General features: G+C 40.6%; 1 long non-coding RNA gene across 1 annotated transcript; it reads left to right on the top strand.

Moving 5' to 3' along the window:
- Positions 1-23,205: 23,205 nt before the first annotated feature.
- Positions 23,206-40,447, top strand: LOC143434781 (uncharacterized). The gene is made up of 3 exons (XR_013104538.1): positions 23,206-23,531; positions 37,953-38,049; positions 38,975-40,447. It is a non-coding gene; the product is annotated as an uncharacterized LOC143434781 (long non-coding RNA).
- The last annotated feature ends 31,642 nt before the right edge of the window (positions 40,448-72,089 follow it).

Here is a 72,089-nt window from a genome sequence, read left to right as displayed (position 1 = left end):
TTCAGAGCTTAATGGGCATTTTTTGGAATTTCTTTTATGAAGTCTTTAGAGATGAGTCCCTAATGACAGAAATGCTGATGAGGAGGCTTCGAAGGCTATGCAAATCCTTATTCAAAACCATAGTTGAAGTGTAGAGGTCCATAGGCAATCAAAGGGATCCTTTCTGCCCCCTGGTGGATGGTGACTTGTGTCTACAAGCCTTAAACCCACAGTGGAGACTTCCCTGGCTCTTTGGACATTGGTTTCTGGAAAAAACAAACTATGTTGTATCCAGATTCAACCAATTTCTTTCCTAGGACAAAACCACGTGATCTAGGCAGTTCGGAGCTTCCCCTTGTCTTTGTGTTATGGTACATCTGCAGCAATGAGTGAGTCCAGCATGGTCATGTTTATTTTCTCTCCAGTATTTCTTTCCATATTAGTCTCTTTTCCCTTCTCACTTCAACCCTCAAACAAAAGATAAAAAAAAAAAAAAAAAAAAAAAAAAAGGAAAGGATGCACCCATCCCCCCGTTTTGCAATTCCCTGCATTTTTTTTCTCTGACAGCCATTCTTCCAAATAACATTTTTTCCTTTTCTGAGGTTTATTGGAAAAGTTTACTACCCTGTGCTTCCAATGGATTTACAGGACAATCAGCTGACAGTGTTCATTTACTTCCCAGGTCAAATAATCAAAAACAATTTGAGGAAAAATTAATAGATGCTTGATAGCCAGGCACCAACAGAGATTTCCACTCATTCTCGACACTTAGAGAAGTATTTCTGAGTGTGAGATGCTCTGAAATTTTATAAAGTTCTTGCCAGGGGTAAAAAATAATAATAATAATATGTAGTGATGACATTCCTCTTCACAAATGCATGTACTGTGGAACCTGTGCCTAGCCACAGGACTTCACAATCATTGGGGATTGGCAATTCACACAGCACAAAAATCCCATTTACAGCATAGCTTCCCCCATCCCGTGGGATTCATTGCAGGAGCATTTTAATATCATGGTTTTCTTATAGTCGAGAACTCTGGACGAATCACCCTGGTCTAAGATAGAAGGCCCTTCATCAGAGTGGAGATAATGAACTGACAACACACACACAAACACACACATGAGAGAGAGAGAGAGAGAGAGAGAGAGAGAGAGAGAGAGAACTTTTTTGAATTCTTTGTGATAAAAGTTGGTTTCTGGAGGAAAACATGAATTTATTTTCTGCGAGCATTTTTAACCTTCTCTTCTCTGCAATTGTACAATTTCTTCAACGACAACAGAAGAACACAGATTTTTACACCATCACTGCATCCTCTACTTTTATTAGACAAGAGCTGGGATTGTGCTCTTTTAAAAAGCTACTCAAGAGCCTACTTCCCATTCCCAGTTCTAGACAACCCACCTCACTTCCTTCCTTCTGTGAGAAAGATGATGTTTGAATATCTTGAATAGTCTAGCCTTTTCTGTAGACACCTCTTTTCCCAAAATATTACTTGAAGACAGACCAATACTATCTTTTAATCAAAGACTCTCCTATCCCTACACCAGTCTCTCTCTCTCTCTCTCTCTCTCTCTCTCTCTCTCTCTCTCTCTCTCTCTCTCTCTCTCCTAGAAGTACCGAGCTCACCGAAAAAAAAAATATTCTTTCTAAAACCAGTAAATAGACTTTTGGGAATAAATACCAGTCTAGGTTTCTTGTGTTTGCCTTTTATAGAGTTCACACTTTAAAATGCCCAGTGATCTCTGAGAATGGTCTGTTCCACCATGAACATCAAACAGCTTAATAATCATCTACCAGCTGCTGATGACAATAGCAGCATCCACACGTGGATGAAGAAGCAAGCCATGTGAAGAGAACTCGGATGATGGAGGAACCCCTTGACTCTGGAGTAAATTCCTTCCCAGCTGTGAACAAGAGGCTGGGAAACCAGAGATTATTCTTAGAGCAATCATCACTTTGAAAGTCAGACTTCTGATCTAAAAAAGAAGAGAGCCACTCCAAGCACTTGGTGGTTACCCCGAGTTTCCATGCGGGTTCTTTGGGGAGGGTCTCCTGGTCTAATCACAGTGATTTGTGGTTTATGCGGAGGTTCTGAAACTCAGGCATCATCATAAAGGCTTATGTGTTTAGATCTGTACACAGCTGTGAATCATAAACAAAAATACCAGAATCTTTCTTCCTTAAAGAAATTAGAGCTAAAAATTAGAACATATTTCCAATAAGACCAATAGGATAAAAACTAACAAAATTGCTTTATATAAAAGATAAAAGTAAGAGGGTAAAGCCAGCCTCAGGCCTCGGCCTTCAGATCTCTCCTTTTGGATAAACAGATAACTGACCCTTCAAACCACAAACTTTCTTAGTCCTTGTCATTTAAAAGGAGAGGGATGGAAGGAGAGACAGGCAGAGACAGAGAGCGAGGGAAGGAGAGAAGAATAGAGTGGGGGTTCTGAGAGTATTACTAATTGAAGCAAAAAAAAAAAAAGTCTCAAAACTTAGTAATTTGAGAAATTAGCTAACTTTTTTCCTGTAGATGAATTGTTCTCATCTACGATATACATTTCAGAATGAAACTTAAATTAGCTTCTTAAAGTGGTCTTGTGACTTTAATTATTCACAAAGTACACAAATTTAATGAGTTTTTAAATATTAAAACTCGTCTCCATTGTCACTACGGTGAGCTCTTAATTTACAGAGCAATTAAGTCAGGACCCTCATTTATCAGGACATGTGCGTTTGTGGAAAACGTCGTCAGTTTTTATTAATTGATGCTACGGAAAGACTGAGGTGAAATAAATGCGTGTCTTCAGAGGTCGGGTCTGTGACAGTGGGGAGCTGGCAAGGAGTGGGATGTGAGCTAGCTAAAGAAGAAGCCACCTCTCGATGGATCGCTCTCGATTGCTGAGATACAAACGGTGCAATGGTTACTGCTCTCAGCCAAAATGCTCTCGAGAAAATGCCCCCTGAGTTTTTCTCTGGCAAACATCTGTCATGGGTAGTAGCTGAGAAACAGGGAGACTTCAAAGCGGTACTTTCTGATTATTAGCAGAGTGTTGAGTGTAATGTTCTTACATTTTAATGCGAACCAAGTGTTGATGAGCTGAGAGCGGAGAATTAAAAAAGTAGCCCAAATTTCCTTTGTTCTTCAGAATGGGGCTGACAGGAACATTAGCAGTCGGGACTGCTCCTCCAGACTTACAGTACTGAGCTACAGTGATTCTAAAGCCTGAGGTGGGTGCTGAGAGGGGAGCTGAGCCAGTACCTGTCTCTGGGTATCCATCCATCCACCAGGGTGCTTCCGTCCATGGCCAGGCTGCTCTGCTCAGCATAAATTAGTGATGGGCAATCTCATTCTAGAAAGTGGTTATAAAAATACAAAAGGCAAGACCCAATTCAGGTGGGATATCTCTGACCACTTGGCTAAAGATAACACCTCCCCCTCTCCCCCCCAAAAAGAGTTTGCTCTATAGAACTATGAACACACTGTTTGGGGGTTGTTAATATAAACAGAGAGCAAGAAAGAATGAGCAGTGTTGGGGTCATTTCAGGCTGTAGTTGGAATGGTTGTTCATGAGGAAACTAAATGTGTAGTTAAACTCATGGTGTTTAGGTAGATGCAGGCTATTTCAGTGCTTTCTTATGAAAAGATTTGACAGTTACCAAGCCCCAAGAATTTATTTTTATGGCTTTGGTTTTGTTTTGAAAGAGAGAGAGAAAAAAGTCTCTTCTATAGCTCACAAACTAGCCTCCAATCCACTGTTTAGGCCCGTCTACCATCACCTCTTCAATAGTCCTGCATCAGCCTCCATAATGTTAGAATCAAGCAGCTTCAGGCTTTCCAATCATGCTTTAAATCTAGGAACTTCCACAAATCATCCTCCCAACAGTATATACACACACACACACACACACACACACACACACAAAGATATTCACAATATGACACAAATACTTCCCACTGTGTTTGAATTACACCACTCTCTTCTTGCAACTTTGTTTCTACCAAATTCTAATTTCTCATCAACCAGACAGGGCGTCCTAGGCCTCTTCCAAAAGGGAATTGTAAGGGAGAGAGGTAATGCTCCCTCCTAGCTCCAGAACTCATGGCCTCCAGAGCAGCACAAGGTTTCCAGAGACTGTGCCAAGTGATTCCCTGTAAGCAGGAGTCGGTTAATACACTTCCATTCCTCATTCAGACAGGCAGCAGAGTCAAAAGGAGAGAAAAAAAAAATAATAGCAGCAGGCAGCAAGCACTGTCTTCTGCAAATACTCAGTAATAAATTGTTCTTTCCACAGAGCACAAGGCGGATTTTTCTTCCTACGTTTCTTTCCTCCTTTGCTGGGGCGCCAATGGGAGGCTGGCTTTCCCACCTGGCCCTGGCTGCCTGTGCCCATAAATTTGCCTATGCAATGCCTGTTTACGGGTCGCTGATGGAACATGGAGCTGGTGCATTTTGCAAGTGCTGGGTAGATAATCATGGTAATTGATGTTTGGAGCTGTGAGCTCCTAGGAGCACAGGGTCTCTTTCTCCCAGTGAGGCCCTGCTCTCTGTTATCAGTCCAGCCCATAATTAAATATCACTCTTTTACAATATGTTTCAGGCTCCTTAATGAGTCTAAAGCAGAAAGAGTCACCTCTTTCCCCTCTGAGCTTTATTTGCCTGTCATTAAACAATGTTATTGAGCTGCCTTCTTTCCCTCTGTTACCAAACCCGCATCATTTCCGTTTTATAATTGCACAATTAGAGCCAAGGCTTCGCTTTCATACATCAGCAGGCCCTGCGTGTGCGTGCGTGCACGCGTGTGCGTGTGTGTCTGTGTGTCTGTGTGTGTCTATGTGAACAAGAGAGAAGGAAATCAGGTGTTCCTATAGACCACTCAAATGCATCTTATTTTCAGTAACTGCCGTGTTTTGCAAAGCAGGAAGCAATCTACAGTGAGTCATTTTCTTCTATCAGACACCTCCACCAACCAACACGCTGACTTTCCCAGTGACCTTGTGCTGTGAAGCCCAAGGTCCAACGTGCTCATTGTTACTGGCTTGCATAATCCCACGCCCCTCCCCCACGTCTTTTTTTTTTCTACCCCAAGCAAAATCCAGTCATTTATATTCAGAGGCTAAATGGCCTTCTTTTTGCCCCCAAAGCTGGCAAGCTGTATAACACCAGTAATTCCCTCTAACAAATTTCCAAAGAGTCCCTCCCTTTACACACACGTCCCCCTCATTTCACACCACACACACACACACACACACACACACACACACGCTTGTGTGCACCCTCCCCCCCACCCCCATCGGCTCTAAGCAGTGCATTAAAAATCTGAAGAAAATCCATTCCCACTCTGCTGCGTTGCTTTCTTCTCAAGTCGTGAACCCATCACAGACTTTTCCTAGCTCTGGGTTGCCACGGTGAAGATTTACAATGCCGGTTATTCATACAACTGCCTTCTCTTCTCTCCCCCCCCCCCCGGCCCTCCCCCCTTCCCCGTTCTTCGCAAATCCCTTGGGCGAGGGCAACCTTGATACTGAGACTCGTAAAATTCACGCAGGCTTATCATCCTTGGTGAAGGCTCCAGGCTGCCTTCCACATCCCCCCGCCAGCTCTCTTGCCATGAAGGCTGTGTGGGCCACAGACTTTTATCTTACCAATATGTTGGGGCTGGGGGAACAGAGAGGGATCACTACATAAAATATAAAAGAAAGCACACAGAGACCCACCCCCTACACACAGAAACACACACCCAAAATAAAATCAATGTTTCACCAATCATTTATTAATTTTAAAAATTATGTTTCGGTCTCTGGTGTCCACCATTCACTGGATGTGGGAACGCTGAATTTAAAAATGACCCAAGTTTGAATGCAGAACTGTTAGGGTGTCCACTGATGAGCACCCCAGGCTGACAGCATAGACCATGTTCACTCTGCTCACAGAAGCCCAGAAATCTCACCACCTTCTTTTTCTCCTAATTTTGACTAATTATCTGCCCCACCCCCAATGAATACAGAGAAGGGGAAAATACCAATTTTAAGAGTGAAGGTGTTTGACTGCCTTAATCTGGCCAAATGATGTTTGTATTTGTGAGTTCAGTAGAAGTAAAAGATTTTTTTTATTTAAGAAATAAAATAAATGACTATTCTATTATTAAAAATGAAATTTTAATCATAGAAAGTTTCTCTCTGTCTAAAAGTAGATTACCCTTATGGTAACACAGTACAGAACTATGTCTTAAATATCACCAAAAATGTTTCTGTGATGTTTTCTAAATGTTTGTAACGTGATACAATAGCAGGTTAGAACTGGATAAGTGTTCCTCTGAAACCTTTTTTATAAAAAATTTTATAAAATTTCAATTTTGGCAAATTGAAATACAAGTTTGTCTTATAACTGTGGGTTTTTTTTTTTTTTTTTTTTTAAACCTTCTTTTTACTTCTCAAGAATAAAAACCTGTGGTGGTCGCCTATTTACATTTTCTCATGCGTGGTCTCGCTTCCTGCCAAATTAACTTATTCAAAATCGACGGCAACCCAAGAATATTAAGTAAAAAAAATATTAGAAATAAGGGATTCACAAATTTTGCATTGCATGCCATTCTGAGTGGTAGAATTAAATCATGCCACCTCATCTCACCCCTACCCCCAGAATAAGGATCTGTCCTTCATCCATTGTATCTGCACAGGATACACTCCCCCTCCATTAGTTGCTTACAATTCATATTAATTATCAGATCAACTAGCATATTGTCACAGTGCTCATAACATTGATCTCACTCATCAGTGGTGCTAAGGTATGAGAGCAGTGATTCTGGCAAGTTCATCCAAACGTATTGTCCTAAAAGCTCAGATTTGTAATGTTGTAGTTGTTATAGGTGTAGGAGAAGAACTGAGCCAGCTACTTGTATGTTGTGCCCAATTTAAAAATTATGTTCTAACCTAGGTGAACACAGGTAGGAATCAGCATAGCCAATCTAGATGTTAATACTATAATTGGATTCTTAACGTATCTTTGGTGAGGGGGACTTTTTTTCCCGTAAGTTCTGTATTTTGGGTTGTGATTTGCATATTCAGGATGTGAGGACTTTCATGGCTACCTTCTTCACACCCAAATAATGCTATGTCTTCTGTTCTCTCTATAGGTCCTCTATAAGCCCTGCAGGTGCATAGTCCACTGAGCAGACAGACTGGAACACCTAGAGGTCTTCCTCTGAGGCAGCCCATTGGGTTTCTACAATGATTACCTGTATCCTTATAGTAACTTAATTTGAAACATTGGTCACTATGTCATCATGGGTTATCTTCAAAACCATGTTAAATTCTGAGAGAAGCTGGAGAACTTTCGTTTCTTCAAATACTGGAAGCAATGTGTTAGTAAAGATAAGTCCAGGCCTAACAAGGTGGCCTGGCTTCTCAAAAAATGTGTGACTTTGAGCCTTTGTCCTTTTGGCGTGCATTTCTCCCGTGTTAAACATGTAAAATATGCTGCCTCATCTTAAGGGACCTGCCTTGAGGAGCACGACCCAACCATAATCTAGTTAAATATTGATAACAGCTAGTTTAGAACAAACACACTCCATTGTCATGGATGTGACTCAGCTGTGGTCTTCATCACTCTGTGTTCTGGACTCTTGGTCCCTCTTTAGGGGGCTGTAGAATTACTTAAAACATGTCTACAAGAGCATCAGGTCCACAAAGAGCTCAGAAGATCTAACATTCTGAGCCTGTATTCCCAGACAAACAGAGCACAATAGAAGCCTAAAAGTACTTTCACTTTATTTTGTCTTTCCTTTCTGGTCTAATCCAACTCCTTTGGGCAGAAATTTCCTCTTCCAAACCACCTCTTGCCCCAGTCCTTTCTGTGGCCCATGGCTACCATTGGTTCCCAGCTTCAGTGCTTGAGCAGATGAGCTCAGATACCTTCTTTGGCTCCCCATTTCCACATCGGAAACTATCTAACCACCTTATCAGAAGAAAAAGAAGTAGATACTTCCACTGAGGTCTTCCAGAGTCATCTGCGGCTGCTCCCAAACATTATAGTGGACAATTCAGCTCACCTTACTTAACTACTGGGTGTTAGAGTTGGGCAAATGGACTTGCCAAATCACTACCAAATACAGGTAGTCATCTCAATCAAATCCTCAAGGCTCCAATGACCACAAGCATCAACATGCAGGCACTGTAAAACAAGCTGGGATATACAATGTCAATTTATTCTCCTTGCTTATTATTAACAATCTGCTAATGACTTGTGCAATAGATCTGATGGCTTTCAAGAGTTTTTGACCATGAGCTACAGAAACATATGCTATGGAATAGAACAGGACACACCTGTGTCATATTAAGAGACAGAAAACTCTTGAAAACAACACACCTTTTTTCATCTGTGATACAAGCTGGTATTCTCTGGCTTACAGGTAGCAACTTTCCATTCCTCCATAGATCATGTTGAAGTATGAAAGTCATGGATACTGGCCAGTAGAAAACACATAGACTTCCTGTGTCTCCTAGATTCCAACCTATAGATGGAACTACAGACTAGGACAGAGGTTCACCTCCTACTTGCATTCAGCAAGAGGCTATTGCAGAACCGTTTACCCACATCTGGCAGCACTAAAGCCTGGGAAAGGTAGGCTGTGGTACAAAAAGACACTGCACAAAACATTGAAGAGGGAAGTCTGAGGGATGCAGAGTGTTTTCAGTCTGCATCTACTCAGGTCAAAGGAAGCCTGCCATGCAGGTATGGGAAGGCAGGGAGCAGACCAAAGTGAGCTTGCTCGTTTTAAAACACAATAAACTAAACAGAAATGGGGAAGGAGATTGAAAGGTGGTTTGGCTGTTGAGAGTACATATTGCTCTTTAAGAGGACCTGAGGTCTGTTCCCATCACTTGAGGCAGGTGACTCACAACCACCTACAACTTCAACTCCAGAGGAGTCAATGTCTCTTAGGGTAGCTCTACTCATGTGAACATGTACAAACATATACAACAAATGTGCACACACACACACACACTACATATTTAATAAAATAACATCTTAAAAACAAAGATGACATCAAAGAGCTATGACTAGATAAAATGGTTATCTTCCTATCTGTAAAGTAGTGTTGCCGTGTCCAGCAATGAGGGCCGAAGCCATATCCTATCTCTGACTCTACTGAAAAAAAACAAAAATCCATCTTGATCCATTCTCCAAAGCTCAGACTTTGGGAAATAATAACTGTGCCACCTGGGAGAAGAGCACTGCAGTTTCTCCTCCTAGAGCACAACATCTCAGCTGCCATCATCCTGACTGTTCAGTAAGGTAGGATGAGCAGATGCTGAGGTCAGAGCCTCCCAAAGGCTCTTGCAGGCCTTACTCCCTGTGGAGTTCATTGGTCAATCTGTCTGACTATGTGCCCTGATGACCTGTATTCTACCAGGATAACAAGATAAAAATGACATTTACATAAATGTTTTCCATCTTTTTCCCCAGACCTCTCCTCCCAGCATGCATGCATGTGATGTGAACATGTATGAGCACGCACGCATGTGCGAGCATGTGCACAGACACAGACAGACAGACAGACAGACAGACAGACAGACAAAGAGAGACAGAGAGAGAAGATAGTGCCAATTTTGTGTGTGTAAAAGATTAAATTTGAACAGGGAAAAATTTTATTCTAAATAATTTTGTTAATCTGTAGTGTAATCTCATGATGTAGTTGTCTCCTTTTTTTCTGTTGTTTTATTTTTAATTACCCTTTTTTAAAAAACAGAAAGTGTTCTTTAAAAATAGTGACCATTTTGATGAATATTGATTTCAAAGCATTTTACAGCTTTGCAAAAATAACTGTATTGAAATGGTTTTTAAAGTAGTTTTTGTAGATGTCATAACCCTTTTCTGATGGGATGTGGTCATATTTACAACTAACGGGATTTTTTTAAGAAGCCAAAAACCCTTATGTACCACTTGATGCAAACAAGTTAGAAAGACTGGACAAACATTTTTAAAAGATTTATTTATTTTTTTTTATGTATGTGAGTGCACTATCACTGTCTTCAGACACATCAGAAGAGGGCATCAGATCCTGTTACAGATGGTTGTGAGCCACCATGTTGTTTCTGGGAATTGAACTCAGGTCCTGTGGAAGTGCAATCAGTGTTCTTAACTGCTGAACCATCCTTCCAGCCAACTGAAAAAAAAAAAAATTGCTCAAGGAGATGAAGGCATGTAACAGGCACACAACATATCTTCTTTGCTCATTTGGTCCACTCTTATACTAGTCCCTTACAGCATTCTCCCAGAGATGTCTTTTCTGCCCTGTTCTCCAGTCCGTGAGCCCATTGAGATGGAAGAGTTACTGTCCAAAGCAGCATCTTTGCTGCAGATCCTCAGGCTGTTTCAATTTTGAGGCATCCTGGCCATGACCCAACAGCAGCACTCAGCACCTGACAACATGGCTCTCTTGGCCTTATATTTTCAAGGCTTTCGGAGATTTTACCCAGAGCAGCATCTAAGGACCCGGGCTTTCCCATAGCTGTGGTCTTTTCTCTGTCTACAAACAGCTTCCTCCAGGGGACTTTTCCATCTGCCTTTCTGTTTCTTATGCCTAGTGCCCAAATCCCCTAATTCTCTGGGCCTATGCTTCCCTTCCCAGCTTCCTTTATAAATTGGTAAGGAGGAAGAAAGGAAGCATATTTGGTAAGACAGAGATGTACTTAGATATCCACTCTGATATCGAGATAGCAGTGGGCAGGGGGGACATAGTTTAATGCTAAAGTGACACTGTACATAAAGGTTGCCCGTTCTGTGGGTTTACACAGCTCTGAGTCTTTATACAACAGTACCACTTGCAACAGAGTAAGAGATGAGTTAAAAACTAACAAAGCCCATATATGGGTTTCTAACTATATGGAAGCAAAACCCAGCTAAGCAAGCATTGTTCTGGGTCAGGTTCCAGACAGCACCTTAGAGGCAAATCTTTCATCGAATATTCCCACAAGGACTTCAGGACTTCATCCATGGGGAAAGCTGAACAGTCCTCTGAGAGGGGAGACACCACACATGAGCTAGCCATGAGGTATGCCTCACCAGTGTCTCTTCAGCCACCACCTAGTCTTTGTAACCTAGATGTTAGCTCCTTGTCGCCTTCCACACTCTTGTGTGGATTTCTATTTTTTGACACTCAGATCTTTGGCTGGGCCCAACCTTCTGGATATAATTTTCTTGACCAAAATTATTGTTTTCATTCCTGGAAGCCCTTGCAGGTGGCCTTCTCTCTGAACTTGACTGGCACCTAGTCGTCCCATCTTCCTGATGCCTACCAGGAAGACTGCCTTCTGTGACTTGAAAGCTGGAACATCCTTCTTAGGGATGTTGAGAGGGCTCCCTCTTCTGTGTGTCCATAGCTCCACAGCTATAACTCTATATTATTTTCATTATATTACATTATGAAAAAACTCATTGAGTTTATTATAGTCTATTTCACATACCACATTTTAAAAAAGTGGGAGTGCTTCTTCTAGTCCTAGAAATAGATCTGTGGGTTTATCTGAATTAAATATATGTTTACACAATAACTGTACAAATGGTGGAAAACTACATTGCCAGATTTACAAACTTTACATGACCAGATTCTACAAAATGTTCAAATCCCTCCCTCCACATGTATCTAATCAACTAACTACACAAAACTGATATAAACTTGATTTATCATTTGTCTGATTTTAAAGAACAGTCATTAAATCGAATATAGATATAACTTCTAAATTTAGTACCTCAATCACTGAAAACACCTTGAATTTAACTTAATTACTGAATATTGAATGACAATGTCATATTACAGAGGACCAATTCACATGGAAAGCCTACTAGATGTTTATTGTAATTACAAGACATCTTATTTGAAATAGTTAAATAATAAATTAACAAAAGATGTAAAGTCAATAATAAAATGTACACATTGTAAACTAATGAAGATATATATTTTATTTGCTTAGAATTTTCTTGCTGTTGAAAATGAAAGATGTACTTCTATTCGTGTACAAAACACTAAGAAGTACTTCAAGGAAGAAATTTTCTTTCTAAAAATTATTAGATTTTGAGAATGTCCTACAATATTGTGACATCTCCCCATCTTTCCAGCTCTCTCCCACCTCCCTTCCTCTTCCATGTAACTTTGTGTCATTATTATTAACCCATCAAGACCAATTTTTTCTTAAAGATTCTTGGATCTTTGGGCATCCACTGGAGTGTGGTTAACTTACCAGGGGCTATACTCACAGAGAAATTTCTCTTTTTTCTCTCTCTCTCTCTCTCTCTCTCTCTCTCTCTCTTCTAACTCCTCCTCGTCTTCCTCGTCTTCCTCCTCTTCCTCCTCTTCCTCCTCTTCCTCCTCTTCCTCCCCCTCCCCTAGTAGGTAACAATTGACCACAGCTTCTCAGTTCAGGGGATCCAACTCCCATCTCCATGCTGGGATTTGGCTTGGCTTGAGCTAACATGGGTCCTATACCTGCTGTCTCAAATGCTATGAGCTCATAGGTGCAGCTGTTCTAGGTCTCCTTGTAGCCAGGTGCCACCTCTGGATCCTACACCCCTTCTTCCTCTATGAAACGATCTGTGCCTGAACTGTGGGAGGAGGGACTATGGTGTTTATGTTCCCTTTGGGGTTGATCATCTTTCAGTTGCTTATTCTGTGTATCTTACCAAGTTCCAGGTCTCTATGTGAACTGCCATTTACTTTAAATGAGACTTCATTGATGAGACCTGAGAAACATGGATTAATCTATGAGGATGATGAAAAGTCATTAAGAATTGACTTAATTCCATGTCAAATGTAACAACCGGTAGTTGGTTCTTCTCTGGGGTATATGACCTGGCCAGTGTAGCCATGGGTTCTTGACCCTGTAACGGCTCCATGCATAGGTTTCATTTGCAGAGCTGTCTTAAATCTACTCAAAAGGTGGTTGCTTTCTCCATGATGCTCATACCACTACTGTACCAGTAGTCATGTTTTCCTTGGCAGCCCATTACTTTAGCCAGGCTCACTTCTGGGTAAGACTAATAATTACTTGCCTTTGGTCTACAAAAGTTAGCCAATAAGGACAAAGATCCAGATCAGTAGCTGCTTGGTTTTCTCATGTTCTATAACTGAACAATGTAGAATATTCAACAATTAGGCTCTTGTCAAGTTCTACAGTGTAACTAGGAGTACTGATAAATAGCCTGTACTGTTTGGGTGTCTATGGAACCTTTGACCAACAATTCCAAAAGAAGTATCCAATACTAACACGCAGCTGTTAATTTGTTAGTCTCTGGTGTCTAGTAGGGACACTGTTAGCCCATTTATATAGAAATTCTACTTTAATTCATTTTATGTGTGTGTATTCTACTATTGGAAAAGCTTGGGTGGGTATGTGTATGTGTGTATGTATGTATGTGTGTGTATGTATGTATGTGTGTGTATGTGTATGTATGTGTGTGTATGTGTATGTATGTGTGTGTATGTGTGTGTATGTGTATGTATGTGTGTATATGTGTATATGTGTGTTTATGTGTGTATGTGTGTATGTACGTGTCTATGTGTATATGTGTGTATGTGTATGCATGTGTGTGTATGTGTATGTATGTGTGTGTATGTGTGTGTATGTGTATGTATGTGTGTATATGTGTGTTTATGTGTGTATGTGTGTATGTACGTGTCTATGTGTATATGTGTGTATGTGTATGCATGTGTGTATGTATGTGTATATTTGTGTGTACATGTGCATATATGTGTGTATGAGTATGTATGTGTGTATGCATGTGTTTGTGTGTGTAACAGTAATTAGTTTCCTTATGACTTCTAATATGTAGAAGAAATAAAACTGCCACAGAACATCATGCCATTTCACAGCTCTGTCTGTTCATTATAATGTCATGCTTTCTTTCCGTCGTTTTCTAGTCTTACTCTTTATAATGCTACTGCTATCCTCGGCGAGACAGGGCGATGCTATAAGCTGTGAATCAGGAGATGGCCAAGAATTCTGGATTCTGTCAGGAATAACTGCTCCACTGGATGCTCCTCTCCACAAGCAGACAGCAGAGACTTGACAGCTATTAATAAGTAACCATGTCTGAGCTACCCAGCTGAGGTGGTTAGAAGATGTTTGAAATCAATGCTGTCCTTTCTTCATGCCACAGACCTTGCAAAGGTTATTCAAACAAGCAAAACCAACAACAACAACAATAACACCTTTGGCTTGGGAAATGGCTCCGTGGGTAGAGAGTTTACCATGAAATCTTGGGGACCTGATTTCAGATCCCCAGTGCCTTGGTAAACCTGGTGTGCTAGTGCACATTTATAATCCCAGCTCTGCTGCAGTGAGATGAGAAGTGGATATAGGAGAATCCGTAGAAACTCATGGACTGGCTAACCTCTGGGCTGTCAGCTCTTTGCTTCAGGAATTGAGCTCCTTGTTTTCAGACTTATCTCATCTGGTACCCGCTGATCCATCTTGCTTTAATATATAGCAATACAACTCACATTTGAAGTAACTCTATGGTAGAATGATTAATTTTTGTTTTGATTTGCTTTTTTTCAACACAAAGTTTCTCTGTATATAGCCCTAGCTGTCCTGGAACTTACTCTGTAGATGAGTCTGGCCTCAAACTCAGAGATCTGCCTGTCTCTGCCTCCTACGTGCTGGGACTAAAGGTGTGCACCACCATTGCCTAGGTGATACTGGTTTGATACAGTTTTAACCAAAAGAAGAAACGGAAGAGAATGTCCAGATTACAAACCTCTCTGACCCCCCGACCCCCAAAATTGTTAAATTGATCTTTCTAAATGGGTACTGCAGATGCACATCAAGACTATTGGTCAATGGAATTAAAATTTTAAGAATTTCATTCTTAAAACAACAACAAAACAGGATTCTGCAGTTTTGAGTTTCTTTATTATCTTATATCTTGCTTTGAGTTTTATCCCCATGGAATTCTGGGAGCAGAAGTCATAGGTGGAGGATGGGGTACCAGAGAGGAGGGACTCCTCAGAGGAGTCCCCGGCCACACTCCCAAGTACAACTTGAGTGCTCTGAGGCTCTCCAGGTCTCAGCCCACTACTTTAACCCTAAATCACCTCACATTGTATCTATGAACGTTTTAATTGATGAAGAACATGGGAGAAATCTCCAAGGAATTTAAATTTGCCATCCAGAGAACAAAGAACCCACTTCTTCCCCTTCCCTTCCGTGTCTTTCATGAGGTCCCTGCATTCTAACGCAGTTAGAATTTAGTAACGCAGTCTGTCTTTTCTCCAAAGCATATGAGTGTAAGCTTTAAAAATAGTTTGGATCAGAAATATCTTTTGTAAGTGAAGAAACTGAGGTAGGGAGTGACTAAGCAGTTTTCTTGGGACACTCATGACTAAGCACAGGCTCACATGGCCTTTGGGATTTAATTTATTCCACAGAAGGGCCAAGTTCCAGACTATGCAACTTGCACATGAAAAAGCCACCCAAACAAGACTACTTTCCTGAATTTTAAATAGAAAACTTAAATTGCTCACAAGTAAGCACAAATTTCCCAAGTTTGACTGTGTAAGATCCTTCAGAATAGGCACAAAACGGACAGAAAACCAAGAGAGTGGGAAATCAGGCGCACACACACAAAAAAAAACTCTTTTTAATAATATTAATGTTATATTGTATAATAGTTTGTACCTACTGCAAAATGAAGTAATCTTTAGCTTCTATATATATATATATTTCTTAGTCATTGTTACCAACAATTAATAAAAACATAATTCAATACAAATATTTTCCTTCCAAAAGTTTTAAGATGAATCATATAATTTAAAATAGAAGTAATCCAGACTTAACCCACAAGCCTTAAAAATTTGTTTTCTAAATACCACAGATGTGATCAAACAAATCCTCATGAGTTTGTTACATTGAAGCACTGTACATATGAGTGGGAAGTGATGGCTCAGTTATATTTTAAATTCTAGGTTGTCCCTTGCCAACAGAAACATAAGAAACATTTTACTAGGACTGGATACTTTAGGGTCCCAAAGATATGGCCTCAGCCACTCAGATCCCTGTGACTGTCAGAAAGCTAGCACACATGGAAATAAGTCAGTGGTTGGAAGTAAGAAAAGTTTAGAAACTACAGACTCAGCCAGGTGAGCAGAGACACAAGATGAAAGAAAAGAGTTGCCAGCATGCAGGGAGGGTAGAAAGCTCTTCATAGAAGGAAGAAACTTCATTGGCAGCTTGTGAAAGACTGGAAGCTAGATGGACAGTCTTCTAATGAGCCAGGCATGGGGAGAGTACACAGAGGCTCTCTTACCGGCAAAGAAGCCGAAGCAGCTGTCACAGTGCTTGCTAGATATCAGCATGCATGGGTCACATTGAGTTTTTAATTTTTATGTTGAGATTTACATACTTGGGGGCATGTTTGTACATCTGTAATAAATCCAACTGAAAACATCTTTGGATGTTTCTGTAAAGAGGAAAAAGATTAAAAGTTTCAAGGACTTTTTAATTGCTCCCCACTGGCTGTTACTATTTACCTACAAAGGGAGTTTTCTTTCTGGGGCTGAAATTGTTCTGACTTAATATATGTGATTTTATATTCTCGGTGGTTGTTCATAAACAATAACATAGTTATATATTTTTAAATTTTCTGAAATAGAAATTAAGCACTATGAAAAGAAAAATAGTCTACAAAGCATAGAAATAAATGTATCCAAATTGGGACAAATGAACTGAATGCATACAGAAGAGAATCCGACTCTGTAATTGGGGTTCTACTATGCATTCTCACCCAATTTAAGAGAATAAATAAAATATGTTTTTTGAGCACTGACCTGTCTATAAATTTAAAATGTCAAGGTTTATCATAATTTTATAGTATATGATGGCTTGCAAAGAAATGGATATATGCAAACATTTCCCCAAATATATCACTGAAGGCAATATTAGCAATGGTAAGATTCTCTACCAAGAATTCTTTCTTTCCAGAAAAAATATGAATGAATTAACACCATAAGCATGAAGTGGTAATTTTATGATAATCATTTCTACATTTCATAAGGCATCAATACTTTGGGGCATTGAGTATATGCTCTTGTGTGTGTGTGTGTGTGTGTGTGTGTGTGTGTCCATAAATGCTCTTTGTGTGTCTGCTTCTTATATACAGGCAGGTTTCATCTTAGCAAATTCCAAATGAAGAATTAAATGTTCTTGACATTCCGTCTAATAGACAGTGGGTGGCACCATCTTAGGCAGCACATGATGGAGGTTTGAATTTGGCAGTATTTTCTTTATTTGGTCTACAAACTCTACCCAAATTTGAAGGACTTTCTACATTAGTAATTAATAGGGCCCCATTATGCTAACTATCATCCAACTTAGGACATCTTACAGGAAAGATAAGAGATGAATAATTTGAAGTAATTTTCTTGTAATCATGCCAATCACTTGAGCAAAGTAGTTATTAAAGGAAACGGTATTATGATGAATTATAGGACATCTCACATTGAATACCTTTTCTTATCAGCTACTTATAGTCTCTGATGCTTGCAAAGGAGCAAACAAGTAGAAGCCTATTCCGAATAACGCTCCTGTTATTGTAAATAGAGGTTTGTTTAGTAAACCCTGCATTTTAATAAGGCATGAAAGGCAGCCTTTACCTTACTTCTGCCCAGTTCTTCTACAAGAGCCGAAGTTCATGGGCTTTGCTCTCCCTTGGAAGGAAAGTATATCAAGCATGAATCACCTTTGATGACAAGAAACCCTTCCAGTTCAGATCTGCTGAAGTGATTAGACATTATTTATCTAATTAAATGTTCAAAACACATCATTATTGAAAGGAATAAATTTAGTACATTTGTTGAGCGGTGTTAACTGAAATGTAACTGCACATCATTTGACTTTTTAACATTTTATTATATCTATTAAGTCTTTCTGTGCTTAATTAAATCAACTTATTTTTTACAGTTAATTTAATGTGATTTCATTTTCGTTACGGAGTCTGAATCAGATATTACAGAGAAAGCCAACTGTATACACAAATTAAGCTTTGAATCCTCAGGTGTTCTCCTGCGTCATTCAAGTTTGCTGGCTCAGAATGTGCACCATGATTTCAAATAGATGTTATTTTTTTTTTCATACCGAGGAAGGCTCTTTCCTGATCTTTGGTATTATTTTTTAAACGCAGCCGTTTCTTTAAGAGTCGAGAACAATCGTGTTAATATTATTTTGCATCCTAGATCACAGCTTCGTGTTAATATTATTTTGCATCCTAGATCACAGCTACCACCACCATGATCTAGGTCAGGGAGCCACATTGTTAGCACTTGGGGAAGTAAATAAAAGCAAGAATGTGAGATCATAGTCAAGGCTTGCTGCCACACCGGCCATTGGACTTCTTAGTTGTTCTTCTAGGAATGGCGATCTTTAAAGATCAATGCCGCGGCTCCTCACAAGGAGTAGATAATGAACAACAAGGACCGACCAACGGGAGGCACAGAACACACTTACTTCATTCTGACTACTGTATTCAAATGAGCGCCAGTCTGTGATCACATTAAGCAGCACTCTTCGTGTCCCAGGAACCCTAAACTATGAAATGGGGTTAGGAGCGGAACAAGATTAAGGCTGTAATGATAGGTGTCAATCAAGTACTGTGGATAGTGGCACCCAGGGTGGAGGAGAGCGGCATTTTGGAACATTTAAATCTGCACTTATAATCTCAGATGGAGGTTATGGCTGAAAATAAACAGGGGAGGAACATTCAAAGGTTGTAAATTCTAATTAAGCACTGAGATCAGCTTGTAAAGCTTCTTCTTTTTCTTCTCCTTTTTTTTTCTCTTTCCCCCAAATGTTGGGCTGTTTCAGATTCTGTCAGCTTTCTACTAAGAACACTGAAAAGGAAGGTTTTTAAAGTCTCGTCTGACTAGCCGCATAGAGAATTTAAAAGATAGCCAGAGACATGATTAGGGGTTCTGTATTCCTCGACAGTGAACAAATGAAGAGGGAAAAAATGTGGGTTTTTTTGTTTTTTGGGTTTTTTTTTTCTTTTTAAAAAAGCAAACAAAGTGAACTTGTATGTGCTAGGTACCCTTCCCTACCTCTTCAAGGTCCAGGGGCATCACTAGCCAGGAGTCCATCCCCAGGCTCCAGGTGCTCATTCTGGTTTTACTCCCTGGCCACTTGGACTGGCTTTGATTCTCCAGGGTAAGTGTTCATGATCACAAATTTGGCCAAAAGATTTTTCATTACCCTCCAACATTTCTTTTCACCTCCAACCTCTAGGCAGGACCCTGGCTTTCCCTTTGGAGCCAAGAATATAAAGACACGGGGCCATCGGGCTGACCCAGAGGGCCCTGCTGTCAATCACAGTCTCGCCATCTCTGCTGCCTTTCACACCAGGCAGCTGGACCCATCGCTGTCAACCAGGTAACAACCCCCAGACAATAGCGGCCTGAAAGCCTGGTCTAGACACTCTTTTAGCCACTTACTCGCTGCTCTTGGCAGCTGTTGAAGCATAAATAAGCAGTTTGTAATCAGAAAGCTGACATCATCGCAGCGCGGCTGAGAGGGGAGATTGTTCCTGGGCACTGAGCGGGTTTTTTTGTGTGTGTGTGACAACAGATTCCGGGGTGGGGATGCAGATTTGTGCCATGCTAAGCTGGTCTTTCTTTGATTTACAGAAGACAATTGGATCAGGTCCCCAGCTCCAGGGAACAGCAGGATTATTTTTTCACGTTCAGCTCCTGATGGCCAGTCACATCGAATAATAAACTGGGTACCAATGGCACATGAGCTCGGCAAAGGTGGAAGCATAGCAGGGTGGATTGAAAGTTTGGATAGAGGAGGTTTGCTGGGCCACGAGGTAACTCCTCAGCCCCTGGCAAGAGACCATGTGATGGTTTTGGTGGGGTACACACAGGCGGGTTGCTACTGCAGGAGAGTCTGCCCGCCCTGCAAGATGGATGGTTTCATGGAAAGCAGAAGAGAAACAGAGCATGCTTATTTCTGCTTCCCGTGTATGAGTCTGCCTGTGTGTATTTCAGGATCAAGGTCTGCCTTTCAAAGTGACTGGCAGCTATCCTCAAGAAAGCAGGAGGTATGAACCATCCACCAGAAGCATTGACCCCCACTCCATCACCTCCACAGCTGAGCAGACCTCTCGTAGATTTTCCTGTTTTCCCCAAGACTGGCTTTGCCACTAGAAAGAAGAGAGGTAGTCTATGTTATTTGCTTATCATAACAGATTTCTTATAATTGTTTGAGGTTTGCTCCCAAAGGACTGAGGGCTTCTTGGGTTTCTTTTAGCACTCGGGTTCTGATTGCCCTGATGTCTGCTGGTGACACAGGACTCAAACTCTGTTGGTCCATAGTGGCCGAATCCATGCCAGGACACCACAGACCTTCCCACCTGAATAGCCCATTCAGGTAGTTTTGCCCATCTCCAATTTCCTCTACCAAAGAAAAAGAAAAAAAAAAAGTCCAGTTCTACAAAAATATTGCCGTCCCATCTCCCCGAGGGGCTCGGGTATTAGTTTGTTCTAAGTAGCTCATGATTTAGAATACAAAGGCATTTCCAGAGTGCATGTTTAACAAAATGACATAGCAGATAATTGAAATTTATTTGCAATTTTCAAACTACAATAAACACAATTCTCCTTTTCTTTCATTAATAATCGCACGGCTAATGCATAGCAATCCCTCTGCAGCTTTTACAAGCAAACTTGAGCTGCTGCACTGTAATAGCTGGAAAAGTTAATGTAGCTTGAACGAGGTTTCTAATTGTCCCTGTCTCTGTCATATTTGTCTACTTGAATGGTCCTAAATACCACAGCGATTAATTACTACAGAGCAGGTATTACAAGATGTTATCATCTTTCCCCAACCGTCTGGGTGAATGGAGAGAAGGGGAGATTGTTACAGTGTTTCATCTCTGCTCTTCCTGTAAGACACTTTAACCAGAAGATTTAACGTGTCAAAGTTAACAGCGTTTCTAGCAGATATTCACATTCTAATTAAAGATTAAGAACGTAGTACATTACACTGTGATTTGTCATACATGGCTTGTTAAATAGGAAACCTACCGGGATTCCCTAACATTTTATAAACATTATTCAGGGCTTTTAATGTGGGCAAAGTGAAAGATTGTTCAACTGCATTGCAGCACAGAAAGCAGGTCGCCCTCAGTCCCTCCCCCACCCAGCTCCCAATAAATAACAAGATGAGACAACTTAGGCTGTTGGGAGGCTGGCTTGCAGTGGAGGTTCTGTTCGAGCCATGAATCACCTCTGGTTAGTATTTGGTGGTAGAGGGAAGATCTTTATTATTAACCCCAGGATCCCCCCTTTTTTTTCTTGTTCTTTTATTTTTTTCTCTTCTTTCTTTCTTTCATCCATCCATTCATTCTTCCTTCCTTCCTTCCTTCCTTCCTTCCTTTCTTTCTTTCTGTCTTTCTTTCTTGATTTTTTTTTCACTTTTGCTTTTGGCTGCCAGCTAAGTAGAGGAAGGTAAGAGTCTTTGTTTGAATTGGAGTGCCAAAGGACAGAATAAAGATGAAACAGTATTTCAATATGCAGCCAGAGCCTACAGCTGCTTCCAGGAGCCCTGATCGTACCAGTTCCGGTACTAGTGGTACAGGACTGGTTCACATTCAATGACTGCCTGCGGAATAAATTAATGAGATACTGAGCATTTGCATATTCACGGATGCTTACTAGGTAGAAAGCAAAGGCCAGGTGCGCTGAATTTGGGGGTTAGAAGATTTGCTAAGAAGTCACATCTTTCTCTTCCTCAGAAACAGGGTGCCCTAACAGTAAAATCAATAGTAAGGCAAAACTCTTGCTTAATGAACACACTGAGTAATTATAGCAGCAAGGCAAGGCAAGGAGGATATGTCTAGCTTGCAAGCCCCAGTGAAGCCAACATACTGCCCTAGTTATAGAGAGGCCTAGATGCAATAGTTCAGGGGCACAAAGAAAACATTTCTCTCTCTCTCTCTCTCTCTCTCTCTCTCTCTCTCTCTCTCTCTCTCTCTCTCTCTCTGTCTCTCTCTCTCTCTTTGGATTTTAGGTTTTAATTATGCTGGTGGCGTGCCATGGTACCTAATGCAAAATGATCAATTGAAGGAGACCTTTACATTTGTAAACATTATTATTGACTGGTTGCCAATCTAAGTTGGAACAGGGGAAAGCTGTTCTGAGAAAATTACAGGCAAACCCAGACGGTGGGTTGGGGGGTATGAATCTGGGCTGTTGCAGTAAGGAGTGTGGGTCTCCCCATTTCCTCTGCTAGTGACTGCAGCCAGGATGTAGAGAAAGCATATTATTTAAGGCATTTGTGTCTCACTGTGGAGCTAAGTTTCTGTGCAGCTGTAGGTCCTGGCTTGGAGGCTCCCTCAGAACTGAAGGGCACAGAACATACTCTTCAGGTCCTCAGGACTATTATAACACCGAAGAGTGACCGTCCATGCTTTTCAGAGCATTGTACAGTGGGGAAGGCTGTCTCAAAATTTTAATATTTTGCTTTTATTTTATACAGATAGATTTTTTTTCCTTCCAAAATTGCTTTATTTTCTCTTTCAAGAAAACAATGGAACAGCACTCGACCTCTAGGAACTGATTATCGAAATGAAAGTAGAATACAATAAGTAGTTTTAAAAAAATGATGCCTATTTACTAACAAGTCCCACTCTGCCTTCTTATTTCACAGGACCCCTTCCTGGCCAAGGCAGGCAGTAACCTTCCTTAGAAACAGTATGTATACACACTGCAAGTGTACATGCATAATAAACAGATACCCACAGATTCCACAATGGGTGTTCTCTATACAGCTGAGTCTTTTTACTTCATTTAAAAATATTACTGCCAACATCTAAAGCTCTTTTTAAAAAAGAAGACTTTCCCCCCATATTTACAAATAGTCTCTGAATATGAATTATTTAAGTGCCTTCCCAGGGAAAAAATCAAAGAGGCTCTTAGTACCCGTTTCAGTGCTGCTTAGAACTTAAGCTTTTAATTTATTTTATCAAGGCTCAGAGGGTACAGTAATTGTCAGGACAGGCCCTCCACCCCCCTCAAAATAATCTGCACATGTTTGAAAATTCAATTTCTTTTTTCACATACAAATTTTGGTGTGCTCAGAAATACACAGAAATCAATTATTTCTGTGGTATAATTACATCCAGGAAACTACATATCCTCATAAACTAAAGGAATATAGATTTATTAATATGTATCGATAATATCACTTAAGGATTTTTAAAAGCGTTTTTCACCTTGAAAGGACCTGCTTGAAGCCTACACAGCAGCGAAATCACTGTAGTCCAGGGTTTTTTTGTCACACACACAGAGCACAGATTTTTTTGATTATGTAGATTTCTTTTCCTACTGCAGTTTCATATGCAAAGCATGCATCGGCTACATCCATGCTATCTCCTAAAGCAGTCATTCTGAAACCCAATCTGGGGACAGTGCAGACTAAATAAAATTTCATTTTGATTTGGCCTCCCGCTGCGAACGGGACTGCTTTGTCTCAGCCGACAGAACCAGCAAGCCAGAAAGGTATGTGGCGCTTTGCATGGCTGGTGGTGTGTCTGGAGGCTCAGGATCGCCTCTGCTCCTGGCTCGCAGCTCTCCCACTTCCTGCTCCCCTTTTTCTCTCAGTGCTGTGTGCCTTCTACCTGCCGGGCAGAGCGGTGGCTAACCCGCACCAGTTGTTGACTTTGGCATCTGTTTAATCGCTCCCGTGGCTGTTTGCATACCCCCACCCCACCCCCCACTGTCTTTGTTATTGTTACGCTTTGGTTTTTTGTTTTTGTTTTCTTTTGTTTTGTTTTCTCCTCTGCCTCTATTTTCTGTTTTTTTGTTTTGTTTTGTTTTGTTTTTTGGCTTTTTCTTTCTTCACGTTGGACTTCCATGTTTCTCAAGGTGTTGAATACTAAAATACTGAATGAAAGAGAAATTGTGTACGTGCTGTGCTGATGCTCCAGAGATTTTACTGGAGTATTTGTCATGCTGGATTTTATTGTAAATTTGAAAATGCATTTAACAGCTTTGAAGGACTTTAGCCTTCATGGCCCTTTGGAGTCGCCTTAGCAGAAAAGGAACCAAGGAATCGCCCATTTTAGAGAAAGAGAGAAACTATCAAATAAAGAATATCTTACATGTGGACTGGATTGTTTACCATCTTGGTATGGTGTGTGTGTGTGTGTGTGTGTGTGTGTGTGTGTCCCCTCAACTGCATTGTGGTGCTTGCCTTCGTCCCCTGCTCAATATGGTCTCTTTTGAACAATGACCTTCACTTAGAGTCATCTCTGGAGAGGCTGATTGTGTCAAAGCTCTTCTTAGACTTGTCCCACCTTTCCGAGAGTGGATTGGCGATCAAGGGACAACCCGCTGTGATGTTCTCAGAAGCTTTTCACACAGTGGCAGAGTGCCAGGGGGATGGCCATCCTGGGAACTCAGTTTTCAAGTCCAAAGGTCTCCTTGGAACTGTCACTGCCTTTGACCGATTCATAAGGTGCTGTGAGGGAAAGATGTGTTTCTCCCTGGTTTACATATTGGCATATCATTAATCTAAATTAGATTATAGCAAACTGGTTAAAATGGATACAGAGTAAATGAAAAATAAATTGCCTAAGAGGAGTCCAGGGAGTAACTTCATTGTGACTCAGGAGTTCTGCATAAGTAATTCCACCTAGGAGATGGGTGAGTGGGTGAAAATACCAAATAGCTTCACGGGAACCTCATCCCCTCACCCAAGGAAAAAAAAAAAAAACACAAAATAGGTCTCGTCATATACAGGGTCAGAATTAACTTTTAGAAAGCCCAAATATTGCAGTGTCCCAGCCAAGGGCATTCTGCGTCTACTTGATGTGTTATTGACATTCCGAGGTGAGCTCTTTGCCCCTGTAGCACAGCCACATCGTGTTTATGTTGTGGCACCTCCAGGTTTGCTTCCTGCTTCTGCTGAGGCAGAGACTTGAGTGCGGAGGAGACAGACCCACAGCCCAGCCATTTGTGGTGAGGTTCCCTACTGTGTTACTTTGTGGAACAAACAGAATAAGAAAGTAGAAGTTGAAGATGTTAGAGAAACAGTAGAACAAATATGAAGCCAGATGTTATTTGGTGTAGACTTCACCATGTATGAAGAAGAACACGAAGATGCTGGGCCTTACTTGAAGGTTTGGCACAAGAGACGTGTGGTGCCTGACACCAGTGTGTATCTTTCTGCTATATGCCTGACTATGAAAGCTACATGGTTATTTCATAGCTGTTCATAATGAACTACAAGTTTGGCTTTGTTTCTAAAAGGCCACTTATTTAGGTGCTAAATAAATTTTCTTTAAATTAGCAACTATTAAGCAAGAATGCCTTCTTGAGAACCGAAATTTAAATAGATATATTTAAAATATAAAAAGTGTAAGACATGGAAACACAAGTGTCTATATTTTGAGTATGCATAAGTATATAGATATTTAGAAATAATGTGCACATGTATATGAATATGAAAAGAGACTGACTTCTTCATTGAATGAGAATCACCAAGATCATATTAAGCATAAAAGTTGATAAATGTATCTAGTATATCTAAACTCTAGTTCACTGGGTATATGTGATACGCACCAAGGGTTCGTACTAAGCAACAGAATATTATTAATTGATATGTTCATTTTGGACTCATCTGGACTCTCTCTTCAAGAGAAAAATAGTATATAATATGATTTAAGCAACCATGGAATTTTTTGAGGGGTGCTCAGTGAAGAAGCAGTCAGGATGATGTACCCCATCTCCCTTCATGATATCTGCCAAGCCGGAAGCATACCACCCTCTTAGTTCATGTGCTCCATAGACATGGCACTTCTGTGTGTCTGCCAGCCCTGAATAGAATATACTCATTGAAAGAAATGTTGACAACTCTAATGGAGTCTCTAGTGGCACATTCCTATTTGTTTTGTGAGGAGCATTTTCTAGCCCTGCACATTTTGTTATCTAGGCCTGTTTTAATACAGAAGGACAGCTAACAAGAGTTTCACATGCAGTCTGACCTAAAGGCCGAGAATTCAAGAAGCCGTCTCTTGTACTGTCAGTCTTGGAGATAGTGGTGGTCAAGGACGCTCAGTGAAGAAATACATGAACGGAACAATGCTGAGGGAGAAACTGAGGGAGGAAACAGAGGGCACATGCATCCCATGGTCCCTCTCTTAATGCTACCTGGGTGATATCATTTGTGAGAGAAAGAGATTTAAAACTCACAGATCCTCACCTGTGGACCCCAAGGAAGTTCCCAGGCCTGTGTGCTCCCCAAGGAAATTGGTTACCGTGGTATGTGCAAACTGTCCAAAGAGAGCATCCAATTCACAAGAACACACACACACACACACACACACACACACACACACACACACACACAGCCTAAGCACCAGAACACACACAAAGCCTAAGCACCAGAAGGAGAATTATGACATTCTAGGAAGCAATCAGTATGAAAACCATAATAGATGTTTGGTTGACTTACATGCAACTACTTCCTAGCTATAAAAGAAAACATCCCAGCACAGAAACTAGAGATAGACTGATTTTTCAACCCACAACATTTGCATAGAATTCATCTTATATTTCCATACATGAGACCAGTGGCTAAAGAAAAAGACAACTAAAATACTGGTCCTGAGCTCTGGTGAGGCACCATTGAAAAAAGAAGCTTTTAGTAGTATTCCTCAAAGCATCATCTGGTCTTACAATAAAGCAAATTACACTATCTTAATACAAGTAATTATATTCAATAAAAGGTCATTTACTACAACTGCCATGACCATTTAAATCTGAAAAAGAACCATAGTATTTACAAGTATGTAATAAGAGACAATATTCTAGATCCATTAGCTCTGCGAAGAAGCATTCAGACATTTTCTTTACAATTAGACAACCTTGAAAAATTCCCACAGTTCAGGTGACTAGGGCAAGACTAGATAGAGCTAGTCTCTGAACAATAGCAAGCCCAATTTTGCACTTGAACATGGGACTTGTGTTTGATTAATCAGAACAAAAGTGTAGTGAGAAGCCCTGCAAACCACAGCTGAAGTTTACCAGGAGATGATCGTAGATCACAATATTTTATCTCATGGGAATGTCTAGCAAAATTTAAAATCTGAAATAGAATGACCCTAGAGATATATGGACATACCATCTAAGAATGGAAGAGCTGTCTCTGTCTTCTAGTCTTCTAGTTCACATGGGGTAAGGAGTGTTCTTGCCACATGGTTAAGTAGAGGGAGGACCTTGGTCTGAGTTTCATTGGCTACTCTTGGCTATGTAAAACATACTGTTGTCACTAGGCCAAATGGCCCCGAGTGAGCGTAGCTGTACTGAAATTATGGCTAGGAGTTGGGGTCCTGTAGGAGAGGAATGGAGGCTGTGTGTACAGGAATAGTTGCTGGTTGTCCATGGTCAGTCTGGCCAATCCCAAATAAACGGTCAGATTCTTACCAGTCTTACTTGCTACGTGATATGCTTCTCTTTTGAGCAATGACCTTCATTTGGAATCGTTTTATGACTGGCCATTTAGGTTACCTAGAGATGGGGACAGCTGGAGCTCAGAGATTAAGAACCCTGGCTGCTGGCTGCTCTCCCACAGGACTTGAGTTCACTGGGTTCAATCTCCATCATTCACATGGTGGCTCATAGCCTGTTTATAATTCCAGTTCCAGGGAATCCAATACCCTCTACTGGCCTCCTCCAAGTACATAGGTGGTGCATGGTGCAGAGATTTGCATGTTGGCAAAAGACTCAGACACTTAAAGTTAAAATACCATTGTAGGTTTTTTTAAAAAAAAAACAAGTAAGATTGAGTGGCAAGATTTAAAGGTGGCGCTAAGTGAATGGAGGAATCCTCATTTGTTCCTATAGCCACCAGCATCCATAAACCGCACACACGTTTGTTCCCCACCCTCCAGAAAACTATCTCTAAGAACAGAAGGAGCATAGGAAGAAAACATGGGTCTGGGCATTTTATCCAAATGTAAGAATGAGCACCAACTGAGAAAGGCTGTTTAAATTATCAGGCATGACAGCTCGAAACTTGATTGGACATTTAATTAATTTTTCTCTTCTATCCTCACTCATGACTGATTGAGAGCTTGGGAAGAAGCCTCGATGAGCTGCAACTAAAACACAGAAAGTCAATTATATTTTCATCTTATGGACAAGTACTACCGTGACTGAGACTTTGAAGGTCAGGTACATCTGAAAGATTCCAGGTTTTCACTCTGTGTCTTTGCTAAATGACTCAAAAAAAAAAAAAAAAAAAAGTTAGAGATTGCATATGGCAATCTCAAAACAAAACAGGAAAGGTATATGAATAAAAAATTGATTGCATAAGACAAGTTAAACTTCTCAGTAGCTCCGTGTAATGTAACTTTAAGTCCAGAGAATCAGATGTCTCTGCTGTATGGATTTCTTGAAGCAAGTTCCCCTTCTCGGAAAGGGATATTTAGTGCACAAAAGTGGGTCCAAATGTATTGCCAATGTCTGGTGTCTAAATCCATGGTCTGGTTTATGCACCAGGCTCAATGGGGGCCCAAATAGAGCCACTGTATCTCTCAGGAATTTAGAACATAAACATAGAAACTGGTTTGCTATAATTGTTGGAACACGATGCATTCGATGACATGGCAGAAGACTCATAATGCATACATTTTACATTTGTTCCAGAAAGCTAGAAACTGGCCAGCTTTCTTCTTCCATAGACCTGCTTGGTCAACTCATGTTGTGTTCTTTGAAATGCCAGAGTGTGTCTCAGCCAATTCCCTCCCTTATGCTTAAGTTGGCTAAAGTTTATTTCAGTTGTTTTCAACTTGAAAGAGTGTCGTGTTGCCAAAAACATGTGAACAAGAAATTCTTAGAAATTGCTGTAACATTCTAGACCTTCTAACACTTAGCCTAAGGGGGAAAAATAGAGATAGTGAATGCTCACTTAGACTTTGCTCAGGCATTAAGACTGAAGGGCTGTTGAGTCTGATAATGGTTGCAAATGTTCAAGATTTCTATCAGAAGTCTCTAGAAGGTAAAATAAACACCAAGAATGTCACTACCTTGAAACCAAAGGCTGCTTGCTACATTATAGCACATTGGTTCCCAACCTGTGAGTTGCAACATCTTTGGGGTTGCAGATCAGACATCCCATATCAGATATTTACATTACAATTCACAACAGTGGCAAAATTACAATTATAAAGTAGCAAGGAAATAATTTTATATTTGGGGTCACCACAGCATGAATAACTGTATTAAAAGGTCGAGACATTAGGAAGGCTGAGAACAAGTGTGCTAGCCTGAAATGTTCCAAGATGTAGTTCATAGGATAACTTCACCAGAGATGCCCAAGGTTGCTTTGCTCCTACATCTTTTAAAGCATGCATCAGTTGAATACAGTTGAATGTCAACCGAATATTGGCTTAAAACCACGACAACAGGCAAATAACAGAGTGTCACTTTGCCCAAGGACGCAGGCCAGCTTGATCCACTACGGAAAATATCTTGATTGATCAATGGAGGGATGGTATTAGTTAGTTCTGAAATGACTATTAGAAAGTCTGGGACTTTTGAAGGCAATTGAATAGAAATTTTATTTAAAAATAAAACAAAAACAACAAAACAAACAAACAAAGCAACATGAAGGCTTGCAAGAGAAGCAGTCTCTTTAATTGTACCATTAAACCAAGTGCATGAAATGGCCCAAACTTTGAAGAGAACAATCCGTGCTGTTAATAAAGCATAAACCAAATGCATGAAGTGGTCTAAACTTTCCGTAGGACAGTTCATGCTATCAGTAAAGCATAAACTGAGGCTTAGCGCTCTTAAAGACCACCTTGCAATGTTGTATATAACCACAAGGTGGTATATGTTTTAGTAATATTTTATAGGCTATGTACTATAACGCACCTGTTAAGTATGTAATATTTAATATTATAGAGTGCTAAATATATCTGTGCAATACAAGAATACAAATAAGATAGACTACATTAGAGGACAGAAACTTTACCCAAGTGGTTCAAGGGTTTGTTCATGTCTGAAGGACAAAGGACGGTGCCTGTAACTAGACCATTATCCCTCGCCCACATTAAGGATGCATTTATTCCCCTGTAGCCCATTACAAACTGCTGTGCTTTCTGCTTATAGTACTTTTCCTTGTTTTGCTTATTGAGAAAAATACTTGAATCTTTTCATGTTAAAGAAAGTATTTTAAGAAAAAAATGTGTATTATGAGAACTGACTTAAAAAAAAACTATCTGTGGCATAGCTATGAGATGAATGGGAGCTTTTTCTTTCTTTCTTTTTTTCTTGCCAGCTATTTATGAGTATTTGGAAAGTGTGTAAACAGTAATGAGGGTGAGGAACTGGGTGGAACAAGGGGACTGGGGTTGGAGTAATGGCATGAAATTAAGAAAAGGGAAATTTAGGTTGATTACCAATTACCAATTGAAAATCTTCTTAATGCCAAGGTCTATTAGACTGTAGGGTAATCTTGTGAGGGAAGTAGGGGAACTCCCATTGCTTGGATGTTTCAAATTAGAGTGGACAGAGCGCCATCAAGGGCACCCCGTGGCGAGCCATCTACCCTGTTGTGTGAATGAGTGAGTTCACCTTGGTTGCCTTTATAGGTTCAAACTTCCATTCGACCTGGGGACAGAAGAGAGAAAAAAAGCCACATAGCTGGATCTGCCCCACATAGCTCAGGATTTACCCAAAAGATCATAGGATCATCTGGAAATATTTCTTCTGCTTCTCATCTGGGGCGGTCTCTGAACACTTTGATGAAAGCTCCAAAGAGACAGTTTTGTTGGCAAGAAAACACCTTCCTAAGATATATGTTTTCCACCTGGGAAGCTGACATCTTTTCTGAGATTCATAGAAACCAATATCTTGTGTCATGCAGCACTCGGCTTCTCAGTAGAGTAAAAATTAAAGCAACCAGGCAAGTGACATTTTAATAACATGGCTATCGGGGCACAGTGGGTGTGCATATTCTCTCCTTCCTAAAAGGCAAGCAGATGAAAGGAAAAGACAATGAGAAAGAAAGTTAGAAGGGGAAGGAGAACAGATTTGATTAACAGTTGATAAGCATTCTGCCATTTGTCAGCAGCCAAATAAAGTAGACATGGTTAAAAATGTGAAAAAAAAATGGTCATTTCTCTTTGTCTGTGGGAACTCATCTTGTCATCTGGGACAGGATCTCAGAGAAAGGTCTTTTAATTAGTAGGAATATTGTGGAAGTTAATGTGTCCATGTGGAGGTAGTTACATCTGCTGATTTTAACCATAGGAATTCTGTCACCCATAAAATAAAAACAAATATTATATGCATGTGATACTGGTCTCCTTTTTGAATGTTCTAGGTTAAATAAACATACCCCAATTCACGAAAACCAGGACACACAGTGTGAACTAACACACGTCTTGCCATAGTTTATCTTCATTCAAAATCACACAGTGAAGTTTGGATGCCATGGTGGTGGTGGCGGTGGGGACTTGAGGAAGTGCTTTGGTCCTTGAGAGGGAGTGAGTTCCTACTCTCAGGAGACTACTTGAGCCACTGCACTGCTACATGTTAGGAAGAAAGTCCATGTTTGCCTTTTCTACACATGTCCTCCTTCCAACTCCCTTTATGCATTGAATCAGCAAAGGCCTTTGCCAGTACCATGTCTTGGACTTCCCTACCTGCAGCAAGGAGTCGGTGAACCTCTTTTGTAGACAAGTTACCCAGGTTGAGGTTTTCTATAAGAAGAATAGTGTGATGGGTGAAGATTCACCTATGGGCTATGAGCAGAAAATACAGTAAGGGCAAGTGATAGATTACAATCTGATATCCAGCATCCAAGGCCCTCCGGTAGAAGAGTCTCAGGTGTTGCGTGAATGCAAAGTTCCTATTCTGAACTCTGAGTATTGATGAGAAGGTCATGTCTCCACCATGAAGATGACACCAGACGGTCTCTCTTCTTCCTCCTTCCATATTCTCTGCCTTTCTCATGGTAAGAGGTTATAATCATCACCTGTGGTCTACAGAGACAGTAATTAGAGGCAAAAAGAGTACAACAGCATGTGGCACTGTCTTTGTTCTGAGGAGAGTATATGTGTCTGCCTATGTATATGTTTGTCTCTGTGTGTATTTACCTGTGTGGTTGACTCTGAGTGTGTGTATGTATGACTCTGTGTGTCTGTGTATGTCTCTAAATGTGTGTATGTATATTTGGGCAGGAGGGAGGGAGAAAATCTATTTGCATCTGAGTGTGTGTGTATCTATGTATGTGTCTCTGAGTGTGTATATATCTGTGTTTATCAGTATGTGTGTGTATCTAACTGTGTGTATGCATCTCAAAGTTTGTGTGTCTATAAATATGTGTGATCTGTGTGGATGTCTGAATGTGTGTGTACATATATGTATGTGTGTTCATGTTTATATGTTTGTCTCTGAGTGCATGTATATCTGTGTGTGTGTTTGTGCATGGTGTGCATGCATGTGTGTGTTTAAGTGTCTGTGTGTGCATGTGTGTGTTTGTCTATGTGTTTGCGTATGTATGCATGCATGTGTGTGTGCATGCGTGTGTGCATGTCTTGGGGCATCTCTTGTGCTCTTCTCAATCTTCTCACATTTTGTTTGACAAACTCTTTGTGTTCAACATTCTTCATAATACCACATGTCTGTAGTCTGATTAAAGCAGTAAAATATTTCATTCCTCTAACTGATTCCACACGTGAGATTAATATTTTCTAGAAAAGTATGAGTCTTTTATCTCCTCATGTGATGAACAGTTCTTCAAAAACCTGTGGTTGTACACAAAGATGTGTATTATTTGAGACTTCAGACATGTACAGACAAGTATCCCTTCCCCGCCCCCCTTTTCCTGGTGCCAAGGTTTTGATACAGGGCCTTGCATGTGTCAGACAAATTGTTCTACCAATGAGCTGCAGCCCTAGGTCAGTGTTCATGCAATTTACTCTTAGCAACCTACTGACAGAGAAAATGTTCATATGATATTGTTCAGGAGTGGGGTTGTGAGGGGACCTGTTTTCTCTGCTGTGAGCCAAACTGATTAGTGTCCTGACTATGAGTCTGTCCCAACACCCAAAGAACTGAGTTGGTCACAGTCAGACATGTAACGTACTTTCTACATCCTATGCCCAGGAGGAAATTAAAGGGGCCCCAGTTAGCAAAAGGGACAACTCCCCAATGAGTCTCACTGTCTTCACAGGGAAGTAAGTGAGCTGACTTCCTAAATGCCAATGAGTTTGGTCAAGAATCCACTCTTCCAAGCACACAAAGTTAAATTACAGACCCAGTGAACTGATTGCTGTCTGTCTGAAACACAAATCAAATGATTCTCCACTGAAAGGGCAGCACCTCTGAGAATTTTCCTTCAGATTTACCCCCAAAAATGTGACATTAAAATTTCTGGTAGTTTTTACTTCTTGCATTTAATTTAAGGGGATAACTCTCCCCTTAAACCTGAAGATTGCAACTTATATCTACAATGATGATAATACGCTCTATATAAACGTAACTTTAAATACTTCCGTATATGGTAGCTCATCTGGTCATTTAAGAAATACTTAATTCTGAATTACCAAAAGCCACATTAATTCCATGATAGCTTAGTTTCATTAACTAACTGCTAGGAGAAAAGTTGAGTTGAAGATATGAAATGATACAATTCACAATAACCTTGATCATAAGAGATTTCTGACAGCCATGACCACTTGAACTATTTCTATCATACTTTGGAAGTGGGCTTTCAAATGAGAGTAGAATATTCACATCCCATAAAAATTATAGCAGCCTCCTTGGAAACAGAAGTTAGATACCCGTTCCTTTCCATTTTGGTTTGGTACCTGGAGCCATGCCTGACATCTATTTGGGGAGGGGGACATGGTTTATGTGGCATAGGGATCTTCAATTCTGGCTCTTCCCATTGGTTCCCTGACAGCCTCTGAAAACCATCCTCGCTGTATCTGGTGTGAGTTTGCACTTGATCTGGACCTGAAGTTAACGGCTAAAGCTTTAAAGGATGAAAGCATGAGATCAAACTCAGGTTGAGAGGTCTCTAAAGGTTCTAGACGCTTCATTGCTCTTCCTTGGTGACTATGAAGTGGTACACCATGCACAGAATGCATCTATTCATGAAGCATGAACTCAGTATATTTACAAAGGGGATCTCTGTCTAACAAAGGTCTGGTGACCTTCTTCTGTGTTATTAGGTACCAAGTATGGGGACAGATGTGCCTCTGGAATCATCATGGAAACTCCACAAAGCCCCTAGTTTATCTCCTCGGTGTTCTTATTCCAAGTGAGCTGAGAGCAAAGGCTAGATATGGGTACCCTCATTTTGCAAAACAGAAAGGTAAACATAGCTGTTATTTTACAAAGGTCCTGAGCTGCTAAGAAGCAGTTATGGGCTTTATTTATTTTTAACCAAGTATCTGTTTTCAAGCAGTTGCAGGCTTTGACTGGCTTAGCTGTTGTAGTCTACACTTCTCCTTTTGATTAACAGGGCAGGATTTGAATTATTACTTCAATAGCAAAGGAGAGGGAGGCTGGGTAGTGCTGAAGGCCAGAGATGACACCTTACTGAAGTTTCACATTGCTTCTCTATATCTTCCTAACTGGATGAAGAAAAACAATGGCCAAAGGAAGGAAGAAAACACACGGAAGCCTAGAACATTCATTTCTCAAATAAAACCCAAAAAGAGTATACATGACCAGATTCACATATTCCAAAATATCATGAACACCGCCCATCTAAAAAATAAGTAATTTTTTAAAAAAAAATCAGCCCCCCAACTAAAAAACAGAGCTTCAGTTAGAATCAGCTGTAGAGTCTAAGACCCAGCCCCAAATGAAATCGTGGGAGCCTCTTGTGGACTGGTTAGTTGGCGGTTAGTTGCTTTTTGGATTTTAGGTCATTTTGTTGTTACTGTTTTTCAAGTTGACACGAAGCTAGGGTCATATGGAAAGCGAGAACTTCAACTGAGAAAATTACTCCATCAGATTGGCACGTAGGCAAGTCCATAGGGCACTTCCTTGACTGATGCTTGATGCAGAGTCCAGTCCACTGGGTACCATACCAGCCCTGGGGGTGGGGGGAGTCCTGAGTTATGTAAGAAAGCACGGTGAGCAGGTCATGAGTAAGCAAGAAAACAGCCACCTTCCTTGACTTCTCCAGCTCCTGCCTCCAGCTTCCTGCCTAGAGTCCTTGCCCTAAATTCCTTAAGTCATGAGGTGTAACCCTGCCATTGAAAGATGCAATGAACTCTCTCTTCCCCAAGTTACTTTTGGTTGTAGTCTTTTATCAAACAAAAGAAACCAAACTAGAACACCTTGTTCCACAAAAAAAGAAAGATCTCAAGACCTCACAACAAGGGCATTAAACCAAGCATAAGCCTATGCCTGTACACAGGCCCCAGAAAGTAGCTTTGGCTGGTATGGTTTTCCTTGTACTTTGCCTGGTTTTAACTCAGTTATCTGATTTCAAGGGAAACTGCCTCCAGAGCCGCTCACAGATAGAACAGACTGGTTTTCTTCCCAGTGTCCTGATCATCCAGGCAGGCTCATCTCGAATCTGGCAGGCTTTCTCTTAAGTATAGGGAATGGTGGATAGATACACTCATCGGGACAGAGCTGGAGTTGTCCTGAGAATTTCCTCCTTAGACCAAGCCTTTGAGAGTCATCTTTGAAAGCAGCATCTTTCCATAATGTTGGAAATGGAGTCCAGTGTATTTAATTTTAAATAGATATCCTTACCCTTTGGAATCAATCATTTATACTTGGCATTAGGACCATTTACTAGGATATTAATTAGTATCATAGCGTGACGCTAATTAATAACCTCAAAGGCAGCTAAGAGGGCTTGGACATTCTCTGGATGTAGCTCCCTCATGCCCCTGCTGTTGGTTCAGACGTAGCTAGAGGCCATATTGCTAAAGAGCATCACAACATCTCTTGTCAAATATATCCTCACGGATCTATGATGTCACTGTATGCGGAGACCAAGGTAAGTCAATCTGCTAGGAAACACTTAGCAGTGTCTGTCAGGGCCATAAGACCAAAACTCAAATTAGCATGAAGGTACTCCTATTACAAGTGGCAGATCTCCTGGGGTTGATCGGAGAAACAACAACAATAAAAATAAACAACAAACCAAAAGCAGGACCCCCAGTACACACAGCTGAGCGGAAAAATTAGTTCAGAGCTCCTAGATTCTAAGACCAAAAGCGAGAAGAGAGAAGGTGAAGCTACACCTTACCTCACTTATATCTTAGAGCTTACTAAGGGAGAAGCATCATTAACAACATTAGCAACTTATAGTCCCACTGAATGCCTCTGTTTGAGACATATCATAAGCTAAGTGCCCCCAAGTAGCAGTTAGGTCAGTGTGGCCCCTGCTTCCACATTGTGCCATCCCATCATTCAATAGCATTTGCCTTTGCCATTTTGTCAATAAAATAAGGACAGCATTGGTTTCTAGCATCCTGGGATTTTGTTGAGCAAAGCAACACTGTGGTGCATGAAAGGCATGTCAAGAGATCGGACGTAAATGGAAATCATCGTAGCTTTGTAAGTGCGCACAACAGGTGCACGGAATAGATGTACAAAAATGCTTTCTATTATTTGGCTTTTTTGGAATCAAATCGGAATCAAGAACAATAGTGGCCATTTCAGAGAAATTACTTCTGCACGTTCTTGCAGACTGAGCAGCTGTAAAGGATAAGTGTCCGTGTGTGCATGTGTAAAGGAGGGGAGCAGAGAAGCTGGGGGTGCTAGCAGTTAGGAAGGTGGATGCAAGTGCATTTGTACTATGTATGGGGCGTACTCTGTATGTTAAACTTTTGTCTTTCGTTTGTCATGGTAAAACCAGCTTTCTTTCCAGGATTGCATGATTCATGAACACCACACTTTAATAATTAAAGAGCACATCTCTGGAGGCAAAGGAAAGAAAAAAGAAAAAAAAATAGCCAAGATAAAAGTTTGCAGACAATCCATTATTCCTCAGACAGTCCCTCTGAAAAGTCTATGGAGATGTGGCTTAATGATTTAAGTTCTAAAATGGGCTGTTTAATAAAATATTGAGTGTTTATGTAGGCTTGCTCTCACAGGCAGCGTCTCTGCAGTCATCTGGTGTTGCGTTGCTAAGGACAAGGTGGGTGACTGGCAGCCCTCGCTTGCCCGTCATCATCCCATTCTGGGCTCTCTCTGACCATCTTTGTGCCTTACTACTCCTGTTAGTAATGTTTAATGTTTGGCAGGGAAAGGTTTGTTTTTGTTTTAGTCCTGTCTGTCTGTTACCACATTCTATTTCAAGTAGGAAGAGAGAGGGAGGCAGGCCCTAGTTAAAGGAGATATACAATTGGGTGTAGTGGGATTAACCTGTTATTAGTGTACATTCCATACATACATACATACATACTTACATACATACATACATACATGGCCATAAAGAACTCATAGTAAAAGCATTAATGAGTTAAGAAGAGGAGCAGGAGGAGGAGAAGGAGGAGGAAGAAGAGGAGGAAGAGGAGGAGGCAGAACGCCATTTCTATTGTAGTTTGACTTAAGTACAAACTGTTTAGCCGACGCTTGAAAGGAGCATCTGACTACAGACACAAGCAGCCATTGTTTCCCACGTTCCTGTGCCCACTCTAAGTCTCACATTTCTGCTCTGTAGGGCTTTTCTCGCACTTCAATTGAGATATTTAGTTTTGCTACAACCTCAAGGCTTCAGTCAAATACATTCTCTTCGAAGTTTAGATCTCACATAGAAACAGATATATATTTACCCAAAATGACCTCTTCTATGCTTTGTCTTTCAAAGCCAATGTCCCCAGGTGGTGAGAATAGGGGGAAAAAAGTTAGAAAGCCTATATTTAGGCATAAATCTGCCCAAGGTAAAAAATAAATAAATTCAAAAATTATAATGTGTTTTTATGTTAGAGTTGAAAAGAAAACCCATGTCCTTCTGGTGAGGTCCAGGCTGCTGCTGCTACTGCTGTAGGTGAAGAAGGGACAGCCACACTGTGGAGGACTGCAGGTGTGTTGATTACTGCTGGGATTGGATGTCTGATGGGTTTCTCTTGGGCATGAGCATGCTACTGACTGATTGCTTGCCACTTAAACTGTGCAAATATGCATAGCAGATCCTTTCTTCCAAGGAGCCTTTCCCAGGGTTCTCCCTTTTACAGTAAAGCAGGATGTTTTCTCCCCTCTTAAAAAACAAAAATCAAACAAACAAAAATGAAAAATGTTCAGATCTCCCGACAAACAGAAAGTGCTGTCATCAGTACGGGCCACTCCTGTGCTTTGCTTTTCAATTTCTATTCTGAACATTTCTTGTCGTATCCCACTTTTTTTTTTTTTTTTTTTTTTTTTTTTTTTTTTTTTTTTTTTTTTTGGAATTTAATATCGCATAATTCTCCTAAACAAAATCCTTACTCCCCGAAGCCATGCTGATTCCCAGAGTTGTTTCTATTAAACGTGTTAGTGCTGGATATCCTGTTCAATGGGAAAGTTTTAAATACGTTTCTTACTCAAGTGACAGGTTTACAAACCATTGAAGTGCCCCAGCAGGCTGTGTGTTCCCACAGTCACCTCTGTATCATCTGTGTGGAGATTTGTCCAACTTTTGTAGCTGGAATGGGCAAGTCAGAATGGTGCTGTGCCGGCCTGGTGGCTGACTGAGCTGCTCCCTTGATGTAACCAGAGGAAGGAACTCCACAGGGGACTCATTGTGAAGGCAGCAGGGAGATGCAGGATTTAACCTTGCAAAGATGCAGTTTCTTCTGTGTTTGATCTATCTTTTCCCTTGTATCAAATGGGCTTCAGTTCTCATGCATAAACCACTAGGTAGAGAAATGAGGAGTCTTTTGCATGAAAAACGGCGAATCCGAAGGTGCATAAGCACTTGATGTTGGAAGTAAATTTTCACTTTCTTTCCATTCGTTTTTATTGCTTTGCAGAATAGAAATTCCACGGCCTCAGAAGCCAAGGGGCCTTTGGTGGGAAAAAGAAAGAAAAAAAAAAAAGGAAAATGAAAAAGAAAAGAAAAAGAAAGAAAACCCTCGCCACTTGGGGATCTCAGCCCCAGCCTGAGGTACACAGACCAGGGAGGGTCTAAGGAGACAGTTGCTCGCTGGCGGATACAATGTTTCCACTTTTGTTTCCTGTGGAAACCGACCCAGGACAAATCGAAAGGGTGATTGTTTGAAGGCTGCGCAGTCTTCCCTGATCTAGCGTCTCCACGATTTTCACTGAAACCGGGAGCAGGGAACGCAGGGAGACATCAGGCTCGTCAGTGTCTGCTGGACTCCCTGGCAGGGAGCTCAGAGTTTGAGCTTTTCAAATGAGCTGAAGAAATCTCTGTTCTTTTTACTTCTGAAACGGAAATGTTAGCCAAGCATCGACTTCACTTTTACCTATCCCTTCCTTGACTTCTTTTTGCTGTGTGTTTTTTTAAAGGGAGGAAATAAAGAATAACACACTAGTTGTATAGGTGGTTTTGTGGGAAAATTCAAACTTTGTTCTGTAAATTAGCCCTTGAACAAAGGATTCCCTCCAACTCTGGTTGGTGACTGGCTTATCCAACAGGAGATTTAGTCCAGTCCTTTTATAAGTTTTTTTTTTTCTTACAGATTTTCTATAAATAATCCCTGCTTTTTATGAGTTGGGGATGGGGAAACTGGAGTGTAATAGATACATTTTGCCCCCCAAAATCATGAATTATTATTAGTGGTCAACTACTGAAATTGAAAACTAGCATTATGTTTACATGGAAAAAAACTTATTCTGGATTGCATTGCGGCCATACTTCTGTAGAAAAACCCTTTAAAAATCACCATATTTAAAATTTCAGAACAGTATATTTGCCAATTTTGATCATCCAGTGCAAGACAATCCATGATGTTATTATTTCATGCAAATACATTTTTAAAAGCTGCGCTGCAGCATTAAGCAAAAAAAAAAAAAAGTGAATTCCCAGAATGGTAAAGAGGGAACTCTATGGTGTCCACAGTCCCCAACATTACTATGTACTGGTCCCATTCTGGATTTTGCATGGTTTTGCCCAGTGAATGCCCTCATAGTGTTTTGGGGTGCATACTCCCATCCTTATCTTGTAGATGAGAAAACTGAAGCTGGGCTGCATAACTCTGCTGAGTCAGACAGTAAAGGACTGAGTAGAACGGAGTGCAAACCCAGGGCGTCTGACTTGATAGCATGTGTTCCTAAAAGTGACACCTTTCAGACCCCGAGTCATGCATTCCCTCTGACACAAGGTGGGAAAAGGCAAAATGTCATTCATTTCCATATTGTCACTGTAGGCAAAAGTAAGGTCCCAAACTTCCAAATGGACACAGTGGTCAATGCAGTAGATGCACTCATTGCAGAGTGGCTAGGTTTTAAGTAGGACTGAGTGCTGTTGCCACCCCCACCCCCACCCCCACCCCCACCTCCATTTAAAAGAAGCAAAGTTTGGGTGTGACTTCTCAAGCCTTGGCATCAGCAGCTGGAAGAGAGAGGAGAGGACTAGGCAGGGGAAGGAGGGAGTGGGGGAGGAATCTATCTTTGAAAAGGCTCTCTAAGCCTTTCAAATGGCAAATCTAATATTTCTTAAAAACCAAATTTAGTCTACAAATTGTGATTGTGGTAATCATGACAGTATATATAAGATATATACCTATATGTATGCAGTCATACCTTATCTATGAAAAATGTATGTCCAAATCTCCAGAAAATGGCTCAAAGTATGGTTAGAGCCAAACTGTACACATTGTGTTTTTTCCCCTATACGTATATATCTGTAATATCTGATATTTCCAGTTATGCACAGTAAAAGTTTAACCAGAACTGCCCTGACTGTTTTGTTGTTTGGTGTCATTATTAATTGAAAAAATTAGATAACAAGAACACACAAACACTGTGAGCCAATTTGATGACCTGGTGGTACTAAGGAAATAGCTCCTTGATGAGATATAATCTGTGGATGCATAAGAACAAAAGATGATTTATGTTCCTGGAGGAATGGGGTTGGGTAGTGTTAGATTTCACCCTACTTCTTGGAATGGTACGTTGTTTAAAAGGCATGCAGTAGTTCAGGAGTTTCCCATTTACTGTTTTCAGAGTTTGGCTTGGCCCTGAGAACCAAACGTGAAGCAAGCAAAGCCTCAGGTCAACAGGGATGGATGGCATGGACATAATTGTGCCTTGCAGGTGATGGTATGAGTAGCATAGGCTGTGATGGTGAGTAGCACAGGCTGTGATGGTGTGATTAGCAAAGGCTGTAGCCTAAGGTAGCTCTCTGGCTGTTCAAGGCATCATTGTCTAGTTGCAGGAGCTTGGGTGAGCTCAGGCTCCCTGAAGCTTGGTAAAAGCACACGCTACAAGGACAAGACTCAAGTTCATCTTGTAGTGTGAAGCACCATGGACGGGTTTGTCTGCTCATGACAATTTGATGATGTCTGCTCTGAATCCTCAGTCAGTCTGACGAAGCAGGTCAGGTCATCACACTTAGCATGACGATGATTCTAGTCTACCTGACCCTAAAGGCCACATTCTTCCCACAAAGGAGCAACACTTTTCTCTAGATGTGTAAAAGGATTTTCTTTCATGTGCATAGATTACTTTTTCCACTTAAAGGTATTCATCGCATATTGGGATATTGATTGTTATTAGTAAGAGAAGAACATGAGTGTACACAAATACAAGCATGCACAAATGAACAGGTGCGGGCACACATACTTCACACACACACACACACACACACACACACACACATACACACACACAGAGGAGCTCAGTTTAAAGCCGCTTTCTCTCATCTGGGGTACCAAATAAGGAAAGAAACGATAGACTTGTCAATGAACAACTAGGAAGAACAGGTATCAAAAGTTAAAATTAGATCTCTACCACGTAGTGTTTCAAGAATATCCGGGAGGCAGAAACATCTTAAATATGAAAATCAAAGCAGACACTTCAGAAGGGAGTATGGCTTGAGTCTGAGCTCTAAGAGTTTCCCAGAGGAGATGCCACATAAGACACAGAGGCAATGAGTTACCTGAGGATTGACCACAGAGTAGACACTACCTAAGATACAACATCTCCTTTAAAAGAGGCCTCTGAGAAACATATCTGTATCCTGGTCATCCAGTGTCCACCCGTCTGTCTTCCTCTCTCTGCTCCTTTGACCCTGTTGGTTTGTCTGCCTGGTTCCCATTTCCTTTTCCCAACGTCCACTTCCAGAGGCACTGCACGGTTCTTTACAGAGCAACCGTTCTGTTGCAATACTTCTTAGAGACAGGCAATCAGACTCTGGTTCTCATAATTCTGTTACCCAGCAACTACCTGTATTTGAACTTTTTCACTTGTTGTTTAACTGTGTTCTCCCAACCTCTTAGCATATTATTCTGTTGGCTTCTTTTACTTTGGGCAGCAGAGGAATTTCCACTCTTGAATTCGGCTGCATGTGTGGAAACATATTCAGGAAGAGAGAGCGAGTGTCTCAGTAATAGAGAAGACTCCCCTGCTAAAGACTAGGGTTAGGTTCCCAGCACTTACATGGTAGCTCAAAACCACTGATCACTACAATTCTGAAGAACCCAATGCCTTCCATTCCACAGGCTCTTGCATGCATGTGGTACACATAAACTCATTCAAGCATACATATACACATAAAAACAACAAATACATTTCTTTTTATACATTTTTAAAGTATTCAAGAGATTACACCAGTACATTCTAGTGTATGAGTCAAGTAGACGGTCTTGCATGTGTCTATTCCACAACAAGAGCTGAGGTTGTGAGCATCCTAGCTGACTGCAGCCAGGGCAATGTCTCAGAGCACATTATGCAATTTTCAGAGACTAAGGTAGCTTTCTAACTTAGAACTCCATTTCTATAATCTTCTACTTTTCAAGATATTTTGTCTTAGAAATCAGCTGATTTTGCACAGCACTGAGAAGTTACAAAGTATGGCATTAGAGTACCAGAGATTCCTCTGTCCTGTCCTTTGGCTTCCACACAGGTTACCCTTACAGGAGAGTCCTCCTCCTCCTCCTCCTCCTCCTCCTCCTCCTCCTCCTCCTCCTGCTGCTGCTGCTGCTTCTGCTGCTGCTGAGGATGAGGATGGTGGTGGTAGCAGTGGCGGTGATGATGATAATGATGGTGATGTGCTGCTGCTGCTGCTGCTGCTGATAGTGATGGTGGTCGTGATGAGAAGAAGAAGGAGAAGGAGCAGGAGCAGGAGCAGGAGAGGAGGAAGAGAAGGAGGAGGAGGAGGAGGAGGAAGAGGAGGAAGAAAACAACATCCTTGCTTTTTCACCCCGGTGAACCACCTGGTGTGTTTGTATAATCTATAACAATTACTGGAACATACATGGTTTTGAATGTTTGCTGGAGAAAAGGTTAAATTAACACTCATTTCATAGCTTCATAGCACAAATCAGCCAAAGATGGTGAAAACAGTGTGACTACACACACACACACACACACACACACACACACACACACACACTGAAAAGTCGCTTACATGCAAAGCTACTTCTCATCAGAAAGCTAACAGAGACATTTTTGCAGGGACATAAAACCAAGGCATTTGTTTTGCTCATGATGAAAGTACGATGCCCATGAGCAGGCACGTGTTCGGGAGTTTATATCTTGAGGAGAAAGAAAAATATAATTTAGATGGATGAGAAAGTATTAGAGAAAAGAATTTGTTGAGAAGAGAGAGCACTTCTAGACTGGAAAGAGCAACCTTGATTCTCACACAGGGAATAATCATGAGGAGAGAAAGAGTTTGAATCTAAGAATGTCGTCAGAATCTCGGCCATAGGTGTGATTTGATATGAGACACAAAGTGAGTGCAACTATGTGAGAATTGTCCCCACCATTGCCTGTTCTCAGAGACTGTTACTGCTCACTCTCAGAGAGTGTCTCATTGCACCAGCATACTACAATTTATATATTCATGGAAGTGGTGTGCAAATATTCAGGTCATTTCCAGTTTAAGGTTGCTGGGGATAAACTTGCATGGACTTTGACGTAAAAACTTTGCATGTACCCATGTTTCCATTTTCCTTTTTTATCCATAAATCTCAACTGGTAAGTCCTCGTCATAAGACAGGCAGTTTGTCTCTTTGAAGACATTCACCCTTCCAGGTCATTTTAATCATAGCAACCCTCATGATCATGAAGTCTGCGTCTTTGTAGGTGGCTCTTGAATGAAGGCCTTTGCATCAAAGAGTCTGTGAAAAACACACTTTGAAGTGCTGGGATTTCTTATTATATTTGGAGATTATTATTTTAGAAATATTTCAGGATGCAAGTCTTTTTCTGAAACATGCTTCGGGGATATTTTCTGCCAGTTCACAGGAGTTTGTACCAACTCACCATGTCTTTGAGGAGTGGGAGATTTTAATTTGATCAGCTCCCTCTCAGTGTGTGGCATTGTTGTTGTAGCTAAGACATTGAATTGTTCCAACACCATTTTATAAATGTTCCCTTTCTTTGACGCGTCTACGAACATGGTATAGAGAAAACCCACAAACAATTGTAAAAGATTCCAAAGCTGCATTTTAACTGTTACAAACCTTAAGATCCGAGAGACTTGAGGCCCCGGGGAAGGGGCAAATGTGATATGTATGTGTGGCAGGGGCAACGCCCTCCCAGAGGTAAGGGGGAGGAGGAATGGGATGAAGAACTGTGGAAGGGGAGACTGGGAAGGGAGACAACGACTGAAGTGTAAATAAATAAATAATTAAAAAAATAAAACCTGGAGATTTCTGTAGAGTCAGGCCAAATCATGAGAAGTTATACGAAATAGTAGCAGAAATATTTGCCCAGTTTTCCCCAGGAAACATGTCAGGTAAGCATAGCACATGTGGGAAACTCACATTGAACAGGGGGTCAAAACCTCTGGTTTTATCTGAGATGTTCCTCTAGGCATGTGGAATCACATCTCAGCTTCCCTGATGGATGGTGACGTCCCCTGCTCAGCTGCCACCTGAATTCTACTCACTGAGCTGTTCCTTTTTATTGTTTTGTTGTTGTTGTTGTTTGTTTGTTTGTTTTTGCAATTTCCCAATTACATTGTTTACAAATATAACACAGTCTACAGCTTGTCTTTTCCTCCTTTGGATCCTGTTTTTTGCACCAGTGAGGGTTGTGCTTCTGATACATTTTAATTTACACTGTGGTTCTGACCAGGTGTCTAAGCCTCTGCTTTGCCTCAGATCCACAAGGTTACCAACCACTCCCTGACCCCCACATCTTCTAATACTGGCTGTTATAGCTCATTACTTTTAGGTTTATGGTTTGTTTTGACTTCATTTTTGTGTAAAGTTAAAAACACAAGTGAAACTCTATAATCGTGCCCTTCTCTGTGCAATCTCTCCTAATGAACATGCATCTGTATTTAGTAAGATGTCTCTGCTTCCTCTTAACTGTTTGCACCTTTGCAATAGATACTTATTAGCAGATAGAGAATCAGTTTTTTCCCAGTGGATTGTTACTGTGTATCAACCACAGTTCAGGGAAAGCCCCATGCCCAGGTAGATAGCCAGCAGAAAACAAACGCTGTGCTTTATGTATGTGACAGGCTTTTTGTTCCATTTTTGTTTTACTAGGTTTTTGTTTGTTTTGATTTTCTTGTTTGTTTTGTTTTATTTTTGACACACACACAGGGTACATGAAGTCGGGTGTGGAGAATCTAGAAGTTGAGGGAGGTGAAATGATTAAAATATATAAAAATTAAAGTAAAAACAACAATATTCAGTTGGGCATACATGCATGGGACTATCTTGTGGTTTCTCTGCTTTATTTTATTATGTATCTCTCCCTGTATTGATACCATATTGTCTGTAATTACTTCAGAAATATTCTCCCATATTGTTTTTCTAAAGAATTTCCTTTAGTTTAGGACCTTGAGTTTCCATATGAATTAAAATTGTCTATGTTTGTAGAAACCACTGCAAGAGTTGGACATGAATTACTTTAACCTGACAGAACAAATTGAGAATTAATATCTAATAGGTCGGTCTTCCATTCCCTGAAATACTGCATATGTCTTCATTCAGTCAGGTCTTTGATTTAGCTCACCCGCAATGAATAATTTTCAACTTTGAAATTTTATATGCGCCATGTTAGATTCATAACCATTTCATTTTCTCTGTAATAATGATATATTGTATTTCTTAAGGTATCCACTCATTTGTTACTATTTCATAAAAATTGACTGGTTTCTCTATGTTGACTTTATGTCCTAGAAACTTTCTGAACCTGTTCGTTATTCCTAAAAAAATATGATTGAAATTATTATTTTTTTTATTTAGAGAACTATGTCAGCTAGAACTAGGGAGTTTTGTGTCATTTAAGTGCATATGCCCTTCATTGCCAGGCTATAATGTTCAGCATCATGTCCATTAGGAGAGATGCAGACCAACAAATACTTCATCTTCTGACCCTAGCAGGAAGGATACAGACTTTCACATTCTGCATAATGGTAGCTATATATAGGATGTCTCGTAATTGGCTCTTATGAAATTGAAACTCCCCACCATGCTCGTTTCTAAGTTTTAATAATGACTTATATTGGTATATGTCAGGTGATTTCCTGCATTCATAGATATAACTATTTTTTTCCTTTTAAATTATTGATGTGGTGGGTTGCATTGATTGTTTATTGAATGTCAAATTAGATTTGTATATCTGGAAGAAATGGTGTTTGGTGACTGTATATAATCCTTGAACACATTTCTAATTTCAAGTCATTAATGTTTTGTTACAGCTCTAAATGCCTGAGAGACGAGGCTTGTTAGGTTTTGGTCCTGTGTACCTGATATTAATTACTGACAGGAGGTTAAATGAACGATTGTGTTGTGGAACTCCAGGGTAACATCTGAAAATAGTGAGTTGGTGTTTCTTCTGCTTTGAACACTTGGTCAGGTTCCCAGAGATTTCTTTACTGGGAGCCTTTTAATTTACCAATGCAAAATCTTTAGAAGTCTGTGCCTGTTTTACATTTTTTGATTTTTATTAGTTGGTGGTTTTGAGGAGTTAGGTTTCTTTTTCTTCTACATCACTGACACCATGTCAGAGACTTTTCCCTAACATAGCGTTTTTTACTTTTTCTTTTTAATGTTTTCCTCTCCTTTCTTTTCTCTCTTTTAATTCCTGTTTGCCATTCCAGAGACTGACTTCAGCAACTATGCATCCCAGGTAAGACCACTGAGGTGTACTGTACCCCCGACCCTTTCTCCCTTCTTGGAGACTGCAGGTTCTCTCACAGTGCCACCCATTTCAGTCTTGTCACTGAAGACATTTGTCCTTCGATCTTTCTCAGGTTTCTAGAGCTGACATTTTATCGCACTTTTCCTCAGCTGTTTGTGCTAATGGCATACTTCTGCTTTGTGATCTTATGCCATTTTCTCAACTTTATTATATCTGTTTTCTTTCTTTTCTTGATACTGGGTGTAGGAACTTATATCTACTAACCTGGGATTTTTGTTTACTTTTCTAATGCAAGCAATTAATTCTACAAACATTTCTCTCATTTCTTTGTGATACCTCACAAAGCTTGATATCTTTAATTTTTTTCTGTTTTCTTGCTCGAGTTCTTAAATTCTCTTCATATTTTATAAACTATGACTTATAAATATGTATATAGGAGACAGAACGTATCTGCACAGTTTAATTTTCAAAACAGTAGACATGTTTGTGACCCAGAGTCTGATTAATCTCTAGAAAAACTCTTTGGGCTCTTCTGAGACTATAGAGTTATTCATTAATTCCCTATCTAGGCAGATTTTTCTATCTCATAGACCCAATGATTGTTCAGTCTGAATGTTTGAAGTCTTAAATTATGATAGCGTATTAATCTTCTCTCTGTAGCTCTGTTCTGAGATGTGAGTGAGGTTGCACATGACTGGCACTTAAGTGTTTACTGTGATTGTGCCTTATTTCTGTATTGCTTCCTTTTTTGGCGTGTGTGTACATGTGAGTAAGGTATATGCACATGAGCATATGTGCCTATGTCTGTGAAGGTGTGCTATGGACATTCCGGCTTGTGTATGGAGACCAAAGCAATGCTTCACATGTGTCTTAGCACTCTCCATGTTAATTTGATGTGGGGATTTTCCTCTGAAGCCGAAACTTTAAATTTTCCAATTAGAATGGCGGTCACTCTGAGGAACCTTCCTACCTCTCCTGCCTTAAGTACCAGTCACATGCAGCTTCATCTGCATGTCAGATATGATGGAGCTACAAAAAGAAGATTAATACACCAACATAATTTCAGACGTCAAAAACTCTCTGATCAATCACTGGATCTATGAGATAGAAAAATCTGCCTGGATAGGTGTTGCAGGAAATATTAAAATTGACTGGCAAGTTCCCACACTATGTCCAGCTACTCTCTGGCCCAGCAGGCTGGCTGTTCTTATCTCGTGAAGACTCTCTGACTCTCTGAGTTCCAAAATCTCTCCACCCAGCTAAGTTCCCACTGGTGGGTTCTACCACGCCAGCCCCATGCTTTAAAACCCCCACAGCCTTTGTGGTGCACATCTGGCAAATCCATGCTTTGTCGCTGTACCTTTCTCTCTGGAACCCAAACAAGCCGCCACATGAAGGAAAACACAACACAAACTCACTTCAGAAACAATGGTAACTCAATAGCTGGGCTCAACAACTAGAATCCTAATCTTGTAAACCATATTAAATCTAAATTCTCCAGTGGGGAATCTTGTCAGATCTGCCATTGAAACTGAGAGAAACTAGCAACTACATCTTGTCCTCATGCTATCCTCATCCAAAATGACCCTAACTCTCTCTTGCTTCCTATCTTCTCTATTCAAGCAGGAAGTCCTGCTTACTTGCCCAGTGATTGGCTTCTTTAATCATTAGGGGTTGGTTCACAGGAAGTACATGACTCACTCCTCATCCACAGCCCCTCCCAGGGGAGCAGAGTTAATATCAAAATACAAATAATATCAGGGCCATCCACAACAGATAGGGAATTAATGACTAATTCTATAGACCAAGAAGAGCCTAGAGAGTTTTTCTAGAAATTGACCAGATTTGGGGTCACAAACTTGCACAGGACCACATTGGACTTGCTACCTAGGTGCTGGGATCTGAATCCCAACCCTCATACCTCAACTATCATGCTAAACCACCCAGCCATCCCTCCAAATACCAAATCTTTTATCTTTATTAGTTTTTCTTTGCCCTGAATTCTGCTTTACCATTTATTACTATAATCACACTTGTTTTTCAAATTAATACTTTCATCCTGTCTTTTACAATTCATTTGCTTCACACATTTACATATGCTTTTGTATCTGAAGTGGGTTTCTTGCAGGTAGTATAATGTTGGATCTTTTTTGAAAAAAATTCACAGTACCAATTTTTATCATTTGATTGATATCTATAGCCAAAAAATTATCACTAAGGTAAATATTGAAATTGATATGCTGGTATCAATCCCTAAAGTTACTGTTTTCCCAGTTCTCCTTTGCTTCTCTTAATAGTCTCAAAATCGCATCATGATTTATTAATATTATTGACTAATTTTCAGAAGTCTTATTAGAGGATTTTTTATCAAAATTAAGCTTTAATGCATGCTTATTATTTGAATGGGGTCCAAGAAAAATTAAAATGTTATCAATTTATAGCAGTAACATTTCATGACTACCTAAAAGGTGAAATATGGTAAGAAGTAGCTTTCTGCACTAGAAAACATTAGGAAAAAATATGAACTTCATAGTAAAAAATAAATAAAATTTCAACAAACAAAATAATAAATTGTTTTAAAAAATTCATTAAAATTTAGCAATGTGAAGTAACATGCAAAGAGGCAGTAGTGTGTACAATGAATTTGATTGAAAGACTGTAACTCATACTTTGGAGGTCAAAAACACATGTACATGGTAATAAAATTTATAACTATAGAAAATTATTCTATAATAATAAGAGCATAAGAATAACCAAACCCATTCAGAATCAGCAAGATAATGAAAGGAGCCTAAATGTCTTCTCTGCTTATCTTAAAAGTTATAACAATTAAATGACCCCCTCCTTGAAAAGCAAGATACACTAATAATAAGAAAAAATACTCCAGAACTAAAAATAAAAATAATGTAGATTTTATTATATAGACAGTCTTACCACTTAATTGAAAATTTTTAAATTTTTATCAGAATAGTACATTTTATTTTTACCAATTTTATTTTGAATCTGGTAGCTCATACCCTTATTTTGTTTTATGATGCTAAAGAGACTAGATCCTATGAGTAATTATATTTCTTTTTAAAAAACTCCTTATATTTATTCATCAGTTATATTTTTATTATAATAATCTATTTATCTATAACCCCTGGCTTACTTATCTTATGTTTCTAAGTTAATGGTGTGATTGTGTCCTGTGATGTATGTGCTATAGTCTAAATTTATTTCTGATTAGAATGGTGACAATGTACATTTAAATATGTAGAATTAAATAGATTACTTATTAATGATTCATAAAGACCATTTCCCCTAGATTTGGCATGTGTTATCCATGTGCTTTATTTATTTAGACATAGTTTTATATTTGTTTACATTTTAGCCATTGATTTTTTAAGTCAGTAATTTTATTTTCAGAGAGTATATTGCAGTACATCTTAAAGGGATCATTCTCTGTAGGACACACCAAAAGATATCACTCATTTTTCCCCTGGGTTAGAGCATATAACAATTTTCATGGTTCATCTTTGTCTTGCTTTCCAATGATCATGAAATAATACATAGCATAACATAAGTTGAAACTCTCAGGTATCCCAAGGAACAACAGTTCTCATCATGGCATGGCCTCAAAAAATTGGGTAATTATTAAAACTGGACATTTTGGACCCTACAAGAATTTTACATCATGTTTAATATTAACTGCCCATGTTGTTCTTTTTTAAATTTATTCTTCTCTTATACATTTCATCCTGACCTCAGATTCCCTTCCCTCCACTCCTCCCAGTCCTGTTCCCACCTGCCCCCTCTCCCAGACTCACCTGTCCTTCCTTTCCCTTCAGAAAAAAAGCAGGCCTCCCAGGGATATCAACAAATATAAGTTAAAATAAGAGTAGGCAAAATCTTCATATGAAGGCTGGATAAGGCCAACCAGTAGGAAGAAGAGGGTCTTAAGAGAAGGCAAAAGAATCAGAGACATGACCCCACTTCCACTGATGGAGGTCCAACCAGAACACCAAGCTACACAACCATAAGGCATATGCAAAGAACCTAGGTCAGATCCTTACACATTCCCTGATTGTCGCTTCAGCCTCTGTGAGCCCCTATAAGCCTTGTTTAGTTGATTTTGTGGATCACCGTATTTTTGTTGTGTTCATGACACCTCTGGTTCCTACAATCTTTCCTTTTCCTCTTCCATGGCATCCCCCAACCTCTGCCTAATATTTGGCAGTGGGTCTCTGCATCTGTTCCCATTCGTTGCCAGTTGAAGTCTCTATGGTGAAGATCAGGATGGCTCTGATCTATGAGTATAGCAGAATATTATTAGGAATCATTTCATTGACTATTTTTGCCAGTCATGTTTGGTTGTATCCTAGGTCTCTGGGTTATTCAAGCCTCTGGTTCCTGGCCATCCAGGCAATATCGGGTGTGGGCTCCCTCTCATGGGGTGGGCCTCAAGTTGGACCAGTCATCAGTTGGCCACATCAATAAGTTCTGTGCTGCTCATTTTCTAGGCAGGACAGAGTCTAAGTGGAAGGTGTTGTACTTGGGTTGGTGTTCCTTTGAAAGGGAATTGTGAGATTTTTCTGTGTGAAGAATATTGATATTTGCTTTTTTTCCAGTATTGCAATATGACATTTTCACTAAGTGTGGGACCAAAGAGTTATGGGACCAGAAGAGAGCAGACATGGAGCAAGGGTGGGATTGAATTGTGTCCAAACCCCTGAAATCTCATCCTAAGATCAGCAGGAGTAGAATAAATCCCCTCTTGACCCACGGCTGTGTGTTCAGGTTCATGTAACCCTGCACCCCATCTTTGCCCACTGGAGGAGGTCAAGTAGCCCTGTAGCCAGGTTCAACTTCCTCTTCCCTTATAAGGTCATATCTGGTAGCATGTCGAATTCCTCCATATGCAAATGAGGTATCCTCAGCACCCTGTCACCCGCCAATGATGTGCACTCACCCCAATAGCTACTACTCACCACCCCAAAGGTTTAAATAGCCTTTTTCCCCTCACTGAAGCTGCTTCCAGAGAATCAGTTCTCACTATGCTTACTCACTGAGGTCTCTGGCTAATCCGCTTAGCTTTCCCTATTAGGATCTGTGAGTTCCAATCACAGGATCACACTGTGATGGGTGGAGAGGGAGGTGGAGCCTGAACCTCAACTGGGCATGTGGTATGTGTGCTATAATATCTGTTATACTTCATTGGGTGATTTAGACATTACATTAGCAATAATTCCTTCAGATCTGATCTGTTAAAGCCTGATAATATGTATCCAGTTTCCTTTCTTCTGTGGATTCTCATTCACCTTCTAGTCCTCAAAGGTATTCGTTTATGTAATATGAAGAGATAACCTTAGGATAAACTGTCACAAGCATTATGTTCTTGTGAATGTGTGAGTTATATTTTAAAGTCCTTCTTGATTTTGTCATCTGCCATTCTGAATTTTCAAAGGTATTCTGCATGGTGGTATCAGGGAACTGTGACTTAGCTGCCTCTCATTTCCTAAGTGATGTACTTGGTACCTTTTTTTCCCTGTTTTCTTTTTTGATAACAAGTCATTAAATTAGTTTCTTCTTGTAATTTCGAAGATAATGATCCTGTTTTAACTGTAGTAATCTCCCGATCACCTCTGCTCCTCTCTTCTTCTCTAGTACAAGATAGTGACCTTAGGGTTTCCCATATATGAGGGATGCACTCTACCACTGAGTTAGCCAAATGGCTTGTCTATGATCTTCCTTTAAGTCACAGATGGCTTTGGAGTAAGGTCTTGCTACTGACTCCTTTGGGCATCAAGACATTTTTTCTGCACCTCTGTTTTGCTGTCTGTTCTTCAGCCAAAAGAATTTAGATGTTATCATTTAAAAGCTGCAAAATCAGATGCTGTGTTTGTAACCTGTTCTGAGTCCCCTGAATGGGGACAATAAGCTCTCAACTTCTCTACCTGCCTTCCAATGTAACTTAGTCCTCTTTTTGGAACAGGGAATGAGAGTTCTTGTTAACATCCTTTTTTAATGCAGCTCAACAGCACAATGCCTTACTTGAGGTTTTAAAGAGTTATCTAATGCAATTTAAATTTCCAGAATAATATTTTTCTCCACTTTACTTCCTGGTAGTTTGTTTACTTGTTTTCATTACTGTTGTTTCTGACTTTTGCACATCTTAATTAGACTCTGTGGACAAAGGATTGATGTCTGAGTTCAACGTTGCTCTTTACTGAGCTGACACTAACTATCTAGGTCTGATGTAACACATATCATGGAAGGAAAACTCCAAGGTATTTTTTAAATGGCAAATTACAAAAAAAGAATCAGTTTCTCAAATTATAGAACTTAAACTAACAACATGTATCTTCATGTATATAAATTGAATAGAAGATCTACCTAAAAAATAGATTTTATATCATGAATGTGAACCTGGTCTGTTAATCATCATATTTTAAATCTGATATTTAAATGTGTGTGGAAGTCTGTACTTACTCAGTTTCCTCAGGAAAGTATTTTTTAACACACAATGGCATACCCTAAAGGAGAATCAACTCTACAGTAGAATCAAGAGTGATGCTTTTCAGCCATCACAAATACAAATGCCACTACAAGCTTTACAATCCAATTTCTCTAGAATCATTTCAAAGATCCTATTTCCTACAATTTTTGAGGTCTTTCAGAGGACAGGAATACATCGTAACTTTAGAATATTCCTTACTATGACCTATGTAGTTTACAAAGATAAAGTATCTGGAACCTGGAGGGACCAATGTAGTGACCTTCCAAAATGTCAACTGTTGCAAAAGTTCTTCCTTGTTCTGATAATTTCCTGAATGTAGGTCACAGTGTGACATACCAGGGTTCCATTACAAATAGTTTTTTTTTAAGATATGATTATAATTATTTGAGTTATTTTTAATAACTACTTTTAAACATCACCTGAATGAAGTGTTCACAGTCTTCTTTGCATGCTTACAGCTGAAGCTTAATTTATAGTAGTGTTTTGAACTGAAAAGTAGGAGTTTGAAGCCCTTGTAATAATTAAAAGTTTATTTTCCTATCATTAATTCATTCTATAATGGCATGCACCAAATAATACAATAATAGTAAATGTTGAAAAGAAATTTAGATAACTTTAGTCAAACCCTTTCATTTCCAGATGAGGAATCAGGTCCCATAGAAAGATTTGTGTATTTGTGTTTTTGTGATTTGTGTAAGCAAAGAACCACAATGTTTCTAGCTTTTGTGTTTTCCAAACAAAGCAGGATGAAGGCAGAAATTTGAAGTGCCTCCAAACAGGGAGTCGAGGTAACTGAGTTCAAAAAGCCTTATTGGATGCTTATCCTCAATTAATGGCATAAATTCCATGTATTCTTGCTATTTGCATGCCCTCTTTTTAAATGTCTAATGGATAGTGACTATGTAAGTATATGAAATACAATACTCCTTTTGCTAAAACATATTATCTCTTTATTATTTACGTGGTGAGTAAATTACACACATCTATAAAAATTTCAAGCTCTTCTATGTAAATTTAAGAGCCTTATGCAAGTCTACATGTTTAGGGAGAAAAATTGACGCAAAGGAATAATTTGTACATCTAATTGCAAATGGTATCCATCAGGCTTTGTGTAGACCGTTGCTAACAGAGTCTGCAGATCTCTCTGTAGGGTTTTGTGATATTTTCCGTCTCTTTTCTTTGCTTGCCACGCATACACACGGACCTCCTTCTGCAGGAATGGTCCATGGCTCTTCTGTCACTAATATCCAGCTTCATTCTTTTTTTTAAGTGAGCACATGAAGTCTGACTTACCCTCCAAAACTCCCAGTGGCTCTGTGACTTCTTTAACTTCTGCTCTCTTCCTGGTCTGCTCTCCGTCTCTCCTGTTCAGTTTTTTGTGGGAACCCCTCCCCAGCACCCAGGTTCCCATCCCCTACTTCCCATCCATTTTCCAAGAACCCATCTCGAGTTGCCTATGTGTCCAGCCTGGGTATGAGGAATATGGATCTGGAGGAAAGCATTCCTGTCTGCTGCTTTTACTTTCATCAGTCACCCCTCCTTCTGTTGGCCATCAAAGAAGCTTTCCAATATTGCAAGCAAATAGTTTGCTGAGAACTTTGGCTCTTTAAACTGGACAGACTAGGAGGCTTATTTGTGTAATGGTTTGCAAAGAAATGGTTACATGTTTTTCCTCTTCAGCTTTGCTCAATGGAAGAGATTCCGTATTGATTCAGAGCATAAATTATTTCCATCATCACTGGAGATATATAAAACTAGTATCCGTGTCTTCTTTTTAACCAAGCTCCCTTGTGCAAAGCCCCTCTGAGCAGCAGGCACTCGGATGCTCAGGCTATTGCTGCAACAGGGAATGCATGTGTTTATCCAGCTTATCTTTTTCCAGAGTTCAGTGGTCCTGAGCATGGTTCTATGTCTTGCCATCTTCTGCAGCTGCCCATACTCTGGGACAAGAACACATCTCTATCTCTGGATGAGTGATGCTGTCCTGAGCCTTGACTCTGCTTAGGTGCCTGGTTTCATCTTTTTGTTTTGCATCCAATCTGCCTAACTATCTTCCCCTACTTTAACAGCTTTTCTATGACCTCAGCCAACTGCAAGAGATTTCCTTCCAGGCCAATCTCACCAAAGTCCTAGAAGAGAACAATTTAGTCTTGTGTTATGATTCCACAGGAAACCCATTTCCTCCACTGAGAGAACTGAGCCCCAAGCAATGATCTCCTTCTGGGCGTCAGGTGCCTAAATGTCACTTCAAACTACTCTGTTTAGGGAGAGTTGGTAAGCTCTGGATGAATGTTGCCTTTCATTTCAGTCAGAAGAATCTCAAGATCCTGCTGCCATAAGCCAGTGTTTCCTTGTAGGAAAAAAAGTAAAAATAAAATAAAAATTAGAAAAAGAAAGAAAACAATCACTCCAACAGAGCTCTACTCATTCAGATCTGAGTGTCTATAACACACATGGGAGCCCCAACTGGACATAGTCTGATGGTTAGAGTCAGAGAGGCACTTACCCTTCATAACCTGGTCCAGCCCTTCCTTGCCTGAAAGATGAGCAAACTGAGACCTGAGACTTGAACAACCCCTAAGGAGGCCTCCTCCGGTCTTACTGTAGCATGGACTGGGGACATGAGCAAGGGGACACATGAGAACAGGAAAGAACGTAGAGTTGATGTTAGAGATCACTAGACTGTCTTTCTGCACATAGGACAGCTAACCAGCTGATTCTGAGTCACCTGTGGAATATGGCCCTGTCCAGTTGTGCTACCAGACATATATACTACAACTACTACACTACTCTGGTTGTGGTGTGCCATAAGAAATTTTTTTTAATGAAAGCTTTGTTGAAATATCAGTTCTCCAGTTTCAAATGAGGAGGCAAGGTATGCGAGCACTTACCCTGTCCCACCCCTCAGAGCTACACTGACACTGATGTTCAATCAGAATGTATAAATTAGTCAAAGAAAAATCATGGGAAAACAGACAGGTTAAGATTTAAAAGCAAGCTGTAGAGAGAAGATAGCCTTGTGTAGACTGGAGTATAGTAGCTACTGGTATGGCTGGAGGTGTCATAGACCCATGACCACTGAAAGTAGAGAAGGCATCCATATGTACATTCCAGAATAAGCTTGGAGAGGTCATATGTCCACTGGATTTGTTCATAATCTCCTAATAAACACTTAACAGTTGCTGAGAGGTGACATAACTCCTGTGATGAAACCTGGTATCTAAGTCCAGGTTTTTATTCCTGCACAAATATCATGACCAAGAAGCAAGTTGGGGAGGAAAGGGTTTATTCAGCTTATACTTCCACATCACCAAAGGAAGTCAGAACTGGAACTCAAATAGGTCAGGAAGCAGAAGCTGATACAGAGGCCATGGAGGGATATTACTTACTGGCTTGCTTCCCCTGGCTTGCTCAGCTTGCTTTCTTATAGAACCCAGGACTACCAGCCCAGGGATTGCACCACCCACATGGGCCCTCCCATCCTTGATCAGTAATTGAGAAAATGCCTTACAGCTGGACCTCATGGAGGCATTTTCTCAAGGGAGGCGCCTTTCTCTGTGATAACTCCAGCTTGGGTCAAGTTGATACACAAAACCAGCTAGTACACCCGGTACCTACAACACACCTGGAATTTGGTGTTGAAGCAAAGACTAGCACATTCTGGAATGGCTTCACCATGAATTCTCTGATTGTCTGCATATTTTGTATGTACTTGACCCTGAGGCAAAGACAACACATGGGTGGCAGAAGACCCCTTCAATACACTTCTGTACCCAAGTCAGAAGTCTTGCAAGAGAGGCAGATACTGGAACTTCCTCATTTAGAACTTATGATGACAGGTTCAGCAGCAAGCATCCCAAGAAAATGAGTGTGGGAGAAAAACCAGAAGTCTTCCCTGAGTGCAGCAGCATGGCTCTTAGAGCAGGTGTCTACACCCCACCTCTGTAGCCACAGTAAGGAAGGAAAAACCAGGAGAAGATGCAGACAGGTGCCACAAGAGCCAGAGGCCCTGGACACAGGACAGAAAAACCAGTGCTTTCATGCTCATAGTGTGCCTTATGCATGAATAACATAATCCCACAGCTCAGGAAAGTGGATTTCCAGTAACCCTTTACCCTGGTGCATTTGAAAGTGTCAGTATGAATTTCTATTCTGTTCAGATAGATCACCAAGGCACGAAAATTAATTTACTAAGGTACAAGTGGTGCATGTGCATTCTTTAGCTGGTAGACTTCGTGGCAGTTGTTTAAAGTGTTAATACTTTGACTTTTGGGCTTTGGGCTTGGTAAGGAATTACAAAATAGGTATTTTCAATAATGAAACAAAAGAAGGCTCATACTGATAGGCACCACACAACCTGTCCCCTTCCAACAGAAGGCCACGGAGAACTTCCTTCCTGGCTTTGCAGCCCATATCCTCAGTTGAATACAAATGAGAAACAAAAGCTTTATTGTGTCAGACATTCGCAAATGTATAATCATTTACCAGTGGATTTAAGAACAATTGGAAGCTTTTCCTGTTTGCAGAGGGATCTGAGACAATACCTCATGATGACTAGAAGTTGTCATAATTGTCCTAATTGATGTTATTCTCGTGTTATCTGGGTTTATTGTGTATTTATATGCATTTGCTTATCACAGGTCATGCTTCAACTCAGGCTTTCAGCTCCATTCATACACGAAGCTAACAAATCAATCAAGGCATGTATGTATATTTCTCAGCCCCGCTTGTTTATGTCAGATGGGCCTGCCATATGTAGTCTCTATACATTTTATGCCCACATGTTTATATCCCGCAGATAATCCATCTGAGATTGATTTCCACTTTACTTTTAAGTCTCTGGAACTGACAGTGAAAATATCCATCCTGAAATACAAGCCGAAGTTGCGATTTTTGCCAAAGAAGAACAAAAAGAACGAATTTTTTTTTCTCTTGTAGCTCTGTTATGGATCTATTTAAAGTAATGTTCCTGTGGCTTGTTACTAGATTTCGCTGGAGAAGAAAGTTACCATCAGGACGCTGCACTTCTCCAGTTTCACGCTCTGTATTTCCCTCTTGCCCCCTCTTCTCCCTCCCAGCAGCACTAAAAGCAAAAGAATGGTGTGAGGGAAACACAAAGAAGGTCCCTTGCAGAGAAACACATTCTGACATCAAGCATTTTCATCACGGCTGACAGAGAAATGGCATGTTCAATTTTCACTTTATTTACAAACGATAAACATCTATGCACACATGCCTACGCACCTTTCATATCCCTGTATCTAAAACCCAAGCAAGGAAAACAGCCCATGCACACGAAGCAAGCAAGGGAATGTGCCGCCACTTCATCCAGTGCATTTACAAACGGACCATCCACAAATACATCACAGGGAAATGTGCTTCTCTGTGTGCTAAAATGCCAGGATGTTAATTCACACACAAGTGCAGCTGTGTGCTGCCTTTTGTCATACCCTGCCACCTTCACTGTCCACAGAGGGGCACCGATTGAAGTTAGCATTCAGAATTCTGAGGCCTAAAATTTTTGTACCCTAAATAATTCCCTTATCTGAACTGGGAAGAAATCTCTCTTGTACTTGTGGCATCTGGATGTTCTGAGACATCAACGTGTGGGAAGTACATACTTTAAGGGCTGGGTTCTTAGAAGTTCCATGGCTCTTGTATTTTACTTGCTAAAGTATCCAAACGCAAGCATCACCCATATTGATGGTGTGTAAGCAAATCTTCTGGGGGATGAAGGAGGGTTGCAGTGTTCAAAATAGTCTATAAAAACCTGCCAAAGCTATTAGGGTCCATTGTGTGTTCCCAGCTGCTACACAGACATACTTTATCCATGTGTCAGAATGCTTACTAAGTTCTCTTCTTAGAAAATAAACCACAAGTAAGTACACAATAGTCTTTGTCTGTGTTGAGGCTGGCTAATGCAGGGACTCTGCACACCAGGATCACAGGTGCCCTTGCTTCTATACCCAATTCCTTAACTAGCACTCGACCTTCCCTGAGTGCTACACAGTGAACCAGGGACCAGGGAAAGCTCTGTTTGGGGAAATACCTTGATCAGGCCTCTATACCCAGTACCCTGAGAATGATCCTGCTCTTCTTCTAAGTCTGTGCCTCCAGGAGTCTCTGGAAGTATCCTCTGGAAGTATCCTCTAGAAGTATATGGAGATTCACATACTACCAAGATGCTAACAACCCCGCTCCATGGTGATTCAGATGTTTAACTGCAGTTAGATGCATCAAAGAGGCCAGCTGATGACTTTACAAACACACAGGGCAGAAAAAAAAAAAAAAAACCATGAACAAACAACAAACAAACAAACAGAGGAAAATGTTTTATCACAAGAAAAATAATAACCAGAGCTAGCAGAAGAAACATCCAGACATAGAGATAGAGGACTCCAGGAGCAGTGTGTAACAAACATGACTAAGACACCCAGATAGTTTGCACGTGAAACTACATAATTCCTGATTCAGAAGCAATACAAAGGACTAGCTCTCTAAGCTCCTAGTCCAGTGCTCTTCATACCAGGAACCCCAGTCCATGCTCTGTGTAGCAGAATATTCTAAATTAGACAGTTTCTTTTTTCTTTTTTTTTTTTAAGTTTATTTTGTTTCACAGATTGGTAAATCCAAAAGCATGGTGTTCTAATCTTAAGGGCTTCTGTTATGGGCCTCATGCTATTTCAACTCATGGCAGAACATGAAAATATAGTAAATGCTCTTGGAAGAAGAAAGGGGACACAGCAGGCTAAGCAGTTTACCAAAACCTGCTCTCAAGACAAGTAAGCCATCTATATGGGAACAGAATTCATCCCTTTGTGAGAATGGAGTCCCTAATCCAAGCCCCTGGAAGGTCCCCTGACTACATAGAAAACCGAGCCTCAGTATGAATTATGTTAGGGATAAACCATAAAGCAATATCACTTTGCTCTACCTTTCTACCACACACATATGGTTTTGACCGAAAAAGAAATTAATAAAATTCCAGAAAAAAAATTAATTACACAAATTAAATACTATGGTAATATACACAGAGATTAGTTATGTACACTAAAACTCTTAAACAAAATTACTGGTAAGAAGATATATGCGTGATTCCCTCCCTATGGCCCGAGACATTTTGTTTCTAAGCTTGGACCACCAAGTTCAACAGAGTTGAAACTACCATATCCTGCATTGAAACTTTGAAATGAACTTCTGCCCTCTTAAACAGTTTGTGCCCAGTGTGGCTCAAATAACCTTGCAAGAACAGTTCTCAGTATATATGCTCCTTAAATATAAAATAATTCTACTACAGCATGTGGTCCTCATCTAAGTTTAGGTAATTCCAGTCTTTTATTGTGGAATTCTTTGAGGTCAGAGAGTCTGCTTTGGGACTAGAAGACAGGTATAAGTCCCCTCCAGAGAGACGACTGCAGCTCATCTTGGCATGAGTGTCTCACAGAAGCAGGCGCCTAGAGTACTATCTATACTTCTGAATGGAGGCTTGCCTTTCTAGTTAAAATTTGGGAATTATTTTTAAAGTAAGCTATTTTTCAAAATGACATCTTGCTACAATCCATCTTGAATAGCAGGAAAGTACTTTCTCTTATGACAGCGTCAATTCACCTTATTTTAGTGAACAGTTGGCAGTTCAAAGCATGGAGGTAAACACCAAATCCATAACAAACAACATGACAGGGACTTTTCATATCATCTTGCTGCTCTCACATTAGAAAGTTCTCTTAGGTTGATTGGGATCACAGGAAGTTAGAAGAACATGGCATGCCTCCAAATATTTTGAGGTGAGTTCTGTCCGGAACGGCCCCATCCAGGTCTGTGGGTTGCTAGATGGATTCGGTGTGCTGCTGAGGTAATGTGCGGGGTGCTTCCAGTGCAAAGAGCTAAATGAGTCATTATGAAGTTTTCATTACTGCAGCTTCAACTAATGGCTCAAAGAAAAGATGTGTCAAGGTCTAGAAACTTTGTAGCCAATGAGAGAGCAGAGAAATAATGAGGTAAGCTTGTCCAATCTTTAGGTAGATAAAATTCTAATGAGCTTCAGTAGGGGGTAAGTGCTTGGAGTTCACGTTCATTGGTTCCAGGTGTGTGTATGTGTGTGTGTGTGTGTGTGTGTAGAGAGAGAGAGAGGGAGAGAGAGAGAAATAGAGAGAGAGACTGATAAAATAATTTCATTCCTAGAAAGCATGTTTCTATGTTCTTGTCATGTGCTTGTTTAGACACTACTGAGTGTTATGTTTCTGCAAAACACTTCAGAGTCTGATGGAAGCTGTGCATTCCGTGAGTCATGAAGCAGTACACGGAACCCTCTAATAACAGATGTAATAAATGTATTTTGACATGTGTTTAAGAAGCGTTCCTTCTCTTGACGCTACAATGTAAAGATGTACAATAGGAAACCCTCAGACATATAGATACATTCACATGCAAGGGAGGTGAGTGGAAAGATCAAGTTACAGATCAGGCGACAGGCATCAGAGAAGCCTTGGTTTAAAACCTCACTGAATCAAGGCATTAAATTCAACATCAGCATCTCTAGAGAAGTTGCCTACTCAACCCCATGCTTAGTCCCTAGTCCTCTCTAACATCTGCTGGTGTTAAATTCATCCTAACATTTAACCTAGATCTGCCCTACTTCACTCCAAGCTTATTATTTCTTGTTTTGTCCCCATTGACTAGAGATAATAATTGGTCCTCGTCCTCTTTGTCATGTCACCTTACAGGGGTAAAATAGATATTATGTACCCCTTGGGTCTTCTCTGTGAAATGGATATCTCCAGTTGCCTGAAACTTTCCTCGTGAGTCACATATTCTCAACCTTTTATCAGAAGTCCCCCCCCCCCGTTAGTTCTTTCTGTAAAAGGCAGGATGCCCCAAACCCAGGATCCAGACAAGATCTGTTCCCGTCAAGCCAAACAGGATTACCAAGCAAGGTTTATTCATGAATACCTCTTAGCATAGCATAACCAAGGCAGCTCCGTTTTTCTTGGCTGTCTTCTCGCCTAGCGTTTTATTGCATCCTAAACAGCAACCATCACCTGGAGAGAGAGATTAATGGCCTTTCTCTGTGAAGCTCCTACAGCCCTCTCAGCAAGCTTGTCCTTACTGGAATCACTCTGCCAACGGAACCCTCGATTCTTTGACAGGCTTCTTTAAATGAAGCTCTTCTGCTGAGTGGTAAACTTTCATTTTTTTGTATTACAGGATAAAGAAACCCACCTGATGTCCCTTTCCTCAATTCTTTTTCCTTTTTAAGAATTGTTTTGATTTCACAGCGAAATTGATCCAAAGGCATAATGATTTCCCATATACCTCCTGTGTACGCATGTACATATGCATATGTATGCATGAATGCCAATGGAAACATATATACAACCACAAGCACCCCCAACAAGATAGAAGCCAGTGCCCCGAGTTTGTGTTGAACGCTGCTCTTGGTATCGCCCATTGTGTGTATGGCTTTCAGCAAATGTAAGAACACCATGTGCCCACCTTGTTTCACAAAGGGTCACTCAGTTGGCCTGAGAGTCATCTGGAGAGACCATATGCCTTCCTTCCACTGACTCCAAGCAGCCACTGATCCCTTTACTAGTACCATGGTTTCTGCTCATCCTGAACTTTATATATTTGGGACTATGAATTATGTAGCAATTTATGAGGGTGAACTTTTAGTTCTCAAAAGTTAACAGGTTGATAAGTTGATAATGTTTCTAGAATCATCCAATGTCTGGATCATACTGGACTTGGTCTTGGTTGGTTTTTTTCCCGCATCTTCTCTTTTTCTCTCTCCTTCCCTCCCTCCCTCTCCCCTCTCTTCTTCCTTTTTCCTCATCACATTTTTATTAATTCTTTGAAGACCCCCCACAATGTATTTTGATGATACTAACCTCCTCCTTGACTTTTTTCAAAATCTCCTTTTGTGGTCCAACTTGGTGTCTTCCCCCACTCTCCCCAGCCCAGCAAGTACAGTTTGTGCTGTCTGTATACTCTCGGATATGTGGCTTTTCACTGGAGTGTGGTCTACAGAGGCTCCACCCTTAAGGAAAACTGGATCTTCCTCTCTTGGCAGCCATTTCCTGCTAGTGATTTCTGTGTTGAGTTGGGAAAGGATATCAAAGCCTTTAGCGTGACTATTGGTATGGATGCTAATGGGCAGTTATACAGGATGGGAGCCCAAAGTGTCAATGAGCAAAACATAATGCGAAATGACAAATATCACCAATTGTAAGTCCCACACAAAGCAGACCCAGGACAGAGATGCCAGATTTCAGAGCCTGTGAGTGCTTTCAGAAGAAAGCTGTATTCTGATGGCATTTGTCTCTTTGTATTTATTTAACTGTTGTTTCCTGGTTTTGCAAGGCACTATCAGAAAAAAAAAATATAAACATTTTAATGACAGATGAAGAAACAGACAAAATACGAAGACGGTAACGATGGTAAGAGGCACTACTCGCTTGACCCCTTCCTGAGCTCAGCCCCTGGAATCCCTCACTCAACCCCCTTGGCCACCTCGCGAAATAGACTTTTGTTGCTGCTGGTTTTGACACAGCCAGTAACTTCCAGCTTTGTGCAGATTAAGTACAAAAGGTGTTTATGTCTCATAAGTCATGATTTAAATGAACTTTACAGAGTGTTGAAGACTGTGCTCTACATAATGTATTCTTTTTGCCATCTGTCAAAGAAAAATGGCAATACCCAGAAAAGCATGTGTTAAGTATATCTAACAATCACAGATGTACTTAAAAAAAAATAAAAATGGAAAAATGAAAATAATTATAATAGGATGAGATACAATTTTTTTCTCTAAAACTTAACGATTAAAATTTGTTACTTTATCATACATTTGCTTTTGAACAAAGAGATGTGAAGGCCTGCTGAGAATCAAGATCTTCTGGACATGGCATGGTCTTTGTGCTGCTGAAGTCATAGCCGCTGTGGTTTCCTGCATGAGACACATACAACTTCAAGGCAGCCAATGTTTCTCCATGGGTAAAAAAGGGGTTCATGAGGACCCAACCCTAGCACAAAAGCTATTGGCCACTGATGGTTGCTGAAGGAAGAAGACTGATTTAATGTGGGGGTGTGCCTGCTGGTAGGTGCCAATGCTCCAGTGGACGGCCCAACACCCAAGCACATGCAGGCAGCTCCAAATAAACTTAGGAAGGTCAAGAGAATAAGGTGTGGAGTTGGGGAGAAGAAAGGTTAGAAATGGTTCTAAGAGGAGCTAGAGGAGGGATGGGTGGGGTTTGTGATCAAAATACGTTATATACCTCTACGAAATTCTCAAAGAATAAATTTTAAAAAAGAAATAAGGTGTGCTCAGGGGTATTCTGGATATTCAGAGAGAGATGATATTTAAATGAAGTCAAGGTGCAAAGAGAGAAAGACCTGAGACTTTCCTACCTTTCCATCATCCTTTCCAGATAAGACTCTCCATGTGGCTCATTTCAGTGTTAGACAGTTCGATTCTGTGGCCTCAGAAAATGGCAAAGCCTCTGCTCTCAGCCAAAGCTCCCAATTTTTTGATCTTTCAGCAGTTGCATTTTGGGGCTTGAAAGCAATATTTGTACACACACACACACACAAACATACGCACACACACATACACCTTGCTCTCTTTTTATGTGAAAATAAAATGTGAAATCGCCTTTAAAACCACCAACAGTTATAACCAAAAATACAAAGAGTTCCAAGTTCACCCAGCCACAGCCTCCAATTCCATGAGACAGACAGGCATCCCTTGTATCCTTTCTGAACTCCCTACCACAGAATCTGCACGCATCATAAAATGAATGTTTTCAAGGACCTCGCTTTGGAGAAATACTCTGGGCAGCCATAAATAACTGGAAATTTTACTGAACGGTTTTGAAGAGTGTCAGTGTACGTTAGATAAAGCGACGCTACAATTAGGATCCAAGCAATTCCTGGCTTCCCAGTGCAACTTTCCCTTGCAAGACATACCACCAGGGAGAGAGGTGAAGAAATATTCACAGCTGCTTAGGAATGTCTGACTCCCTCAATATCGTGAAATGACTCCAGTTTTGAAGCCAACCTAAAGTCTCAAGCAAATTGTAACAGTCTAAATTACCTCTTCTCTCCATCTCCTCCTCCTCCTCTTCCTCCTCTTCCTCCTCTTCCTCCTCTTTCCTGTAGTGCTGGAGCCTCAGACACTCTGTGCTCTGCCTCTGAGCTGTATATACCCTCAGTCCCCAAACGTACCGTTTCATACAACTTTTCTTTTTAAAAACCAGTATTAATTCCAAGAACATTAACTACACGCCTCATTTCCTAAAGCTCCCCTCCATGAGTTTCACATTGGCAACTGGGTACAACGTTTCTTATTCTTCAAACATACACAAACTCAGAGCATCGTATTCGCCCAAAATATTAATTTATATATTATATATGATATACATATGTTAAAACCAGGTCATTAGAAACACCCATTTTCATAATTGTGCTCTAATTGTATTTTGAGAGAAAAGTTTTATTTTAACAGGAAGGGTGATATGTAGGAGGAGCTAAGGTGGGAGGAGTACTGAGAGGAAGAGAAGGAGTAAGGAGAGGAGGAGAAGCTAGGTGATGAGAGAGAGAAAGAGGGGGGAGACAGGGAGGCAGATGTTCACGTATCTCCACCAGTCAAAGATAGTTTTTATATCTAGGTTGGGTAGTGGGTTACACCTCTGATTGAGCATTACCAAACTTATAAAGCCTTTGATTAACATTTTTAAAAAAATGTATAAGTGCAAAAAGGAAAAGGGGGCATGGGATATGGGTTTTCTAAGGGGGGAGGAATGGGGAAAGGGGATGGCATCTGAAATGTAAATAAAATATCCAATTAAAAAGTGAAAAAAATGAAAAAAAAAGTACTTCTGCTAGTTTATATAAAATTTAAAAAAAAAAAAAGAAAGAAACACCCAATTTTTTGGTTAATTTCTTCTGCTAATAGAGTACAAAATTAAAAGAGCAAACTCTTATCCAAATCCTGAAAAGGCCGGCTGTTCTCAGTTGCCTCTGACCACTGCAGTGGTTTTACTCTTCTACTGTCTTGTAAGATGTACTGAGAAACTGCCCAGCCTCTACTCTAGTGTGATTCATTAGCGAGCTCTCTGCACTCTGTCTCCTTTCCTCACTGGGGAATATTGTAAACCCAGCTAGTCATTACTGCTCAGACTCAGAGAAAGGGGAGATGGCTCCTCTCTCATCACACTAGCTATTCACAGGAAAACTTTGCTTCTTCAGGTCTTTAAAGATGTGGTACAAATTCGGGTAAGATGTTAAAAAAAAAAAAAAAAAAAAAGAAAAAAAAAAAAAGCGGGGGAGGGGGACTTTTCCTTCTGCTGGCTGCTTGTGTGCCTCCTGGTTTCAGGTTTCTAAGCAGTAGAATCTCTTTGTGTTCCTTTTTTTCTCTTCCTTTTTAGATAACTCTGTTCAGCGTGTTGGTGTAACTGAGATAAATGCCAAGCCAGCTCCCTGCTGTGTGTGGTCCACCACCCCTTGGCCATTGAGATTCCAGCTGTTTAAGTTTGGAAATGACATTTCTTCACACTTCTTCCAAGATAGCAATGTATGTCAATCACCGAGGGCTCTGCCAACAACAATGCCAATGAATTTGAATTTCCCATTCATGCTAGGGTGACGGGGCTATCTCTTTGACTTCTCTGACTGGGGCCTTTCATCTCACCCAGAAAAGTTTATTTCCCAAGGAATTTTCTTTGTAATCTCAAACATATAATGATCTTCCTTTTATAACCTCTGATGTCACCCAGGGTTTTATTGCCAGGAAGTACTTCCTAGTTGACATGCTTAATACTGGGTTCCTATGATCTATTCTAGGGAACCCTGAAACTTAAGGAGAAAACTGAGAAAAGTAATATGGTTTCCATATTGGGGGCTACGACTGCACCACTGACCCTTAAGGAGAGATGGGAAAGTAACTTGTAAAATGCAAAGTCTAAAAAAAAAAATATTGTATTCATACCAAGAGGAAGGTGTCTCCATATATCAGTATTATTGTGGAGTTTTGTGAAATGTTGAGTGCATTGTGGGCACCGAAATGATGTGGATACCTCTCAGACACATAGCAATGGTTCTCCATGTGTCACTCACACATATCAGATGGCTGTCTTTACACGGGTATGGTTGGCCACAGGTCAACTATGAGGGGGGGGAGTGAAAATCTGCGTAACAGTCACATTTTGCTCATATTTGCACACACCTTAGCCTTTAGGTAGCCAGAAGATTTTTTTCAGCACAAACAGTTTATAAATTTGAAGGGATTTGGAGGGATGAGCGATGTTATTGTCATCTAAGGGAAGGTAGTTTTAGGAATATACAAGAGATGTGAGCTGGAAAAAAACGTTCTACCTGACCTTCCTCTTCACCACATCCCAGTGACAAGAAGGATACCTGGCCGGCCTCCCCGGCTACCCTCCTATCCTGGAAGAATATCTAAGAGCAGTGCGGGGCTGTTTCCACCCACCTGACCAGCTCTCACACCAAGGAAGAAAAGGGGACAGCTTGTCTAATAACAAGACTTACTGTCCTGGAAGAAACTTTCATTTTTCTCTGCTTGGGCCAGGCTAGGCTTGTAGTCCATCCTGGGCATGGCCATCCTCACCAAAGGCTATGGCAAAGGTCCCCGGGTACTTCCAATGCCATAAGCAAAGATTTGGCAAATCCTTATGTTCCTCAGACTAATAATGTATTCAAAAAGAGGGAGATATTTGTCAGTTTTCTCTTGCTATGATAAAATATTTGAGATGATCAACTTAAAAGAAAAAATATTATTTTCTAATCCATGGTGGGTTAACCATGCTATTTTGGGTAAAGTAACACCTCACAGGAGGGCAGCAGATCTTAGAGCCAAGCCCAAGAAACAAGAAGTCCCCTTTAAAGGCTTGCCTTCATGGGCTGGGGATCCCAGTTTCTAACCCACGGGGCTTTTGAGGACATCTCAGAATCAAGCTAAGAGTGTTTGAGAAACTATCTTCTTAAGGCCCATATCCTTAAGACTATTGCAGACTGGTTCTCATATTTCTCAGGAAGTGTTCTGTCTCTCTTTGGGCTTCATTGAATGTGTTCCTAGTGCAAAGTCAGTTTTACAGTATTTGATTTTCTGACTAGTATTTTGGTCTGGTGGTTTAGGATGGCCACTAAAAACCCCACCTTTCCCTCTGGCCTTGGCAGCTACGAAAAACTCAGAAGAGACAGAAATGCAAACGAAAACGTCCAGTTACAATGTGACTTCTAAGCTGATGATTTAAGAATCTGGTTTACCTCCTGTCCACACCTGGTCCCTCCAGGTCTGAGTCCCACACAGGGTACTACTGTCATGCTCAGTGCAAACTCCCAAAATCTACTGCCCAACCCAGAAGGAAGGTGGAAATGTTTCTCCTTTATTTTTCCAACACTGGAAAAGTGAAGCAAAAGTTCCTTCTCTCTAGGGGAAAGACATAAAATTAAAACTAAACAGTATAACCAGAGTGCCGGCCATACACAGTAGACTCCCAACTTTCCTAGCTTCATTGTGTGTCTGACTGTTGAATATGAAAATTTATAGCACCTTCAGATTCCAAGGTATTTGTTTCTAAACAAAATGAAATACTCTACTTACCAATCTGGAAATGATACTCAGATTATTAAAAATGCCTGCTAGTTCTTTGACCGCAGTCCTGAAAGAAAAACTGAAAGATAGAGACACAGCTCTGTGAACAAGCAGACTGACTATATGAGTTCCTGAGTAAGCAGACCTTCTCAGTCCCACTGTGCGGATTTTTGAGCAAGAAAAAGTTGTATACCTCTGCCCTCATCTCTCCAGCTCCTTCACAATTGGAGTTGAAAGTTAATAATGTAACAAAACAAAGCAACAGACCACAGTAGCTCCTTTCCCCATGCTACCTGGAAGCTTCCATGGCAGTGGTCTGTGTACATGATGTTCACATTTCATCCCACCAGTGCCTACACAGATAAAGCTGGAGTAGGCTGCTATGCAGGCAAAGGTGTGAGCAGGCTTCTAGGCTCCACCTAACAGTTACCTAGCAACAGCCAGGTAGGCCTGGCTTGCTATAAAAGGGACTCTTTGGCCTCTCTTCATTCTCTCTGCCCCTTTTCTCTCTCTCTCTCTCTCTCTCTTCTCTCTCTCTCTCTCTCTCTCTCTCTCTCTCTCTCTCTCTCTCTCCCCTTTCTCCCTTTCTCTCCTTTCCCCCTCCCCTTTTCCACATGTTCTCCATTCTCTCTCTCTCTTTCTTCCTCTCTCCCCCCCCTCTCTCTTTCTCTCTCTGTCCTTCTTTATCCCCACCCCTGCCTCTATTCCTGTCTCATGCCCCAAATAATTGGTATTTTATACTATGGCTGGTACCTCAGGGGGAGAGGTGCTGCAGCATGCACCAGCTAAGGCACCCCTCCCACTGCTCCATACCACACTCTACAAAATATATCATTGGCTTTACAAAACATATTAGACTGCACTGTAATATGCTTGGCAGGATGGCGAGCCATGAGAAATCACAGATACATTGTGATAAAATGTCACTGCTGTTATTTCAAAGTGTGTGTGTGTGTGTGTGTGTCTGTGTCTGTGTCTGTGTCTGTGTGTATCTGTGTGTGCAAGTGCATATGCTTTGGTACCTGTGGAGGTCAGAGACATCTTGTGGAAGTCAGTCCTTTTCTCACACTGTGTGGGTTCCTCAAGTCATCAGATTTGGAGACAAGCACCTAGCCATCCACTGGTTACCAGTGTTCTCATTTTATAAATAGATGAAATGAATTTCCAAGAATAGAAATGATTTTCTAAAGATTTGATGGCAGTCATGGGGTTGGTTCATATCTTTCTAATACAGAAGCAGGTTCCATTCTTTAATTTTTATAGCAAAGCAGAGATGCTTTGAGGCTATCAAAGTTACCTCTAAACTTTATGGAAACAGAAGTTACTGGTGTTTCATTCTTCCTCTTCTTCTTCCTCTTTCCTTCCTCTTCTCCCTCCTCTTCTCTTTTCCTTCTCCTTCTTCTCCTTCATTTCTTCAGTGTTTATGCTGTACATCTCTGTAGTAAACTAGGTCCAGAAAAACCATGGGTTGCCCTAATGACTGTAGAAAAACAGACAGGACGAAGGGCAAGGGGTTTAGAACAGTCTATGGCTGGAAAAGAATATCTGGGGAGCTATGGGTTTTTGGAGGTCTGCTGACACTGGTGAGAGGCCCCCTGGCAGAAGGAAGAGTCAGCACCATTTAGCCAGAAACAGGCTTCTTGGAAGTGGAAAACATGAGAAAGGAGAATACCAAGGCAGGAGGACCACTATGGTGGAGGAAGAAGCAATTTCTGAGATGTACACATAGCTAAAAGCAGCCCAGTAGAGTTAGACCCAAGGATGGCACAGGGTGTTTGCAGAAACAGGATTACAGGATTAGGAAGTAAGCAAAGATCTAGCCCCAGGATATTGCCTTCACCCCACTGGTGATGAGAAAGTCCAGCAGTGCCTGAGATTATCTGGACTACAATAACCACGAACTTGGAAACAAGAGACAGAACACAGGCCACAAAGGGAGATGCTGGTGTCAATTATGTCCTGTCATCTGGATCTGTGGAGAATAAACAACTATATCTAAGGTGGGCTCATTTGTCTTTGAACCGAGTAAAGTAGCTGATCATGACAAACGGGGACTAACCAGTGAGGTCATATGCAACAGTTACCAAGCCTGCCATCTTAAAATGGTTTAATTTGCCGTTCACTGTTACATTGCTGTGGAAGCCATAAGCACTTGAGTGGAATAGTGGAAACCATGTATTCTGATTGGTTTTGGTGGGGTTCTTTCTTTTTTCTTTTTTTTTTTCCCCTTCAACTTGATACAAATTAGGGTCATCCAGAAAGGGGGAACATTCATTGAGGGATTACACTCATCAGAATAGCCTGTAAGCAAATATGTGGGCATTTATTTTCTTGACTGACAACAGATGTGGGAGGGCTTATTGCACTGTGGGCAGTGCCTTTCCTAGGCAGGTGGTAAGCCAAGAAGTTGCATTCCTCCGTGGTCTCATGGTCTCTGCTTTGGTTCCTGCCTCCATGTTTCTGCTGGCTTCCTCCAGTGATGGACTGTGATTGGACCTTTTGAGTCAAATAACACTCCCTTCCCTGCGGTGTTTATCGCAGTAATTAAAAGCAAACTAAGACACTACATTCTCATTTTGAATTTGACTGCTCTACTAAGCTGAAGTGATCCCTTGTCACAACACTGAGCAGCATCAGCGAGCCTTGGCTCACAGTTATCCCTGTCATCCTGAGGGGGACACAAGCCACCCTCCGGGTGGGCTGTGCTGCGCATCCATGGAGCACCATAGATTGGGAGTGTTAAACATAC

Source organism: Arvicanthis niloticus, chromosome 17 (genome assembly GCF_011762505.2).
Source record: "Arvicanthis niloticus isolate mArvNil1 chromosome 17, mArvNil1.pat.X, whole genome shotgun sequence".
Taxonomy (NCBI): domain Eukaryota; kingdom Metazoa; phylum Chordata; class Mammalia; order Rodentia; family Muridae; genus Arvicanthis; species Arvicanthis niloticus.
Note: the sequence above shows the minus strand (reverse complement) of the source record. Positions and strands in the feature narration are given on the sequence as shown.